Raw genomic sequence first — 71309 nt, 5'->3', positions numbered from 1 at the left:
ATTATATCTTTAAACATATTTTATTACTTAAAGTAAAATAAAATAATTGAAAAATAAAAAAGAAATAATAAATATATACTAAATGGAGAGAGAAAGCTTATAAAGAAAAATAATAATATTAAAATATTATATAAAGGATATGTAAATGTAGAGATGGATTAATTGGAGTTTGTGCATAGCTATTATAAATATATGTATAAAGGAGCTGACAGAAGATATTTTTATGAGTTTTAGCTAAATATTATAAAGAAAATGTATTATAAAATATATCATAAAAAATACATTTTTATAATTTATCTCAAAACTTTTACATTATACCATACATCTGCTTCTTTACATTTTTTATATATTATATTTTTAAAAATATTTTATTCATTTTAAAAAAGAAAATAATTAAACATAATAGTATCACACTCATATATATATATATACAAAAGTTTATAAAAAATAATAAAATATTTATAGCTTGACTATTCATTTAGGTAAAAAAATATAACTTTACATCATCCAATGGAAGACTACTTAACTATTTTTTCTCTATATTATAAAGAATAACACATTTTAGCTCATCCAATGTAAGTGCTCTTAGTACATATATAATATAGGTAAATTCTTCAAGAATCTCCCCTAAGAAGGGATTATCAGTGTACCCCTTTTATGACTGTTCAGGTATCGAAAACACAAAGGGGCGCACCAATAATTCTTTTTTAGGAAGCACTCTACTTGAGAATTATCCTATAATATATAGTCGATATATGTTTAGTAACAAATATAAAAATCATATTTTTAATTTTTTTTTCCAAAATTTGCAAAAGCCATAAAGATTATTTAAAAAATTAATTATTTAAAACAATGATTTTAAACAATAGTATACCTAAAATAAGGTTTATTTACAAAAATCATATATTATTCCTACCTCACTTCAAAGGAAAAAAAAAACATAGAACTACCTTATTTAAAAATTAATCCGTACATGATTTTGAAGGAAAAAACATGAAAATTAGGTACACATCATACAAAAGTTGGATTTTTGCCACATCAGTGCGAAAAAAAAGGGAAGTCTAGTCGCAACCCATTTTTTTCCTTTTTTTTTGTTGAGTTTTTTAAAAACTACATGTTGGTTGCTTGATATATCGATATATTACCTTTTAAAAAATGACTTTATTTTAAAATTATATTATGGTATATTGTTATTTAATATACTTTTTTCTTATTTGCAATAATATTTTAGAAACTAATGAGTTATCATATAGTACAATAAATTGCTATATAGCTTATTATAATACAATGTAACTTTAAAATGAAAATTATAATATATTATTTAATCACCTATGTTATTTACATGTGAATTGTAGTATTTTTTTAGTAATCAAAGAGAAACGAACTTTAGAAGTTACTTTCAAATTATAACAAAAAATACACATTTTGGTGACACTTAAAATTAATTTTTGTCTGACCGAATTAAATAACAATTACAAAGTTATTTTTCAAATACAACATAAAAACAACCAATTTCATTCATTATCTCTGGCAACGACAACAAATTTATATTTTTTATATATTAAAATAACTCATTCAAAGAGTAAGTTGCGATGGTACTACTATTGAGCCTAAATCACCAACTTTGTTGGTGAAAAAAGAATCCAAACTCGTTGATATACTTGAACTCACCGAAAAATACAGATAATATACGGGGAGCGGGTGATTGAATTGTTTTCCTCTTGAGTAGCTCGTTCCAACGATACTACCCATAAGTCTCGAGATGGTTGGAGTTGGCCGAAACATGCAGTCAAAGTCACACCAGTGTTGACTTTGACTAACGAGTACGACATTTTCCAATGACATTTGGCAGTGAACTCGTCACCGTCTCCTCTTCCTTTTAATCTCGCTCGCGTAGCAGGTGGGTGGCAGGAAGTTGGTTGCTGGGTTTGGGAGAGAGTTTCCAAAGTTGTAAAGAAACAGTAGAGAATACTGAGATTATTGTAAATAAAAGTTTATTAGTGAATTTTGAAATAAAAGTAATAAAAAATAAGTGTACATGTAAATATTCCTTTTGAATTTCCCGAAACATAATTGACTCAAATTCAAATATAAATTTTCTAGGCCCATCACAGTCAAAGTCCAATTCAGAATCAGACAAGGTACCCAGCCCAACCTTCAAGCCCACCATATATGAAGATCCTAACCAATGAATGAGACTTCAAGATTTGAGATACTTAAATGTCTTTTCAAAGATAACACAGATTTGAGTTACTTAAATGTCTTTTCAAAGATAATAATTTTCTGTATTCTCTCTCTCATCAATTATTGTAAAATATATAATTTATTTATAGTATTAATATAGTTAGAAAAAATATATATAAAAAATATAAATATATATTAAATAAATAAATAATATATTTTAAAATAATTGGAAGGACATGAAAAGTTAATGAAAATTTCGAGACAGCAGAATTTTTTTCCTCACAACCAAAGTATTTACTAGTTAGCTGCTAAAAAAAAGTATTTACTAGTTACCGTGGGAAAAAAAGGTGCACACGTTGTGGTTGATGGGTTCTAGTAGCCAAGATGTTGTCATGGCACTATCCTATCAAAAGGTTGTGTTAATATTAACAAAAAGAATTTAGCATGTCCATTTGAAAAATAGTGCATCATATTATCAAACCCACGTGCCAATGTTGGTATAATTATTGGATTTCATATTGTATCTCGAGTGTCATATTCATGTGAAGTAAGAAAGTTTGTATGTATTATGGCTTATGCTAGACCAAGAGCTGGCTTTGGGTTAAAGTGGGCCAAGCTCAAGCCTATACTGCCTAAATCTAGAACCCCCAAAAAATTAAAAGTAAAATAATTAAAAATAAATAGTTTTGATAAATTCATAAAATTAGGAATCTATTAAATATAATTTTACGAGGGTCCAAAAAATGTCTTGGTTAGACCTAACATCGTAAAAGCAATGGAAGTGAGTAATAAATAGTATATTATTGATATAAGAGGAATGGGGGTATTAATCAAACCAATTTTTATGCTTATCGTACATCGTGATATTATATTATCAATAAAAAAAGTATAAATCATTTAGCTATTATGTTGCTTGCTTATTTTATTACATAATTATTAGAATAATACAAATATTTATAAAATCTCGAACATATAAATAATTACAATTATACTGATTAGGTCACAGGAGATTATAATTGTAATTATATGTTCAAAAGAATGAGTTCTAAGATTAAGTCACCGCATTGGATTTTCACTGATATGATAATCTACAATATGATACACTTACACATTCGGGGTGTGATGTCTTATCCAAGATATTGACCAAGTAGATAAGATCAAATGTATTTTGTTACATTGGACTAAACCGATATTGATTATTGATAAGATATATAAATATCATTATTATCTAATCTAATCTAATCATATCACAACGTTGATCACATGTCAATTCAATCTCAATTCTGAGTGATTAATATTCTGCTAATTGTATTATTCAAGTATTTTGATTTGTTCATTACCAGCTTACCCTACGAACTAGCTAATACTTACATATTGGAGATTCGGTAGTAATTGAGTGGGAGTATTTACCATAGACATGAAATCTATAACTTCTGTTTAAAAAGTGAAACGATGATTTCCTTATAAATTGGTTCAAGTGTTAAATGATAGAGTACTCATCTATGTAGTTAAGTTTACGAATATATCATTTATAATAAACTTAGTGGGAGTTAAAGATAAAATATCAATGAGGGGTAAAATAGTAATTTGCACTAATCTCATTAGTAGAGGAAAATTTCAATTTCTATGCATCATATTGGGTGCTAATTAAAAAATATACTAGGCATATTAAGTATTTCATAATAATACCACTTTTTGGCACTCTACCAAAAATACCCTCATCTCTCTTCCCCCTCTCTCTCTCTCTTTCAGTTCACTCTCTCTCACCTCACGGCACCACCAACACCACCACCACCACACTAAATACTGCATTTCAGACAGATCTGGGTATGGTTTTTGAATTTTTTTTTTCAGATCTAAAATTCTGAAATTTGCAGAAAATCGACATTGCTCGATGGTGCTTGATGGAGCCTTCAAAAGTAAGATTTTCATGAAAAAAATAACTTTGTTCGATGGTGGTTCGATGATGCTCGATGCCAACTCGATGCGATTCTTGCAAGAGATATAATTTTTCACTTGGGTGTCTGTTTAGGGTATTTTTTCAAGATCTACACGATTGACATGCTCATTCACACATTTGTGAAGTGTAACACTTGAAAAAAAAATACAAAAATCTAAACATACCTCATGTTTAAGATATGTCCTCCTAAAATCAAGTCTTTCCATCCAAATGATAACATTTCAATCTGCATATATAGTGCAGTCTAATAAATTAATAAAAAAATTATACTATCCGCACCACACCCTTAAAGAAGACTTGTGGCTACAAAGTTTGCACTGATGCAGAGAGTCACTCATATGGCAAGTGGCTAAAGCCCTTTTTTTTTATAAATTAATTTTTTGTAAATAATATATAAAATATTTATAATATTACCTTATAAAAATTTAGAATTTTTAATTTAAGCCTTACTAAAATTATAAAATTAGAATTAGTCCATCTCATAAAAAAAGTTTGGCTCCATCCCCTATTTGGTGACATGGGCCTCTGCAATTTGGAGTATTTTCTTTAATGAGAGAAACGTTGTCTTCAAGTAAGAGATAGTTCGTAGTTGGCATACAACTTGTAGTTGTCTTTGTGTGTTGCTAGTGAAAATCTCATCCCAACAGTTCGAATTTTTGTGAAGTCCTCCTTTTGTTAGATAAAAAATCCTAGTAATGCTACTTTTCCTTATCTTATAGTTTCACTTGGATTCTATTTCTATCTATACTATTACTTAAAAGCGAATAACACAGAGTACTACGCCATGTTTATTAAACTGACATTTGAAATCTTATACTTGTTATGTTGTTTATTTAAAATGATTATAAAAAGAAAAGAAAAAATCAGAATCAGTTTATGTTTTTATATAACCAAGAAATGTAATTGTGGTATTTTAAATTGATTAAATTATTTCATTGCATAAAAGAATAATAAAAGTTGGTGTTTTATGGTAGGATACAAAAAAATGTCCTTTAGTTTTTAATTATATAAATATAAAAAAGTCTTTAATTGTGGGGAAATATTCCTCTTATTCTTTATCTAATTTATGTAGTACCCACTAAAATTTTCTATTCTTAAATTATAATGTATGCTATTAGAATGTCACATGATAAAATATGTATAAATATTAATTGATTTTTTTTGACGGAACAAATATTAATACATTTATAATAATATTAATTATTTCCCCCATCATTAATAATTAATTTAAGCTTATAATTCTTAAATAAATGACTTTTTAATACTAAAACTCTCTGGGGTCAAAGTGACTGGTATTTCAAATAATATACTATACATTTTTTTATTAAATTAACTAAAATACTCAAATCATATTTATTTGAAAAACTTTTTACAAATCAAATAATTGTAAAATAAGTCCTAAAATATTTTAAATTTTGCACTGACAAAAAAATTAGTAGGAATTTCATTGAATAATATATATAATAAAAGCTAAATAAAAGTTATATGTTTATTTCTTTAAATATGTTAATATTTTTTTAATTTAAAATATATATAATTTAATTCAATGCAACAAGAAAATGAAATAATGGCGAGTGGTAGTAAGCTTGTAACGTGGAAAATGTGGATGGAATTTTTTTAAATATTTTTTAGTTGTTTCCCTAACCGATTCATTGATTAAGTCATATGACAATTAATTCATGTAGGTTTTACCCTTCTCCAAATTTAATTTTGTCTAGCGCCTGGCGTTTAGCTCCGGCACTCCTTAATATATGTGGCTGCAAACTTTTTTTTTTTTTTTTTTGAGAAAGAGAGATTGATATTATGTATGGCTACAAACTTCAAATTGTTGAAAGAAATCAAAAAGCAAAAAATGACCCTTTTCTTGGTTGGGTCAGTGGACTAAGCATAATGGAATAAAGTAAAGCCTTTTTTAAGGAGAGAACCCAAAGCACCTATTATTGAGATGTTGTCTTGTCTTGTCTTGTTCAAATGACCTCATTATATAACTAATGGCGTCTTATTATATATACTTAAAAAGGTTTTATTTTGTTAATCATCTCATCTTCACAAAGTAAATGAAGTTAGGTTCTCTTTTAATAGTTCTACCACTTTTCCCACTCGGACAAGGACAGTTTTCTGAAAGTAATTAAATCACTTGTTGGTAACGGATACAGACAGACCGGGACATCTCCCGTCGGTCACCATTTGACCTAACAATATCATCCCACATCAAAGCAAAACGACACCGTTTTATGAGCATTGAGCCTCGTCAAAGACGAATAAAACATGTACTAACATAACGGAAGGCTGAAACTGAATGCTACCGACACTTGGCTCCCGAATCTACAGCTTCGGATTCTCCCGAGCCTAAGCTGTGTCCTCTGACAAGTGACAATCACTCACTCACTCTCTCTCTCTCTCTATCCTTCTACTAAGCATGAAACCAAACTCTTTGGTTAGTGCTCTGCTATTTCTGTTTGGCTGGCATCACTCCCAGACTCGGTCACTGCGAAAACCGCTTTCTTTTTTGCCTTTTTTCTGTCACTGACTAACTTTCTCGATCTTCTCTTTCCATCTCTAAGTTTCCCAGTTTCGGGTTTCTTCCGTTTCATGCGTTGTTTGCACTTTTCCGTTTCGTGAATTAGCTTCTGGTTTTTTGTTCTTTCTCTCGATAAGCTCGCTTTTTCTTCCCGGCCCATTAAACTAAATCACGAGAAGAAAAAAGAAATTTCGCCTTTTCAACCTGAATTATGTACAAGATTTAGTAACGCTAAATTGGGTGTCACTGATTTCATCTTTTCTATCGTAACTTTTATCTCAATTACGGAAAACGACAACGAAATATGATCCACGCTAAATCCGACTCCGACGTGACGAGTCTAGACCCGTCGTCGCCGAGATCACCAAAACGACCGGTTTACTACGTACAGAGCCCATCGAGGGATTCCCACGATGGCGATAAATCGTCTTCGATGCAAGCCACGCCGGCCTTTAACAGCCCCATGGAGAGTCCTTCCCACCCCTCCTACGGTCGCCACTCGAGAACGTCCTCCGCTAGTCGATTTTCCGGAAACTTCCGGTCGTCTTCCGACCGGAAAGTGGGCCGGAAGAGAAACGAGAAGGGCTGGCCCGAGTGTGATGTGATCGAAGAAGAAGGGAACTACGACGAGTTTTATCGGGACAAAGGAGTGACCAGGCGGTGCCAGATTCTGCTTGCTTTGCTTGGCTTTGTTCTGATATTCTCTATTTTCTGTTTAATTCTCTGGGGAGCTAGCAGGCCTTATAAGGCTAGGATCACTCTCAAGGTAAATGTTGCTGAATTCAGTGTTAATTTATAATATTATTACTAATAATTGGATAATAGCTCATGTCTTTATTGTCTTATTTCCAAACATATGGTGTATTTCAACTTCACTTTGGTCTCAGATCTTAAATTTATTATGCAATTAAAACCAATAGACTATATACAAGTAAGTCAAAGGGAGTGAGAAAGATTGAATTTTTTTAGTACTTGATTTATGGAATGTAAGGAAGAAGCTCGTCACTGTATTAATTAGAGACGCAAAATAAATATTAATTATTTGACATCTCTTGCCAAAAAAAAGGGAACTTTTTAAGAATTTTTTAGGAGACGAGCTAACTGTTGTATTTTCCAACTTCTCAAAGGTAAATTTACTTTTCGATGAACAGAATATGAAAGGGGCAGTAGTGCTGTACTGTAGTTTTTGCTTAGTTTGAAGCAGAGAATTTTGGTATGGACTCCTGCCATAGTTTCATCTTTAACTTGCTGTCCTTTCTCATAACTATATCCTAAAAAGTTTCATTTGTTGGAATAGTTTGCACTGCTAGTCCTTTAATCTCTTTTTTATTATTATTGCAGTCATTGACTGTGCATAATTTTTACTTTGGGGAGGGATCAGACATGACTGGAGTCCCAACAAAGTTGCTGACAATGAACTGTTCGGTAAGAATGAGTGTGTACAATCCTGCTACATTCTTCGGCATCCATGTGACCTCCTCTCCTGTTATCCTTATGTATTCGGAGATCGCAATTGCTAAAGGCCAGGTAATAAGACTAATTATCTGCCTACGTACCTAGCTAGGTCATACAAAATGACTAGAGTGAGAGAGTGTGTAACTTTAAATGAATCATGTTATTCTAAAGCTTTGAACAACAAAGAAGAATACTATACTTACTACTACAGGGACATGAGAAGATTTTACGTAAATTAAACTCGGTTGGTTTTTGCCTGTGATGTAATAAAATTAATTAAAATCTGGTATGGATTGTATTTGCAGTTGAAGAAGTACTATCAGCCAAGGAAGAGCCACCGGACGGTGTCTGTGAATCTTCAAGGAATAAAGGTGCCTCTATACGGGGCAGGAGGGAGCTTGGCAGTCTCAGACAGCGACAGTGAAGTTCCGATGACGCTGTTGTTTGAAGTACGGTCAAAGGGTCATGTGGTGGGGAAGTTGGTAAAGTCAACTCACCGAAGACGCATAACTTGTTCTCTTCACATTGATTCTCACAAATCCAAGCCCATCAAGTTTAAGCACGATTCTTGTATGTTTGAGTAATTAATTATTATGACAGCACTTCGTTTCTTTAGAGAGACAATTAATCTTTCTAGAGTTTTGTGTTCCCCTCATAGTAGTTGGTCGAATTGCTGAGATTAAATTCATTGATATATTGATACGAAAGAGAGACAGAGATTGGCAATTAGTGATTTTGAGTCGTGTATTGTCACCTGCGTTGAGAAGATTCTTGTCTCAATCTTTGTAGTAATAAGCTGATACAATCTTTGTAGTAATAGGCTTTATTTTTATTTTTTTTAGATTATTACACGTTACATTAATATTACTAATAGAATGGAATTTAATTATTTCACAAAAGTAATCTCCAAACCCAAACCCCGACACATCCCACTAATAAATATACTTAAAGTGATTGCATATTTAATTTGTTCTTTACTCTTTGACAGCATATTCTTTGACGCATGTTTGAAGAAACTAGTATCAAACAACTCTCGAGGAGAAGATCAGATACACCATTACAGCAGAAGACAAATACAACCCAACAACAACATAAGCCATACAATACAAATTATAATATATATATATTATTATTTAATATATATATATTATTTACAAATCAATGAAGATTTTGAAACCCAAATCTAATAAGTGTCGAATTTGTAATTTTTTAATTTATTATTCTTCTATAATTATGGACTTGATTATTTGTTTATATATTTAATTAATTTATTTTGTGTTTTTAAGATTTTTAAGACATTTTGGTAAAAATTAATGAATTTGGGATGTTTTACCGACAATGGTTAAGATCGACATTACAAATATGAAACTTCACATTTAATCTTGACAACGTTCCAATAATCTTTTGGGAATTTTTCTAGAAATATAAGTTTTAGATCTTTTTTTTAGATTTCCATAGCTTTTTGAATTGTCCGATTCCAAGTTATATCGAGAAAGTTATTGTTAAAATACAGTTTTCTCAATTGATTAGGAAATTGAAGAGAATAAGGCAGCGACTCCATGCTACGGTGGAGAAAAGCCTAGCTGTATCATAGCCTGTGTTACTGTTTGAATTCCAATTTTAGGTTGCGTAAAAATAAAAATTAGAGGAAATTCAAAAATAACTTTTAATTGCATTTTTTAGCAAACTTTTAATTGCATTTTTTAGAAACTTAAACTCAGTGAGAACTTTAGAGAGAAGGAGAATTGATCACCATCAACATCAACATTCTAGTTTTTGTTTCTTCTTAAACTCTATTATTTAGAATTATGATTTTGATTATATTTAAGATTATGGATTAGTACATGATTTCTTGATTTTAATTATTATTATTATTATTATTATTTGATATTGAATTGTTTGTATTCTTCTATGCTTAATTTTATGATTAATGTAAAATCTTGCTTAGATGACCACTAATTAAAGTTTTGTATTGTTCTATTATCATCTTAAGGTTTCTATTCACCTAATCGTTTAGAACTCTAAGTTTTGTGATAATTTGCAATTAAGGGTAATGTCAAAGATGCTTTTAATTGTGGTGAATAATATAAGCCGGGTTAAATAAATCACACGCTTGTTGTATTTATTGCTTAGATTAACTCATCTCTATAGAAATTAATTAAGATATTTTTTCCATTAAATTGTTTAGTAAAACGAATTTATTAAGAGTGCTTCACTTTAATAAAGTGCATAAGAGAGATTTGGGATAATGACTACTTATGTATTTTCTGCATGATTAATAATTTAATTTGGAATAAATAATTGTTGAAGTTGGAGAATTTACTCCTATCTGTTCTTTAAAATAGTCTTTATCAATACAATTGTTTTATTCATAATTTTATATTATTTTTAATTTTCAAACTTAAAAAAAAAAATTCTACAATTATTTCTAATTTTGAATAATAATTTGAATATTAAAATTCTTGGGTTCTACCTACATTTACTGCTATACTAAAATGGTTAGTAAAATTTAAAAATATATATAATTAAATTTAGTGGCAGCTCCGATAGGCTTTAATTAAAGTCGCGGTACAAATAAAAAAGACAAAATCTAACTTCATTTAAGCAAGCTAATGGTCAAAGACTCAATTTGTTATACAATTGTGCAAGAAGGCAATGTATTTTAAATGCACTAAATGAGGTCAACAAATTTTAAGGTTGACTTTGTATTTCATCAATTAAGAATTAAGATCCAACACAAGGGCCGTTCCAAAAGGAAATAATAAAAACAAGGGCCCGTCTAATCAAATAGACTTTTTCAGTTTCCATTTGTAGCAAGATCACAAAAACAATGGTGAAATTACAAGTTATAATGAGAGTAATCACTGAGTTGCTGGAGCACTCTCCTGCTTATCCACAGCACAACCAGTCTCCAGAACTGTGCCACCAATTCTCTGTGGAGGCCAATAGCGAAATACGGATCTTCCTAGTATATTCTTGGCTGGTAGAGGACCCCTAAATCATTACAATATTTGTTGAAAATCAGAAAAAGAGGAAGGAAGCGGGAAACAAATTTAAGGTTCTTCCATAATTATGAAGCTCCCTAAAGTGAACTTATGAGGGTATGAGTTTAAAATGCATTACCAAACGTGTGAATCATAGCTGTTATTGCGGTTGTCGCCCATCACGAAGACTGAGTTTTCTGGTACACGCTGTATAGGTCAACCAAGTTGCTTTCAGGTCAGCAAGATTTTCAGACATAAAATCACTGTCGACACTTTTTGATCAGTTTATTCCAATTTTTTAAGTCTAATGGTTCAGCAATTTCTTTGGAAAGAAAAAAACGAAAAAACCAGAATAAATCAATAAATATGATACGCACTACGGGTGACATGTTGTAAGAAGGTGATTCAAGGATGAACTTCTCATTTCTTTCTACTCCATTAACTACTAGCTTCCCGTTACGAACCTGCAACCAGACAGTGTCCTAAAGTTAGATTCTAGTTACCAAAAACGGTCAAAGCAATCATATTAGACAACACATCCATACATGAAAAAGGAGAAACAAAAGAGAAAAGTGAAAGAGGCTTAGCTCATCATAAATGTTTAAATGCATGAAGACGCAAAACACAAAAAACAATAATCGTACGAGTTAGAGATCTAGCCAGAGACATTCTCTGCAATGGCTCACTTTTTTGATACCTTTTTCTATTTCAATAAATTACACATACAACATGTCACTCATCTAAGCTAAAGAAAATTATCAGTAACAGAGGAACGAGTAATGCTAACAAGAGATGATGAAAAGAAAGTATAAAGTAAGCTATTCCTTCTTTAGACTATTTCCCACCTCTACAATATCTCCTTCCTTAGCAACAATTCTTTTGATGAAGACATCATCGTCAGTATAGCCTACTTCTTGAAGAGCAGGTGGACTTTTAAATATCACAATATCATTAGCACATGGCTTTCTGAAATAGTAAGATACCTGACAAAAATAACAGAAACAACTTTTAGACAATGACTTAAACTATATGTAAAAGAAAGCATTTTATTCAAAAGTTTCAATTACATAGTAATTCAAGCAATAGTATAATACAGAAATTCCCTTCTGTTTTAAAATTTTACAAATGCTCATAACAGTCGTACATCTTCATTTTATACTTAGGAAGGCGCAGCGGATGGAGTAATGAACTGGAATTTGCACTTGTTAATGAACTGGAGTTTGCACTTGTTCTAAAAGTCAAATTGTAGGCAGATGGGACAAATAACTCCACTAAATACTTAACTGGTTCAGTGACGTTATGTGATAGTTTAGAAGAAAGACGAATATGTAAGCAAAAAAAATCAGAGAGACCAAGTTGTAAATCTCATATGAATCATTTTTTTAAATAAACCATTCGCCTAACCCTACAATATTTAGAGTTAAAAACTATAGCAATTGTTATACAGGAACCAAGATTTTTATTAATTTTTTGAAAGAAAAAGTTAGCCCTTTCTTAGCAATCGTCAACATTTTTAACTCCAGAACAGATTACTGAAACCAAGAGCTCATTATTCATCATAACACCCAATTGCAGATAACAGAGTATATGAACAGAATGAATTTATGATAAAATTACCTTCTCTGCAATAACATGGTCTCCGACATCAAATGTAGGATACATCGACAAGGAAGGAATGTACCTCGGTTCAGCCACAAACGTCCTGAAGGCAATCGAAACCGCTATCGCAGCAAAGACAGTCTTGGCATCATCGGAAGTAAAATTGACCCAGTCTGACAAACCCCCACCCTTTTGCTCCAGCTGCTCATCACCCTCACCCCCACCGTCGCCGCCACTTCCTCCTCCTCCGCCATCATCGACCCCTCCACTGTCCACGGCCGCCTTGGTTTCGTCCCCAGAGCCTTTGAGAGCATTGCAACGAAGAATATGAAAGTGGGTTCTCGGATTGACGAGCTTAGAGCCAAGAAAAGCAGGAGCTTTATATGTGGAATAGGATGAAGTTAAAGGTTGGTGGAGATGGCGTGGTGGTGTGATTGTGAAACTAGGGTAGAGGGTGAGGGGTTTGGAGAAGTGGGTGTGAATTGAAATAGAGAGTTTGAGAGAGGGTAGAGGAGAAAGTGAATGCAGAGAGTACATATTCTCTTCTCTCAAAAGTGAAAACTGAGCGGAACTCAATCCTCAAAATCCAAGCTCTGGAATATTTGATTTTAATTACACTGCAAAATCAAATGGAGACGGTGGAGTGTACTGGTGATAGACCCATTTTTAATGTTTTGTGGTACCCGTCCGTTTCCCAACCCAACCCAACCCAACCCAATTGATTTGTTTTAATAGTTAATTAATTATGAGATTATACAATCTACTATTACTATGGTTTTTTTTAATCCAATTGTTTATTTCATTAGCTGTTTATATTCTTAATCACTATAAAAAAGACAAAAGAATCAATACTATTTATCTAGAACCAACCTACCACTGTTATTTAATTAAAACAAAAAAAAAAGTACGGCTTAAAAAAAAGTTTCTACTATAAATGTTTTTTCAAAGGTGAAATTATGTCAGTAACTATATCAAATATATTATGATAAATTTAATTTTTTTTGACCGAAATATTTTTAATATTCAAACACTTATTTTATTTTTGAGTCTGAATTCTTCCTTTTTCTGAAATCTCTCATTTTCTCACTCTTTCTCGTTCTAATATTGTATCTAAAAAAAATACCAAAATTTAAAAAAGAAAAAATAATCTGAAATAGACATTTGAGTGAAAAAATATGAACATTTAAAGTTTTCGTCAAATTTCAGTATAAAGCATCAAAATTACATCGATTTTGTATCGAAAAAACATCGTTTTGACCAAAAAATAAATTTTCATAATTGCATCACAAAATCATTGAAACATCATCGATTTTGCATCGAAAAAATATCATTTTCGCCAAAAATCAAGTTTTATGATTGCATCGCAAGAACATCGAAACACCATCGATGCATGCAATCATGAAAACTTGATTTTTGCCCAAAACGATGTTTTTTCGATGCAATTTAGATGCTCTGCACTAAAATTTGACGAAAACTTTGGAAGTTCATATTTTTTTAACTCAAATGTCCGTTTGATATTTTTTTTAAATTTTGGTATTTTTTCGAGATCTATAATATTGGAATGAGAGAAAGAATGAAAAAGTAAGAGAATGAGAGACGTTAAAGAGAGAGAATTCAGATTGTGAGAGAAAATGAGTGTTTGAATGTTATGACTATTTTTGTCTAAAAAATTGAAATTATCATATATTTGAGATAATAACTTATGTTATCATATTAAAAAAATTTATTAAGTTATGCACAGAACATGAAAATTCCCTTTCTAAATTGGTAATTTAGTTCTAACACTAAAGAAAAATTGACAGTCAAATTCTTAACAATAGCAATTAAGTTCTTTTAGTTAATTTTTTAAACAAAATTTTAATTTTTTTATAGATAATTTTGACATTCGGCTAAATATTGTACACTCTCAAATATTTTTATACGTTATATTGTATAGAAAAATAAAATAAAAATAAGAATTTTATGAAGAAAAAAAAATAAACAATAAGAATTGCTACTATTTGTAGAATTCAAGTTCTTGATTGCTATTTTTTTTAAAGAACTGAATCGGCAAACCTGAAGAAACTCAATGCGCATTTATATTAAAATCACTTTTTTAATACCAGTTTGAGCCTTTGGTTTCATATAATTACAAATAGATGCATTTATTTTGTAAAAATAAATAAATAATAATATCAACTTAATTTTGGTCAATATATTTTTTTTTAAAAGACACAACTACCTCTAACTTAAATCCTTAATTAATATTAATGAATAATTATTTGTTATCGCCAATTTTCAATGATGATGTGTCACAAAAGAAAAGTGCTAGTGTGGAATATTAACTTCGATCTGGTCGGATTAGTGGCGAGGTTCATGTAATTAGGTGATTCTTCGAGTAAAGTTTACGTACGAGAGACCTGCTCGAGTAAGGTTATGCACCATAGACTAGCTTGAGTAACAATTGTCCTGATGCACAAAAGGCAGACTTAGCTGAGACTTATTCAAACTGAATTGTTTTAATCATTTATTAAATTAATAATTGATATATTATCTTATTAAGATGGAAGCTTCCTACATATTTTAGGGGGTGGTTATTTATTCAAATTCAATTGTAACAAAAGTTAGTCTATAAATAGGTGTTTGTGTATTTTTCACATGATACTGAAAAACTGACATTTTGAACTGAGAGCTTATTGTTTTAAGTAGGGCTGTGCAAAAAATTTTACAACCCGAATAAACCACCAAAATCAACCCGAAAAAATCGCCAAAAAATGCAACCCGAATAAACGGACCAAAATTTAAACCGCCCAATATAACTCAACCCGCCCAATTAAGAATTTATTATTTTTAATATATTCAAATAAATATATAAATTAATTAAGTTTTGTTTTAATTTTTTTACTATGAATTTAAAATATTGTTTTAAGCTTAAAAATATAAACTTCACACTATTAGTACTAGTATTTAAAAGAAAAAAAATTACAAAAATGTAAAAAAAAAAATATCACTTTTGTTTGGGCGGGTTGACCCGCCCAACCCGCCAAAAAAAAATACTATTTTGGTTTGGGCGGGTTAACCCGACCAACCCGCCCAAATTATTGGACGGGTTAAATTTTTTTTTTCTTAATTGGGCAAGTTACGGGTCACTTTTGCTAACTCAATTATGACATTTGACGGGTAAAAATGCATTGTAACCCGACCAACCCGCCCAATGCTCAACCCTAGTTTTAAGAAAACATAGTTTATTCAAGTGCAGTATCTCGTGAATACAAATCAAGTCTTTGTACCGAACAATATAAAAGTCTTCTTCTTCTTGTGCTTTTTTCTTGAGTTCTAGATTTTTCCCACTATTCCTATCATACTCAAACACAAATTTGTAGTTTTCTCATTTCATTCACCAAACCTTGGGTAAATGTTATTGTTGGAACTTATCTATACAAGTGTGAATTGTTAAAAAAATAGAAAATGTGCTTTAATGACTCCCTAGAGGAAGAGTCTCACATTGTTTTAGAATACTCATTTGTAAGGGTATATAGATAGTGGACTTGAGCATTAGGGTTGTGCCCCAAGGGGTACCCACTTTTGTGGAAGAGGGATGAGTCACACAAAGGCTCACTTGACCACCACACGCGCGCGCTCCGCCGCCGTCTGACCGACCGAGCTGAGCTGGTTGGTGTGCACCTTATTTTTAATAAAACGTTTCACTCTCAATATTTTTCGATCTGAAAAAATTGCAATGAGTTTTATCGATTCCGAGTAGTAGCATTATTAAGGGTGTGGTAAACGACAGTGCAGTGGAGGTCCGATACAGTATTGACTGGGCTGTTTTATCCTGGGGACGACAGGGCTGATAGTCTGCTTGCACATTTCTGGGCAGTGCCACGAACGTCTTAAAGAGAGTGACCTAGTCCGCGACTCAACCCAGATTATTATTCGGTAATTTCGTTCCTTTTTTATTTCTGCAGCAACTATCTCAACAATTTTAAGACGTTTAAGTTTCTGCCATGACTACCGATGATAACTCTGGTGTTGTTGACATAATTAAACCATTTCGTTTTGAGGGTAACAATTTTAAAAAGATGGAAACAGAAGATTTTATTTTTTCTCACAATGAAAAATGTTAACACTGCTCTGACTACTGATAAGCCTATTGTCTCTGAAAAAGATGACAACGATGAAAAGGACAAACAAACTAAGGCATTAGAGGCTTGGGTCGAAAATTATTTTTTATGCAAAAATTTCATTCTCAATGGTTTATCTGATGACTTGTATGATTATTATAATTCTGACAAAAATGCAAAGGAAATCTGGGACGCACTGCAAAAGAAGTATGACACTGAGGAGGCTGGAACCAAGAAGTACGCTGTTAGTCGCTACCTCAAATTTCAGATGACCGATGACAAGTCAGTGGAAGCCCAATCTCATGAACTTCAGAAAATCGCTCATGAAATAATTTCTGAAGGTATGTCTTTAGATGAACAATTTCAAGTTGCTGTGATTATTGACAAACTGCCCCTTGCGTGGAAAGATTTTAAAAAATTTCTCAGGCACAAAACAAAAGAATTTTCACTAGAAAGTCTGATCACTCGCCTTTGTATTGAGGAGGAAGCTCGTAAACAAGACCAGAAAGAAGAAGTGCTTGTTGTATCCAGCAACAACAACACTAACAAAAAGTCCACTGCGGTTCTGAAACCCAATGGGAAAAATTTCAAGAATCAGAATCGAAAGCAGAACTCAAACCGCAATAATCAACCTCGGAACAATAATCAGAATTGGAACCATCAAAGGAACCAAAACAGGCAGCAACAACACCCCCCTAATAATAATACTAATAACAATAAGAATGAACCTGCTCCATTTCTGTGCTTTGTTTGCAACAGACCAGGTCATATTGTACGCAAGTGCAGGAACAGGCCAAGCTCTGCTCTGCAGGCTAACCTGACAACTGAAGAGCCTTTCACAGCTATGATAACTGAGATCAACCTTGTTGGTGGATCAGAAGAGTGGTGGGTAGACACTGGCGCTTCTCGCCATGTTTGTTATGATCGAAATATGTTTAAGACATATACTGCTGCTACTGAAGATAAGAAAGTGTTGCTGGGAGATTCACACACTACGATTGTTGCTAGTATTAGAGATGTGGAATTAAAGTTTACCTCTGGAAGAACTGTGATTCTTAAGGAAGTCATGCACACTCCAGATATAATGCCCTGAATTTCCTAATAAGGGTTAGGACCTTGATTAGGAGGCCGGGAGGGCCATAATTGATTTATCATGGCATTAAATGATCATATGCGTGTTAATGTGAATTATATTATTATATGATGATAAATGCATGCATATGGGTGTATTTATAATCATAAGGGCATTTTGGTAATTTGGACTGTTGAGGGCATATTTGTAAATTGGGTGCATATTGTAATTTGTGATTGAGATTTCATTATTATGGAGATATATTTGAGCTATTCGGCATAAGACGATCCTAGATTATGAGTTAGCTGTTTTGTCATAACGAGGTCAAGTATTGGGTAATAAGAATGTTTATTTGATGATAAATTGAGAATATTTGAGATCAGGATGGAATTCTGAAAGTTTTGACTATAATGTCCCCGGGGGTGTTTTCAGGACCCCGCACTACAAGAAAAAACAGCATTCATAACACTTAAAAACTGCTAACCGGGAGTATTAATAACGCTTCTGAAAACGCTAACATAGCCCCTGTTATTAAAAGTCCTGTCTTTTCTATAACAGTATTCGAATATTATGTTCGGTGTTATCTTAAACTATTCAATAATACATTTTTAGTTGCTATAATATTCAAATAATAACATTTAGTTAGAGTATTTGGTTATAAATTTGAAGTTTAATCTTATACTATTTGCATAACACTTTTAAACTGTTACATTTGATTATTTTGATAACGTTTTTTGTTTGTTATATTATATAAATCATAACAATTTGTTACGCATATAATATGTTTCTAAATCATAACATATTAAGGTTTTTTTATTGTGATAAGGATACTTATAAGTTTTTTTTTAATTAAAAGATTTTCATTATTGTACTTTGATAAAAAAAATTTAAAATTAATCATAAAATGTAATTCTCAATAGATTGATAAACCATAAGTATTACATTAAACAATAACTAATTCAAACCATGAATGTGTCTACTTCATGAGATCTTAGTTCTAACTTAAGTTTGAAAGCATTACATAATAAAATTCTATAATCTTGAACATTTTTTTCTTCAAAAATGAAAATCAGAAACATTACAAGATACACAAAAAAGTAAACCATGCATGAAACTTGCTCCATCCTTCAATTCATCATCCTTTGTGCACTTGTCTTTGTTGTGAGTCCATTTGCTTAGCTACAGCAAAATTTAAATGAGAAAATTGAGAAAAGCAACTTGTCATGTTGAACAAAGGAAGCTTGGTCCAAAACATTGAGTGATTTTTCTTCTGGTTTTTGACCATCCATTTGCTCTGAAACAGAGTGCCCATCTGGAATTCGTATACCATTATAAAAGAAAAGCATAAAAAAATTATAATTTACACAACATTTACGATGGTAATTTGCAATAACAGGAATTCATATACCTGTTTCCATTTCTTCCACAGGTCCATGCGTAATCCCCTTTGCAATAAAATCAGTTATAGTCCACAAAATGTCTATTGCCGTCAAGTTTATGTTAAGCTGTCTTTTGAGCACTTTGAGCACTGTAAGCTTTAGTCACATCTACACACCTATAATATTCGAGTGTAATAATGGAATCACATCAGCAATTACTTAAAGTGGTAATTCTAGGGCTTTTAAAAAAAAAAAAAAAAAGAACCAAATTTCCTTGTATTAATTAAAAATGCATGAAAGTGGTACTTCTAGGTTTCTATGTTGCAAGTAATGAAATTATCAGTTTTTATCAGTCAATCCAAGTATATGTGTCAATGTGTGCCTATACATGTGTGTAATCGGTCACTTGATATATTATGTCACTGCACAATACAGTATCTGGTAAAACTTGAAGATTAGAACTTATTAAAGTTGTAGCTATAGTCATCCATGTTGCATGAATGAAATTATTAGCTATTATTAAATATATATGTATTATACTTGCAAAAGCATCAATCAAGCAATTAAAAAATATGTACTATTATCTGATAGAAGTGTCAAACGTAAGCATGAAAAATCATAGACAACCTATGACTTTAATAAAGTAATGTGTATAAAAAAGAAGAATGAAAAGGGTCATCAAAGTGAGATCCTCCAACTCCAAGAACATGTCCTGATTTTTATAATGTTCAATTGGATTTCGAAAGAATGAAATTGTAATGAAACTCTGCTTTAATGGCCATTTAAATAAATAAATAAAAACCCCACAATGAATCATGCACTATATAACCTATGAGTAATGTTAGAGACACTCCCAATTTGCATACTTAAATTACACACTATAATGTGTAATTAATCTCAACCATACAATTAAATATATTGTGGTCCCTGCTTAAAATATTAATGGTTGAGATTAATTACACATCATAGTGTGTAATTTGAGTATTCAAATTGAACTCTATAAGAATGCTGCAAGAAAATCCCAAACAAAAATACTAGTTTCTAGTTACCAAATAGCAACCAAAATCAACTTTTCCTACCCTCTTCATGTTTCTTTTCCACTTCTCATTGATAAGTTCTAACAAGACAAATCTATTATTCCTCCCTTTTTCTCTCTACTTGATCAATAATCATGTTCTTTTTTTACTGAACCTTGGAAGACATTTCTTATGCAGCCTAGGATTTGATTTTGAGACCAAAAGACAAACAATCATTCATTTATAAGCACTTTCAAAGCCTAGAAAACTGTAGACGTCTAGAACATCCTAAAAATTACTCAGACGTGTTAAGGAATCCAATGTATAAATTTTAAATTTAATTTCCCTTAAAACCAAATAGATTATTACATAGATATGCATGAACCTCATATGAGTTTTACCTTGCTTGTTATTATTAAACTAAATCTTTAAATTCCAACCACTGTTCATGCAATTTAAATCTATGTGACATTGGCCAACTGCCTAATGTTTTTCTATTTGGTGTTTTTAATAGTTTGGGATTGGGACCCCATTAGTTTTCTATTAAATCACTCCTTATAAGCCATCTTACAAGCATTCTTATGTAATAGAAAATATAATGAACCCACAAAAATATATAATAATAATTACAAAGGAATCAATGCAACCAAGAACCATACCACTAGCTATTTTGCACAACTTAATGATTATATGTGCTAAAGACAAAAACAAATGGAGATGATTAAAACTTATCAAAGATCTGTAAAAGATTTCATTAACCCACTTGGAATCCAAAGTAACATGTATTTAGCCTAGGTTAGAGAAATTGCCTAGTTATATTTCTCCAAATAGATAACACAGCTCTGTTACAGCATATATGCTGCAACTCTGAGCTACATGATATTGCATTAGTCTTTTCAAGATTACATGTGTGCTGGCATGCGGTGAGTGGATTGCTCGGTCTAGAGCTGCCAGGGTTTCCAAGACCTGCCATTTTTCAGTGTAAAGAATTAAGACAAGAATTCCAGGTTTTTAGACAGATATAAAAAATCAAATGACATACCAAGACCCAAGATGGACCTAACACATTATGCAAGTGATGAGAAATGTTGAAGAGGGTTCCTTCTATCTGTTTTTTTTAATGCAAACATGTTGTTAAAAAAAATTTATAGGTAAAGAGAAAAAAATTAAAACATTAAGGAGGTGAAACTCATGCAAGCAACATCTATAAAAAATAATTTTTTTAAAAAAAATAAGATGAGAAAATTAAAGTCCCAAATGATACAATAATACAAGATCACCATAGTACTTCAAAAAATAAATCTGACCATTGTTCATCATAAAGATAGTTGACCATGAACATAAGAATTTCAATGACATTAAACTTGCAAAATAATTCAGTACCTCCTTTTCTCTGCTTCATTTGGAAAATTTATAGTAAACTTGCAAAGTGATGCTAAAAAGGAGTTTAAAGGTTCAATGGCGTGAAGAACCCCACATGCCTGGATGTTAGAAAGAGGAAATAGTTTAAGCCGAAAAAATCTTGCAACAACTTATATGGCCAGACATATATAGCACAGAAAATATATTATGTGGCATGATAGAACCCATTTATTATCCGGCTGCAATTGCATCCAAGACCTATATATGTATATATTTTTCTAATAACAAATAGACATTTACAGAAAATAATTCCACACCAAGAACCTATACTGAGATGAAATGTCTAACAATGATTACCTGTGTGAATGCCTGATATCCCTTTAGTATTTCCAACACAATAGCCTCTCCTTGTGACCTACGAAAGTGACTCAAAGCCAATTAAAAAAAGAAAAAAAAAGCACTACTAAAATACTATTTTTACTTTTTAAAAAAAAAATACTATTTTTATAATCCTACTACAAATGCATTGGTACAAAGTTAACCAAACCTTGACAAAATAAGAGACAATGCATCAAGTATGGTCAACCAAAATGAATCAACCATTGAGAGACAGAGATGTGATGTTATCCCGGTAGACTTAATAATAGTTGGATTAGAATCACATCTCGGAGATTGAAGCTGGTACATAAGACAAGCTAGTCAGCCCTTAGATGAACTGCTTGCTTTATTATATAGAAGAAATCTTATAGCAAAAAAAATGAATACCTCACCAACATCCATTGCTTCATCTGTTAATGCAGCCACTGTAAAGACAACTCCTAACGAACCCTCAACAACCAGAGTTATATCTTTCTGTAATGCACTTTCAGCTATGCCCTTAAGACGTGAAAATTTATAGAAAATATTTGTGTGATATTGAAAATGTAACACCGGACACATAGTGAAGATGTGTTTTGGCTTTGCCATAAACATAAAATGAGATCAAATCCAATCAAAGTAACTTTGCTTTCCCAAATTATAAAAGCTATAACTATAGTGGATGGTTATCTAACAAGTGATTGTCAATACCACCCAAAGATATAAACCATGTTTGATTTTCTTTGTATTCTATATCATGATATCTTTTGTCTATATTCAAGGAAGTCCACAAATTTGTATAAGGTGTTGTCTAGCTAGAGTACTGGCGTTGCAGGTAAAGGAATAATGTTGTTGAAGCAGCCACCGCATAAGGAAATATAGTCCAAATTCCCTGTGTGATTACACAACACAAGTCAGATCCACATAATTGAAACTTTTAACAACATGGTTTTTAGCTTTTAAGAGATAAATTATATTTGCATACCACAACCGTTGCGACAGTAGCAAGGGCAAACAATGGGCGCTCTCTCATCAAGAATCCTATCCCCAGCTGTGCTCAGAAAGAGAATAAATGATTGTTGGTTCTCCATTCATGACAAATATGTACAACAGAACATTAGAAAAAACTACCTGAAATTGAAATTTCAATGATCCCTCGGTTTTGAAATTCTTTATTGAAGGTGTTAAACATAAATTAGTCATAGCCTTCATTTAATTGACCCGCCAGATAGTGTATTAGTACTCAACAAAATTTCATATATTCAATCTGATGCAATGAGATTTTAATAAGAGTTGAACTGACCTGAATTGGAAGAGTGACCAAACCACCACCACAAACTCCAGCAAAGAAACACTCAATAGATATTCCCTGCTTACCCAAAAAACACATCAATCCCAGGGCATGAGCATAAATATTAGACCAGACGAAATAGGACAACAGCTTCTCATTTTTTTTTTTGTGTAAACTAATTTATTGATTGTAAAACTATATAAAAAAACAAGCTCAGATGGTAAATTAGTCATTGAAAACTAACAGCTAGAAATGTAATATACTAAAAACTCAAGAACCCAAAATCAAATTCATGCTGTCAATACAATTCAATACAAGAGGTCACATTGAAAATCTCAAAAAAAAAAAAACGCATCTTTAGCAAAAAAAATATATCAAAACTTCATATCCAATTATCTATTTTGTTATGTTGAAAATGGAAATAGTTTCTTACCCTGACTGTTAGTAAAAAAGAAAAAAAATCAAAATTCAAAAAATGATAATAAATACAGAGATAGAGCAATAAGGTTGAACTGCGGTCTCTAAACATTTCTTGTGAGGAAGCAATTCCTTTTTAGAATAAAGAATGTAAATGCATTGTGAAACCTATTGTATTATAACAGAAATGTGCGAGCATTCAGCAACAATAAGCGAACAAACATAAAACAGTATCAGGCAAAGTTCCTAGATTTACCTTAAATTAGCAGAGAAAGATGGTTTGAAGTCAGGAGTAGAATCAACGTGCAAGAGATTGCTCGGCATGAAAATGCAATAGGCAAAGCTGAATTTAATTCAAAAATGCATTAATGCATCAACTCATAGTTTCGAATACACATATATATATGCATATACATTGATGATCTGTATATATATATACAGATCAGAAATGGCGTTTTCGAAATGCACATCATTATCAAAAATTAAATGCAATAAAGGAAATAACATCATATCAAACACCTGACATGTTTTTCAAAGTTAGGCCATAATTTGCCCACAAATTATTTTCATCAGTTTTACCTTTTATCATTGAGGAAACATGGTGCCCAATAAGTCCATCATATTTAAGGTCTTACGGCCAAAAAAAAAAAACAAGAAACTTCATACATTGATTATTGGTTGAGAAAAGATTATCAATATACAATATAGACTATTAACTTGGAACTAACCTGGTACAAGACCACCTTGCTGACTAATACCACATTTCACATCTTTAAGCTGCAAAGGAAGCACTTGATACTCCAACTTTGGTAGCCAAGACCCAATTTTCTGTCATTTCAACCCATGAATCTCAACCCCACCGACAAAAACATCTCCTTCAGAAAACTCTGTCATCATGCCTTGAGCATCACATGACCGACTCAAAACCATATATGTATTACTTTTCCTCAAACTCAATCTCAAATTAAATCAATACAAAACTCAAAACAATTATCAAACCCATAAATGTTGTAGAATAACCTCACTAAAGTCAAACCCGTCGAATAAACCACCCTTGCAAGCACCGTCGCACCCACGAGCGAGCCACGCCGTAAACCCACGAGTCAAGCCTCCCTGTCACACGACCCAAGCCGTGGGCCTCCACCACCTTGTTACACACCTGCAACAAACAGAGAGAAAGAAAGAAAGATTGAACGATAGAGTAGCTCAGAGAGAAAGATAGAGCGAGAGAGAGTTACCGTTGAAGAATGATGTCGTCGCACTGTCCCTCTCCAAAGCTAGTTTCCGAGAGAAGCCCCTGCACACTTCCATTCACCCATCGACCATGTGAAAGAAATAGAGGGAGAAGAACATAGAGAAAAGAGATCGAGAGAGAGACTGGACATAAGAGAGAGGCGGAACGGTTAGGGCAGAGAGGTTCCATTTCAGAAAGAGAGCTTTTTGTTTTCTGATTTTATAGAATCAGAATGTGAATTAAAAGGAGGGGATGAAGTAAAGGCGCGATATTACTAATTTATTTGGCGCCTGAATTTCATTTGTTGTTTTACTCCGTGTTTTTATTTACTTATTCAACAATAGCGTTTTAAAAATTATGTAATATTTTACCATAATATTTAGTCATATTTGTTGTAGTGTCGAGCCCTAGGTTTTATTTAAGGTTACTTAAGCTTGAAGTAGCTTGTCAGATAAGAATGTACGTTAGAAAATCTCTCTCTCCTTTCCCGATAGCCTATTTTACCGTTCGAAGCTTTCTTAAAGGAATTTCAAGTTCTAGGAGTCGGAATCAAGCGAGGATCGAGGCATAGCGATCCTAGGAAATATTAGAAGCTTCTTAACCGAAGGATTTAATGGAAAACAACCCAATCAAAGGTAATCTAAGTTTGAAGTTTTGAGTTTCTAAAGTTTTTAAGCTTAGAATTGGACTTTGTGAATTGTTGAGTTTTTGGTTGGTTTGAACATTGGGTTTTGAGGGTTATGAAGCTTTGGGAAGCTTGGGAACTTTGTTTTGATGATTGGGATATGTTGGGTATGATTTTGGAAGCTTTGGAGTGTTAAAAACACGTTTGGGAATGGCCTAGAGTTGGGGGCCGCAGCCTTGTTCTTGGGTGCCGCGGCCCTGCTTTGAAGAAGCAGGTGGGAGTGTTGTACCTGTTGGGCGCCGCGGCCCTTGCTTTAGGAAATTCTGGGGGCCGCGGCCCAAGGTGCTAGGGCCACAGCCCTTGCCCTGTTTTCACCCCGTTTGCTCGTTTTGACCCCGGGAATTTAGCTATAGGCCTTGGGAGTGTTCCTACTACTTGGATTAGTTTGGATTGTTGTCCCAGAGGCTAGATTTTGGTTTGGTAACCTATGTTGATCATTTTATTGATGGTGTCCCATATTTGGTTATGATTAGGTGACCGCTAAGGGCTTAAAGGTTGATCGTTCTCAAGGGTCGTTCTTATATTGGTTCTAGCTCGAATCTGAGGTAAGAAAACTGCACCCTATGTATATGTGACATGCATGGTTATTCTTGATGCATGTTGGTTGACTATTAAGTATGACATGCATGGTTGTTATTGATGCATGTTGGATTGTTAAATATAATGCATATGATGCACGAGAAACATGTGATTAGGACATGCTTTATATATTGAGTATGATATTGTTCAGAGCTTGAGCCTCTGTGTTTGTGCATAGTCCTAATTGTACTAGTACATGTTAAGCAAGCATGCTGAATACCTTGTTTATGGATATTGGATATGTGATATATGTTTGGTGGCATGGCTTACTTGTGTGTGGCACTGACTTACTAGTCAGAATCGGCAATGGTGTTAGATCCATCTGTGAAGCTGTGATTTACTAGTCAAGTTCACAATGAGTTGAACATTGGTCGTGTTTTACTGACCTAAGAGTCAAAAATGGCATAGCATCATGAACGCCAAGCCAAATGAAGATTAGATCTAATCGATATCAGCAAAGAATGACTCATATGGGGTATTAACGCTTGACCGACCCAAAGGTCGATGAACTTATAAGCACTTGGCTAGTCTGAGACTAGTTATTCAGAGCCAGGGCATATGGCCCCGGTGACTGTTTGTCACATGGCTAGGGAACGCTGTTCCAAGGTTATGACTCTATGGTCATGGGGAAGGTTATGTTGGTGACTATTCACCATACACCTATCCTGTTCAAACTTATGAAAGGTTCTCTTATCAGTTAAGCCCGAGTGACCCTAACGTCATATGGCTAGAGGGGGTTGTACCCACGTTTTTGTCATGAGGAGAAGCTGCTTTGAGCTTCTTCTTTGAAGAGCAAGAGAGGAATAAATTCATACAAAAAGAACAAGAAGTCAACTGGCAAGGCACCAAATGCTGCAAAGCATCTTGGAGCAAGGCCTAATTATGAGTACACAAAAAGGGGAGTGTTTCCAACTGCAAAGAGACTAGGAATTGGAACAAGATTGCCCAGAACTCAAGGCATATGGAACCCAAAATAATTAAATTTGTCTTGGATGCATGTGATTTTAGAGGATGATACTTCGGTTTTGGATCGCTGAATCATAATCTACTAAACATGCATGTACCTTTTTACACTTTTAGCATTGGGAAAGCCATGAAGGATAAAAAGCCACGGCTTGGTATCCATCAAGGGCTGTTCGTATCAAACAAGGCAAAAGGATAAGCTTGAATGAATTTTGGAAATAAATATATTGTTTTAAGACAATGTTTATTTTATTCCGATTTTCAATGGAAATTTTAATTTAAGTTTTTCTTATTACATCAACAACAGTTTGTAGTTACTTTCACAGGTAATAAAATCTTATTTCTTTAAATGGATGTGAATTGTGGGGTGGATGTATGAAAAACAGGCTATACCTATTGCAACTAAACGAACCGGATGTTATAAATAATGAGTTGTTTAAGACAGCTAATTCTAGGACTGTTAAACGACAAAAGGTCAATAACGTTAGAAATGACGTACCTTTGGCATTTTCGCTTTGGTCATATTTGTTATGATAAGATTCAAAGACTAACAAAGGCTGGGCCTTTGAGGGAACTCACCTAGGGTGACCTACCTGTTTGTGAATCTAGTCTCGAGGGCAAAATGACAAAGCGTCCATTCTCTATGATAGGAGAAAGGGCCAAAGAACCACTAGGGCTAGTATGTTCAAATGTCTGGGGACATATGAATGTTCAAGCGAGGGGTGGTTATGAGTATTTCGTCACCTTCATCGACAATTGCTCTAGAGACTCATGTAAGTACCTAAAGCATAGGAATTCTGCGAATTTGTTAAGAAGTTCAAAGAATTCATTGCTATGGATTTAAAACCAAATTAGGTAAAATGTTAAAGATCTTGTGATCTGATAGGGTGGAGGATATTTGGATAATCAGAACCAAGATCATTTAATAGAACTTGAAGATTTGTCTAAAACAATTGTCCCAAGGACTCCGCAACAGAACAGTGTTGCAGAGTGGTGTGAATCGCACGTTTATGAAAATGTGTGTTCTATGATAAGCTATTAAGCTCTACCAACTTCTTACCCAGATCTTTTATGGAGACATACTACCAAGACCGCATGTGATATATTTTTTTAAATGTTGTGTCGTCTCAAAAGTTGTCTCCAAGACACCACTAGAATTATGAAATGGTCGTGAACTTGGTTTACGTCATTATGAGATTTGGTGGTGTCATGTTTTTGTCATGAGGAAAAAGGTAGAAAGCTAGAACAGTGAGCTGAGGGTTTGCTTGTTTGATGGCTATTCTAAAGGTACTCAGAGTGGTTTGTTTCATAGTCCAGTAGACAAGAAAGTGTTTGGCTCTACAAATGCCACTTTTCTGGATAACGACTACATAATGAATTTCAAGTCTCATAAAAAAATAGTATTAGATGGAAAAATGATAAACTATTGTTCCATCCTTACTGACGCAAGTCGATGATAACAAGGTACATTCAGAAACCACTAATCCAAGTCAGAAAGTTATGATGCCTCGTCATAGTGGGAGGATTTCTTGGAACCCGGTACCTATGATATGGATAGTGAAACCCACAAGTTGGTTGGGGACACAAGTAACAATGATTCGTTGGCCTTTAAATAGGAAATGGGTAGGTCTGAAAGGGATTTTTGACTCAAAGCCAAGTACCAGGTAATAAATTCTAAGTACTCTTAATTTGTCTGAGATCTTGTAGATGTGTCATTGGACTTTAGGCCCATGGGGTGCAAGAGAATCTATAAGAAGAAGAGAGGAGCTGATAGAAAGGTCGAGACATTAAAGGCTCGACTCGTGGCAGAGAGAGAAATTCGACTTAAAGAAAACTTTTTCTCCAGTAGCCATGTTAAAATTCATTAAGTATACTCTTATCCATAGCCACAGCTCTTGATTAAGAGATAAGGAAAATGGACATCAAAGAAGCATTTTTAATGGCTATCTTGATGAGACAATTAACATGTATCAATCAGAAGGATTTAAAGTAGTTGGACAAGAAATTCGGCAAGCTGAGTAAGTCAATCTATGGACTTAAACAAGCTTCGCGCTCCTGGAACTTAAGGTTAAATGGAGACATTAAGACCCGAGTTTTTGAACAAAATGTAGTTGATCCTTGTGTTTGACAACTTAGGGAAAAAGACATTGTGGTGTTTTGAATCCTTTATGTAGATGTTCCAAGCTTGGTTTGCTCATAAACCTACTAACCAAACCAATTCCATATGCTAAATCAGGTCTTGTTGATACCATAGCATACATAATGCTACCAACAACATTAGCATAAGGAACTCCCTTCATCTTTTTGTTGGGTTTTATGCCCTTATAAAACCATGTCGGACATGTAGCACGATTTCATATTATCAATAAAAGTAGTAGAAATCATTTAGTTTGACAATTGTGTTGCTTGCTTGTTTTATTACATGATTATTGAAATAATACAAACATTTATAAAATCCCGAACATATGGATAGTTACAATTATAGTGACTAGGTCACAGTGGATTATAGTTGTAATTATATGTTCAAAAGAACAAGTCCTAAGATTAGATCAGTGCATTGGATTTTCACTGATTAGGCAATCTACGATATGATCTACTTACACATTCAGGGTGTGATGTCTTGTCCAAGGCCTCGACCAAGTAGATAAGATTGGATATATTTAGTTACATCGGACTAGGACCGATATTGATTATTGATTGATAAATAAGTATCGTTGTTATCAAATCTAATCAATGTCACAACGTTGACCATATATTAAGTTGATCTTAATTCTGAGTGATAATATTTTGCTAATTATATTATTTAAATCTTTTGACTTGTTCGTTACCAGCTTACCCTACGGTCTAGCCCATACTTACATCTTGGAGATTTATTAGTGTAATTTAGTGGGAGTATTATTCATAGATATGAAATCTATAACTTCTGTATGAGAAGTGAAAATATGATTTCCTTAATTGCTTTGTTCAAAAGGTTAAATGATTGAGATCTCATTTCTGTGATTAAGTTCACGGAAATATCATTTATAAGGAACTTAGTGGGAGTTAAGGATAAAATACTGATGAGGGGTAAAATGGTAATTTGCACCCAGCTCGTTAGTAAGTCATCGATAGATGATTGACTGATTGTAATGGTTATAACAATGGATAACGTATTTATGGTTTTGAAAATACGTTCTATGAATTCAATAGTTCAATTCCGAGTCTATAGTGGAGTCACGAGGAATTAATAAGGTAGTGAAATTATTCGTAAATAAATTAACGGTAACTTGTTGGAGCTTGATTTCATGGATCCATGGTCCCCGCATCACCTTTGAGTAAATCATTAAGAATGTCTCAATTAATTGATTTAATTATCAATTAGGATTTTTAAAGTTGACTATGTCAATTTTGGAAAATTTACAGAGATATGAGATTTAGAGAATAAAAGAGAATCTTTGGGTAAATTTATTAATATTGATAAATTGGTATCAATATAAATAAATAATATTAAATCAAGTTTCAAATTATAATTAGTTAATTTGAATAAGGATTTAATTAATTAATTAAAAAATAAATAAATAAAAGGTTTTGAATTTAGGCCCAGTTGGGATTTAAATTCAAAACAAAGAGATTGGGCCCAAGTCCATTTATGGCAGCCCAAGGCATTTATTTTTGTTTATTTTTTTAATTAATTTAAATTTAAATAAATTCCATTAAGTTGCCTATATAAGGAATATGATATCTAGGGTTTTCATAAGGAAGCAAGTCAGTCTCAGTTGATTTGGGTAAGTGAAAACCTAGACACTCTAATCCTTTCTTAGCCACAATCTCTTCTTCTTTTCTAGATCTCTATCTCATGTGTTGAGAACCAGCCCACACTAGTTCTAGGTTGATCAAAGGCTTGGTGAGGAAGACTGTATTGCTAATCTTGTTCAATCTCTTGATAATACTCTGCTACAAAAAGGGATCAAGGGTTAGAGAGATTGAAGGATGGAGTTGTTCCAGTTCCGCTGCGTATTCGTAAGTTTCTACATCATTGTGTTTATATTAATTTACGAATCTAATGTTCATATGTATGTCATGTTATTCTATGTTTCTATTATGTGTTTGGAAAAATAATAGGAAGCATGCATCTAGATTTAAATTCCAAGATCCTACACTTTTCTTCTTCAAAAGACGCTTCTTCTTCTGTAAGAGACTTGAGCTTGAAGTGGGCTCCAATGGGAGTGTTGACAGATCTGGCTTCGTTTTGATCAAACATTCCCACTACCTTCTTGACATATCCTTCTTGAGACAATCTCAACATGCCCTTATTTTTGTCTCTAGATATCTCTATTCCCAAAATCTTGACAGCTGCCCCCAAATACTTCATATCAAATTCTTGACTTAGCATCTCCTTGAGCCTTTCCATTTCTGATCTGTGTTTACATGCTATAAGCATATCATCCACATAGATTAACAAGTAGATGTAGCTTCCATCTTCAAGAACTTTGAAGTAAACACAACTATTAAACTTTGATCTTTGAAATTTCTGACTCAGCATAAAATCATCAAATCTGAAGTACCATTGTCTCGGTGACTGTTTCAAACCATATAGAGATTTCTTCAGCAAGCACACTTTCTCTTCCATCCCTGGCTGTATGAATCCTTCAGGTTGTTGCATGTGTATTTCTTTATCAAGATTACCATGAAGAAATGCTGTCTTCACATCAAGTTGATCCAATTCTAAATTCTGAATTGCAGTGATAGCCAATATAATTCTTATAGAAGTGTGTTTGACAACAGGAGAAAACACTTCATGATAGTCTATCCCTTCAACTTGAGAAAATCCTTTTGCCACCAACCTTGCCTTGAATCGAGGTAGCTCAACTCCTTCAATCCCTGGTTTTCTCTTGTAAACCCATTTGCACCCTATTACTCTTTTTGTCTTAGGTTTATCCATTAGAATACATGTCTCATTCTTGGATAAAGACTCAATCTCTTATTTCATAGCCTTATTCCATTTATTCCATTCAGCACTATTCTTGGCTTCCTTGTAGCAAAATAGGCTCATGTAGCTATAGTAAATCAGCTACACTAAGGGCAAAAATAGTAATATCAGCATGTGCAAATCTCTTAGGAGGTCTGATCTGTCTCCTTGCTCTATCTCTAGCCAAGAGATAATCTAAAGCTTGAGTATCTCTGCCATCAGCTTCAGTGCCATCTGCATCACTTCTAGATGCATCTCCAAGTTCACTCTCCTGAACTCCACCTTAATTCTCATTCTATGATGTTTCTCTCAATTCAATCTGCATAGTATCTTTCTACTCAGCTTGTTTAGAGCTGGCTTGATCACTAAATTTCATGTTAGTTTTATAAAATCAGTGCTCATTGAATATAACATCACGACTGATAATGCATTTTTTCTCATCTATTAACCAAAGTTTATAATCTTTGACACCACTTGGATAACCAAGAAACACACCCTTCATAGACCTAGGATTCAACTTCCCCTGACTAATATGAACATAACCTGTACAACCAAAAGGTTTCAGGTGAATGTAACTTGGTTTATGACCGGACCAAACATGTTCAGGAACCTTAAAATCTAATGCAGATGAAGGTGACCTATTAATGAGGTAGCAAGCAGTAGCAGCTACCTCTGCCCAAAATGTTTTTGGCAAACCTGAATCAGCTAGCATGCATCTAACCTTATTCATGATTGTTCTGTTCATTCTCTCAGCAAGACCATTTTGCTGAGGGGTGTTCCTAACCGTAATGTGCCTAACAATGCCATTTTCAGTGCAATAAGAATCAAACCCAGCATTACAGAATTCCAAACCATTGTCAGTTCTAAGTTTCTTAACTTTCTTCATGGTTTGATTTTCTACCATAATTTTCCATTCTCTAAACCTTCCAAAAGCCTAATCCTTAGTTCTAAGAAAATAGATCCACACTTTCCTAGAATAGTCATCAATAATAGAAAGGAAATATTGAGCTTTACCGAGAGATAATGGAACTTGGGATGAACCCCATAAGTCAGAATGAATGTATTCCAATATTCCTTTGGTTTTATGAGTTGAACTTGCAAATTTCAACCTGTGAGCATTTCCTACAACACAAGTTTCACAAAATTGTAAGTCTGAAATATATTTAGAGTTCAAGAAACCTTGCTTACCAAGTTCTACCATTCCCTTGTGACTCATGTGCCCAAGTCGTTTGTGCCATAATTCTGTGGTATTAGGTTCTGTAGTTGAATCTCCAGCAGACCCAGTTGAAACTCCAGCAGACCCAATTATGGTCTCTCCTTGTAGTATGTAAAGTCCTTGTCTTAGCTCACCTCTCATAAACATCATTGTTGTGACAGTCAGAATCTCGTGATCCGTAAGGGGAAAGACCGGGTAAGCTGTGAAATCCCACACCGCCTGGGGAAGGTCAAGTGTGATGATTCTAAGACTGTGTAGGTATGGGACTACACAGTTGAAGATGGCTTAAATGGATTGATGGGTACTACCTATATCAACAAGATGCATCTTCTTTTCGGTAGCCCATCACTTGAGAACTCCAAAGTTAAGCGTGCTTGACCTGGGGTAATCTAGGGATGGGTGACCTCTTGGGAAGTTTTCCTAGGAAGCATGTGAGTGAGGACAAAGCACGCTGAAAAGACTCGTGTTGGTTTGTAGGGCCAGTCGTCATTCCAGAAAGCAGCCATAGTGACGTGGGGCGTCACAATTGTACCTTTGGATACTCTCAAGACTCCACCTTCAGCTTTGTAGCTATAGCCTTTGGAATCTAAAACACCAAGAGAAAACAAATTTATTTTTAGTTCAGGTATAAATCTAACATTAGAAAGTACCTTTATGGTGCCATCTCTCAATTTGATCTTGATAGAACCAATTCTTTGAATTCTGCATGTGTTGTTATTTCCCATCAACACTTGCCCTGTACTTTCTTCTTTTAGATCAAAGAACCAATCTTTTCTTGGTGACATGTGAAATGTACACCCAAAATCCATAACCCATTCATCCTTAGGATCACTGGTTGACACAGTCAGAACATCAGCTTCCATAGATCCATCTGTGACATGAGCTTCATCTTTGTTGTCTTGCTTTTGTCCTTCATGTCTTCTCTGTGGGCAGTTTCGTCTAAAGTGACCTTCTTGGTTACAAATCCAGCAAGTTTTCCTTGGTTTTGACTTGGATCTTGATCTCCCTCTGCTTTTTCCATTTCTATGGTTGTTTCCATCTTTTCTTTAAGATCTTCCTCTCACATTTAGACCTTCGGCTTGAGATCTTGACACCTTAACATTAGCTTTTAGATCTAATTCCTTTGAGTATGCAGCACCAATCACATCTTGCAGTGACAATGTATCTTTACCATACTTCAAAGTGTCCCTCAGATTATCATAGGCCTTTGGGAGTGAGTTCAATAGAAAGATTGCTTGATCCTCTTCTTCAATCTTTACTTCAATTGACTCCAAATCTGAAACTAGCTTGGTGAAGTCGTCTATATTATCATCAATAAACTTGGATTCCTCCATCTTGAATCCATAGAATCTTTGTTTGAGATAGATTCGATTTGGTAATGCCTTGGTCATGTATAACTATTCTAACTTCTTCCACATATCATGAGCTATTTCTTCTTTGATTACTTTCCTCAAAACTTGATCATTCAAACTCAGAATGATTGTGTTCTTTGCCTTTTTCAGCACCTCTGCCTTGTTTTCCAACTTAGCCATCTTACTTTCTTCTTGTAGGGCTTCTTCACATCCAAGATTACCCATATGAGCCATCATCTTTGCACGCCATAGACTGAAATCATTCTTGCCATCAAATTTCTCCACCTCAAACTTGGAAGTCGACATATTGAAGAAAATTGCTCCTAGCCAGCGAACAAGTTCTCAATTGCGGAAGTACTTCGAAGTTCTTGATCTTTCTTGGAGAAAATCACAATTAAAGATGGTGAAGAATGCAACCACTCTAAACCTGGCTCTGATACCAGTTGTTGGGGGGATTAGGACCTGCACAACACAGCCAATACAGTGCACAAAGAATAGCAACAAAGAAGAACAAGTAATAGACAATTAAACAAACCAAAAAGTAATCAAAAGTAAAACACAAAAGAAAGAACACCAAGAATACTTAGTTCAGATACAACCAATTTGGTTGATCCTACATTCAAGGCTATGCAGCAATGCCTAAGTCAAATCCACTATATCTGAAACTAGATTACACCCTCCAAGCTCTCAAGATTACAACAACACTCATCCAACTTCTCTTGAAACACTCTCTCACTAAAGTATTACAACACAGTTCTTGCTCTCAGAAATTGAATACACTTAGGTTGATCAGGCCTAAAACTATATATAGGGTCGAGATACAAGAGCTAAAGAGACAAACAGAAACTAACTATAACTAACAACAATTAGTTAGTCTGTTACAACTTACTGGTGTCCACGCAGATGCAACTAGAGAAAACGTAGATGCAACTGAAAACAGCAGATTACTGTGAGCTGTCATTTTACTAATCTTTTGATTGGTTGAGGAAAGAAGTCACAATCTTCACAATATGTTTATATGTGGATGACTTGCTTATTTTTTGTTCGAACTTGCATGTCATAAATGATGTGAAATCTGTGCTATGTGAAAACTTTGACATGAAAGATCTAGGAGAAGCGAATGTGATCCTTGGTATAAAGATCACTAGGTCTGAAAATGGAATTTCTTTGGATCAATCTCATTACATTGAGAAGATTTTAAAGAAATACAATTACTTTAACTGTAAACCTGTGTGTACACCCTATGATCCCAGTGTAAAGCTATTTAAGAACAATGGTGATGGTGTAAGACAAACAGAGTATGTGAGCATCATTGGTAGTCTTAGGTATGCCACTGATTGTACTAGACCCGACATTGCCTATGTTGTGGGACTACTGTGCAGGTTTACTAGTAGACCTAGTGTTGAGCATTGGCATGCTATAGAAAGGGTCATGAGGTACCTTAAGAGAACTATGTACCTTGGATTGCATTATCATAAGTTTCCCGCTGTCCTTGAAGGATACAGCGATGCTGACTGGAACACCTTGTCAGATGACTCCAAGGCAACCAGCGGCTATATTTTTAGCATAGCTGGTGGAACTGTTTCATGGAAGTCTAAAAAATAGACTATTCTGGCTCAATCTACAATGGAATCAGAAATGATAGCACTAGCTACTGCTAGTGAAGAAACAGGATGGTTGAGAGGCCTGCTAACTAAGATCCTTTTATGGGAAAAACCGATACCAGCTGTGTTGATCCATTGTGATAGTATCGCGGCCATTGCAAAAATTCAGAACCGTTATTACAACGGTAAAAGACGTCAGATACAACGTAAGCACAGTACTGTTAGAGAGTTCCTCTCTACTGGAGCTGTAAGAGTGGATCATATACGCACTGATGAAAATTTAGCTGATCCTTTGACGAAAAGATTAGCTAGAGAGAAAGTCCTTAAAACATCAAAAGGAATGAGACTATTACCCTTAGAATGATGAATCACACGTGATGGTAACCCGACCTATAGACTGGAGATCCCAAGAAATAGGTTCAATGGTTAATAACAAGTTATGATGTGACATGAGATAGATCATGCTATTACTTAAAGTTAACTTGAAGCATGAATTCCTGAAGCGACATAAGGATGAGTTAATAGAAAATCTTAATGAGATCTATACTCTATGTGGAGTGGAGTACCGAGCTATAGGAGTACTCCTGATAGACTCACATACATGAATGTGGAAGTGGGGCCGCTTCCTATGAAATTTTGGGCAAATTTCTAAAGCGTTTACTATACTGGGATAGACGTGCATGGCCATTAAAGCACGGGCTTTTGGACTACACCCTAGAAAGATTGTGCGTGGTGCAATGTTAGAGATAGAGTTCAAGACTACGTGTCACTCTAGTATATTCTAAATTGTATTCACTATGCAAAGGTTCAAGTCGAAAGATACCTTTGTTTATGCTCAATCTTATTGTTCTTAGGTTACTGCTCGATGAAAAATATTTTTTAAATAATTCAAATGGGGGATTGTTGGAACTTATCTATACAAGTGTGAATTGTTAAAAAAGTAGAAAAAGTGCTTTAATGACTCCCTAGAGGAAGAGTCCCACATTATTTTAGAATACTCATTTGTAAGGGTATATAGATAGTGGACTTGAGCATTGGGGTTGTGCCCCAAGGGGTACCCACTTTTGTGGAAGAGGTCCAGTCACACAAAGGCTCACCTGACCACCACACACGCGTGCGCCGCCGTCCGACCGAGCTGAGCTGGCTGGTTGGTTGGTTGGTGTGGTGTGCACCTTATTATTTTTTGAAAAAAATTATTTATTAAGTATTATTTTATTTAATAAAAACGTGATTAATTTTTGGTACTGAAGACTTTTTCTCTTCAACTTTTTTCAGGATTCCAACTTCATCTCCCACGTTTTAATAAAACGGTTTTTTTTTCCCGTTAATAAAGATCCACATTTTCTTTAAAATAGGGAGACTACTTTTCAGAAAGAAACACTCTCAATATTTTTCGATCTGAAAAAATTGCAATGAGTTTTATCGATTCCGAGCAGTAGCATTATTAAGGGTGTGGTAAACGACGGTTCTCTACGGTGCAGTGGAGGTCCGATACAGTATTGACTGGACTGTTTTATCCTGGGGACGACGGGACTAATAGTCTGCTTGCACATTTCAAGGCAGTGCCGCGAACGTCTTAAAGAGAGCAACCTAGTCCGCGACTCAACCCAGATTATTATTCGGTAATTTCGTTCCTTTTTTATTTCTGCAGCAACTATCTAAACAGTTATTCATTTAAGAAGTTTTAATATAATTAAAAATTAAAATAAAATAATTTTTTGTTTCTCGCTATAAAATTATCTATATATATATATATATTAAGATATGTAGATCTAATTTTGTTAAATCCTTTTAACTCCAATATTGGTCAATCACCTAAAGATTTTCAAATCATTTTAGCTCCAATATTGGAGCCACCAATCTCTTTAGAGTAACAACAATGTGAGCAACTCTAATGGTGGCTTAACTGACTATACTTTAGTTTTCTTAATAAATCTAACCAATAAAAAAAAATAAAGCATTGTTGCCCTTTGTTTGTCTTCTTCTAATAAAATCCCCTCCACCTCAAGCTTCCCCACCATTTGACACTCTCCTATTGGAATTGCTCTTAGGGGCACTCTTAGCATAAATGCCACCAAGCTTCAACCGATATGGATGTTGATTGAAAAATGTTTTAATATAGTGTACTTATATTATTATAGTTGTTTGAAAAAATTTGTAGACATATTATTACTCTTTAAAAAAATATAGCAATCCAAAATGGTAATATATAACTACATAAATACACTTAAAAAATTAAAAAGTATACACTTTATTTATATATGACTAAAAAAATTCCAAAAATAAAATATAATACTGGACCCTAATTTCATATTTTCTCTTTACTTTCAAAATGTCGCATTTATCAAAAGTATAGGTAATGTTATGTCGTTATGGCATTTAGCCTATATTTGGTAAAAGAAAAAAAGAAGGAAAACTAAAAAATGGGATCGAAGAAGAAAATTTATTTATTTGCTATTTGGTTGAAAAGAAAAGACAATAGAAGAAAAAACTGTGAAAAAAAAAATAGTGAGTCCCACCAAAAATTTGTCTAGAGAATTGTGTAGGACATTTTTTTGGAATATACATTTAAACCAAATTACTTATTTATCTTCTATCTTTCTTACCTCTGTACCAAATAAACATAGGGTTATAGAAATTTCTTTTCATTTAAACTGGGTGTCCAAAATTCCAGCTGGGCCGAAGATGTTACAACGAACTAGGCCAATTCTTGGGCCAACCCACTGTATTTTACATAGGCTTAAGGCTTACTATATATACACTGATATAAAACCTAACCTATCTCAAGCACTCAACCCAGCCATCTCTCATCCCCGCCGTCACTCTCCTCGCCGGCAAGGCAGCGCGCAGCTCACAGAAAAATGGTAATTCTCTCACAGATTGATCGATATATCTATGTGTATGTATACATGTTTATGTTTTTTTCGTAAGTTATTATCTCGAATCTGACCATCGTTGCTATTATGCAGCCTCCAAAGAAAACCGGAAAGTCCTCGGCCCTCTCGAAGAAGAAACCTGTAATTTTCAGTATCCATTTTTGTTTTTAATTTATGTATATAATCCTTTAGCTCTAAAAGCTTGGGAGAGACAGTGTGTATTTGCACATCTTAATTCTGTGTTTGGGTAACAGGAGAAGATTGTGAACCCACTGTTTGAGAAGCGTCCCAAACAGTTTGGTATTGGAGGAGCTTTGCCACCGAAGAGGGATTTGCACAGATATGTCAAATGGCCAAAGGCTGTTCAGCTTCAGAGGAAGAAGAGAATCCTTAAGCAGCGGTTGAAGGTTCCACCACAGTTGAATCAGTTCACGAAGACTTTGGACAAAAACCTTGGTATAACCCAGAACAACCCTATTGTTGATTTTCTTAGTTATGGCTTGGATATGGTTATTTATTCATTATTGGATTGGAATTGAGTAGAATGATAAATAGAATCAGGTAATTGGATTTGTGTAGGCTGGAACTGGAAATGAGTTATTGTTAGTGCACGAGAATAAAATTAGTCTGGATATCCTCATTCCAATATTAATGATTATCACTGATAAAACATAAGTGTGTGCGACAATGTAGCGGTTTTTACTGTTTTTAGGAATTAGACCCGGTTTTTGGTGAAATAACCCTTGTTTTTCCCTACATTCTAGAGCACCTTTTTATGATTTAGGCTGGTTTCATTGTTGTAATTACGTATGTGAAAATTCTATGCTGATATGTACGGACAACTTGATGGACTAGACTTCCTATTATAATCAGTGTTTTCCTTAATCTTGAATATATTGTACATGAAAGAGATATGTATCTGGTGATTGTCGTCCCAGATCGCTAGAATTAATCAAGTTACTAGAGAAAGTGAAATATTTTTAATATTACTTACACTTTTTCTTTTCTTTGTTGAAGTGTTTAATTTTTCTTATTTGTACCGTATCAATTGAAATTTTACTTGTTAAATCTGATCCTAGTTTTTTTGCAATACTCTTATGATTTACATTTCTCACAATATTGTACAGCAACAAGTCTGTTCAAGTTGCTCCTCAAGTACAGGCCAGAGGACAAAGCTGAAAAGAAGGAACGTCTTGTGAAACGTGCTCAGGCTGAGACTGAAGGAAAAACTGCCGAGACCAAGAAGCCCATTGTTGTGAAATACGGGCTCAACCACGTTACATACCTTATTGAGCAGGTGGATAAGCTAGCTGTTATAGTTTATTAATTATTTTCTGAAATAAATTTTGTTGTGCATCCATATTCATTAGTAAAGTCTCACGCCTTTTATCCCCTTTTCAGAACAAGGCACAATTGGTAGTGATTGCTCATGATGTGGACCCGATTGAATTGGTTGTTTGGCTTCCTGCCTTGTGCAGAAAGATGGAGATCCCTTACTGCATTGTGAAGGGGAAATCCCGTTTGGGATCGGTATGGATCTACTTAGTCTGTATGCTTGATGAAATAAGGCTTTGTTTGTGATGGAAATATCTAACTTCTCTGGTTTTTCTTTCTGGTTTTGACAGATTGTACACCAGAAGACAGCAGCTGCATTGTGTTTGACCACTGTGAAGAACGAGGATAAGATGGAATTCAGCAAAATCCTCGAGGCTATTAAGGTAAATGCAGAAAACATGTTCTTATAAAATATGCTCTTAAGTTGCTATTTTCTTTGCCAATCTTAACGCCAAATCTAATTTTCTTTTTCAGGCCAACTTTAATGACAAATTTGACGAGTTCCGAAAGAAGTGGGGAGGTGGTATCATGGGCAGTAAGTCACAAGCTAAGACAAAAGCTAAGGAAAGAGTTTTGGCCAAGGAAGCCGCACAGAGAATGAATTAGAGAGCATTTGGTCTTGTTGTGACATTTTTCCTCAACTATATTGTTAGCAGTTTTTGATTTCTTTGTGAAAAGGACCATGGAGCTGTTTGAAGTACTTAGTGCGGGTAGTCTTTTTTCGTATTCTTCATTTGAGGAAGGAACCTTTGCGGTAATTGCTTTTAATATCAAGTATTTACCTAATGAATTTTGGTTAAATGATCTGCCGTTTTTTTTCACATAATTGTCATAGCCATCACTGATCGATCATTAGAGTTCAAGTGTCATTACTTCTCCGATATCTATTTTATAGATATTGCATATTCAATAATCAATACCTGAAAAATGCCTTGCTTCACCCTTGCAAAAGAAGCAGATTCGTATTACAAATGATTATCATTGAAAACGGTTTTGAAACGAGAGGAAACCTTTACCTTTCATTGAATTCGAGAAAGACATCAATCTTTATCGTACTTCCTACTTGGAGCGGAGGAAACAACTGGCCTTAGCATAGAAAGTTCCCTTGACTTCATGCATACATTACAGATGCTCGTGTCGTGTCTAATTGAACATTTTGTGTGTCTATAAACTGGCTTAAACTTTCCCCAAGTTGGGAAATAGATGTCACAATGTCTAAACTTTAAGAACATTCGATTTAATTCCGCTAATGTGTTGTTCGGTCATGTTGAACTAGACTATGCTATGTCACGTGATGATTAATTAATGCAAATATGTTGTTCAAATTGATATCCTAAAGCATGCAAGAGGAATCTTAACTATAGTGCCACACAAATAACATTTGCCAAACCTCCGAATTCTTCTATACTTGAGCTAGATGCAAACTTGAGCTTGAAGTAAACCGAAGTAGATTGCCTGTTTCCCATATCACCAGCATCAATGCTTCTATATTTAGATAGTTGGTGGTTTTAGCGAATTGTTGAGTTCTTATACCTGGTAGTGTTTAATACAAATATAAAATAAGAAGAGTTTGGTGACAGTAAAAAAACAAATTGACAAGAAACTTATATTATATTTGTAGTGTTTTTTGCGGACTCATTTGTCCTACTATTTTAGGCCAACTTAGTGGCATGAAAGTCTCTCGACGAACATTAACAAAGGCAATGACATACTAAAATTATAGCTAATTGTCTTTATAATTAATTCAAACATAAAAAAACCAAATGGGGTCAGAGTTTTTGATTCCAAAGCGGAAAAAAAAAAGTATCTCGTTAATTGTATAAAGACATCGACAAAACTGTCATGTTGTCTTGAATTAACACCATATACATTTCAGGAAGCAAATTACATGATTACGTAGAAGACTTAACTGGCAACTGAATTGAATGCATATTTTGACATCCTGCATGTCAAATATTCAACTTTAGTAAAGAATCATCAAGATTTCTGAATTTGAGAGAATCAATGAAATCGACTCCGGCAGGACAGAGTTTCATCTTGGATCAAAGATGGGATCACTCCATTCACCTGTGTTTCCTTTCCCCCATCAGTTTATAAAGACCAATCTACATGTATTTACAAAGTTCCCTTGTAGTCCAGCCAGACCCTGCAGTTGCCTTCTACAAATAATCAAAGCTTGCACTCTAAATGAACTTGAATGAGAAAGAAAAATGGATTTAGCAGCACTTTGCCTGCTTTCAGATGAAAACTCAAAACCCTTCGAAACCATCTGGCTTCTGACGTTAGCAGCATTTGGTTTTTCAGCAACTAGTCCAGGAACCTGCAAAATATTAGAACCAGAAGCCCTCAGATGTTGCTTCTTATAACTTGCCTCCATACTCTCCATAGGTATATCTTCACTTGGATTTTGTGGAACAACTTCCCTATCTTCTTCTGCTTCATTTAGAATTCTCTTGGCTTCAGCGAGTAAACCGATAGAGCGCCAACCCTCAGCAACAAGCCGGACAGTGCTCTTTCCTGGGCGAACACCCTTTTCTTCCATAACTTGGAGCAATTCTTCTGCTTTCCATGGTTGTTTTGCTTCTCCATATCCCCATATTAGAGTCTCAAAAGTTATCAGATTGGGAGAAATATCCATTTCACACATTATCTCATAAACTCTTGTGGCACGCTCCATTCTGCCTGCATTGCACCAACCACTTATAATGGTCGTGAAGATTACCACATTTGGATGCACGCCAGATTTGCTCATCAAAGACATAAGCGACTCGGCCTTCCCAGGCTCACCAGCACGCACGTAGCCTTTTGCAAGAATGCTGAATGCATGGATGTCAGGTTCTATGCCGGCTTTCATCATGTCGTTGAAGATTTCCTGGCATTTGTCCATGCGCCCTGCAGAGCTCCATGCATTCATGATGGTGCTAAATGTGATAACATCTGGTTTGACCCCAAATTCTTCCATCAATGACAATGCCTGTACATTTTATGCTTATAGTAAGTGATTATGTCATAAGCATATACCGGGAAAGTGTGTGTTCAAAATGGGAACTATTGACTGTCAGGAACAACATAAAATACTAATACTCTCTCTAATGATAGAAGTTAGTCTTGTTATTATCGTGGACTTGCGGAGGTAAATAGAAACCAAAAAATATGGATAGCAGAAACGTAGACTGCTTCTTAGTGAGTTATCACTTTTGAGCTCTTTGTAAAAGTTCCATTTGACAGGAGATAATGGGAGAGAGTAGGCAAAAAAGAAAAAAAAAGTATTAAGAGTTTAAAACTGACCTCATCAATTCCATCTGTGTCTGTAACATCTAGAAAGCCTTTGATAAGAGAGTTGAAAATGACAAGATTTGGATGCACCCCAAGCTCCTTCATTCTGTACATAAAACTTAAGGCATCTTCCATATTTCCTTCTTTACAGTATCCATTTATTATTATGCCACAAGTTCGTTCATTGGGGCGAACTCTGTTGTTCTGCATCTCCACGATCATCCTTTCAGCCATAAATGTTTCCCCATTCTCAGCATAAGCTCTTGCTAAAGTGTTATAAGTGACAACATCTGGTTGTATTCCAGATGCAACCATTTTATACACCACATTCCATGCTTCATCTATATTATTCTTGTTACACCATGCTCTAATAATAATATTATAGGTTCTATCATTGGGCTTTACATTTCCATACTTTGACATAATCTCTAGCAATTTTAGAGATTCTTCAGGCTTACCAGCTATACCATATCCTTTAATCAGGGTGTTAAAAGTGCTAGCTGTTGGCTTACATCCATTCATCTCCATTTTCTGAAAGATTTTCATGGCTTCGTCTACCTTCCCAGATTCTATAAAAGCATTTATCATTGCATTGAAAAGTATTATGTCTGGCTTCATACCATTTTCTTTGAGTCTAGAAAGGATTCGAGGAATGGACTTGAATCGTTTCAGGCGGGTCAACGCTCCTATAAGTGTTGTGTATGTTATTACGGTTGGCCTGTGTCCTTCTTCTATTAAACTGTTGAAAATGGATTGGACTTCATGGGGCCTTTTCTTTTCGATCAAAACACTCATTAGTTTTGTTCTTGAACGAACAGTTCGGCAACTGTTGTTCCCCAAACAGATGAGGCAGCATGATTGAATATGTGAATCTACAGAATTCGCAAACACTTGTACTTGGTCCTTCTTGTGCAAACTTGGTTCCTACAAAGTTCAGAATTTAACCATTTGCAGCATCTAGGCATGCGATAATGATGTTATTATGTAAATAAGAAATCTTAAAGGGACAAAATCTAACACCATTAATTTTGCTGTTTTAGTTGACTATTGAAAACTCAATTTATATTAATTTTTCTCCAGAGTTTGCTTCAGAAAACCATATTTCTGGATTTAATGCTCAAGCCTAGTAAAAGGCAGCATATTGACAACATATGTCAATACATTTTATACAAAATAACTTGAGGTAATAGCGTGTAGTGTTACCAAAATATCCCATATAGATAGTCAAGCAAAACAGTGTCCTATGAACATAGTATTTGAAGTTATGTCAAAATTAAAGAAAGCTAAAGCAATGATCAGCAAAGTAGAAAAACTGGTGGATTTAGATAAGCTCTCATAATTCAAAGAAAAGCTAGTTTACATATGCCAACGGATATTATAACAATTTAGTTGCTGTAATCTTACCATAATTGGAGATGTTTGAACCAGTTCCTTGCTTGTAATTGTTCCATCTTGGTGTCTACCCATGTTAATTCACTAACCCTTTCAGAGAATTCCTGCCACTCCTCCTCCCACCAGCACCCGAGTCTCAGTCAACCACCTTCTTCCCTTGAAAAATGTCAAAGTTAACTGCCAGACCACAACAGAGAATTCTTCTGCAAAAAAGACCATACCAGGGAATTCTTTTTCACCCAACCTTTAGATTTTGCAGAGATAATTAGAGAGACATATTCTTCAAAATGGACCTATGAAGAACATATGAACATGCCACATGTAGTTGGAACAATGAATAAGCTAAATGTACTAATATAGTTTGTTTTGGCAAGCTGCTGATTTATGGCACAATTGCAGTAACAACTCACCAAGTATTTTAACAAAACCACAGACAAAGATAAACTCGTACAATTTTTACGTATCTAAAACCACACACAAAGATAAAATTGTGGAATCCATCTAAATTCCTAAAGGATAATTAGTGAAGGTGCTAATAGAATGCCATTTGGCATTTCAGAAGGTATTTGAGCTCTGGAAGTTAGCTAAGACCAGAACTAAGTCAAATTAGACCAGCACCCCAATTCACCAATCCTATATTATAGGCTTGAAAAGGCCACTCCCAAATTCCAGAGGGAATATACTCATTTGGTACCTATGTTTTTGCAAAGTATCATTTTGGTACCTCTGTTTTCAATAATGCTCATATGGTACTTTTATTTTAAAATCGTACATATTTGGTACCCTAAACTCAGATTTGATAGATAAAATTTTGTCAATTTAATCAAATTGCTGTCAATTATGTAAGTTATAAATTTAAATTTAATTACATAATTACATATAACTGATGACAGTTTGATCATATTGACAAAATTTTATATATCAAATCTGAGTTTAGGGTAACATTTATGTACGATTTTAAAATACAGGTTACCATATGAGCATTATTGAAAACAGAGGGTACCAAAATGATATTTTGCAAAAACATATATTCCCAATTCCAGATAGCTATAATACTATGTGCCCAATTGTTTGACCAAAAAAGGGGCTAACAGAACAAAAGGCATTTAACACCCCAACTCCCATAATCTGACTATTAGCTTGAGATCAGAATCGTAATCTCAACTCAAAATCCTTTCTGGGTTGTTCAGAACTTTCACTTTGATCAGCATCAATGCATGAAAAAGAAGGCTTAATCATGATAAAATACTCTAAAGCAATATGTTTGACCCAAACAAAGATAAAAAATAAGAGATTTGTTTGGTACCTGTTAAACTGTGGCGTACTAGAGCTTAGAAGGAGCAATGGAGTTGCATGGTTGGTGGCCGAGTTATGGACGAGGACCATGAAGCTGAAGCGAGTAGTAATATTGTAGTGTAGTGCCATATGTTTGTGTTGTGACAATCCTCCGGATACTCTTATCCACATATATTTATCAAATAGAGATTTTAAGATAATTTTTTAGGCTCTTAAAAGAACCTGACAAAGTTACAAGTGGAGCCATTCAGTGGAGTACATTTCGCCAAGACAGCTTTTATACTTAAAGTTCAATAATTTAAAGAAAAATAAATAATATCAAAGAAATGAGAATAGAACGGTGTCGTTTTAGCGTTTTAAGTTTGTGGGGGGATTGTTTTGGTCTACAAATATTATTATTATTATTATTAAATTTTATTTGTGGGATCTAAGATTTCCAGATAGTTTGGTACAATTCTCAATATTTTATTCTCTATTTTCTCATGGATGAACTTGGAAAATAAATATCTCAGAAACGTGGAACTTTTTTCCACACTGAATTGAAATTGATACCATTGATGTGAATTTTTAAGTGCAAATAAGTTAAAATCATTTTAAGATCTTTCTCATGTATCATTTTTGGTTTTGGAGATCCCAAATAGGGGCAAATTTTAGTTTGATCTAGAAAAAGGGATTAGGATTTTTGGCGGTAAAAATTCGCAATATTTTCGCAATGTCTTACTTTTACATCCAATTTTTTTTAGGGGTGAAAATACTCAAACCCACATAAATTGTCTCTCCGTTATTACCTACTCATTAATACTCTTAAATAGTACTTACATGGTATTGATGTGGCAGGACATAAATGTGGTGTCATTGCCACCTTATTGTCACATAATTATTTTTAATAAAAAAATCATTTAAGAATTAAAAAAATAAAATAAAAATTACATTTCACTAATTAAAATTAAATAAAATATATTTAATTATAAAACAAAATTTTGAAATAATTTATCAATTAAATAAAATTTTATAAAACAACTTTAAAATTTTCCCACACTCTTTTATTTTCTCCTTTTCCCACCAACCAAACATAATTTATTTTTTCTCTTCAAATATGAAAATAAAAAACAAACAAAGAAAAATCAAATCATCACAATGTATTCAACTTAAAATTTCAATCTCTCATTCAAAACCTTGAACATTCAGTCCTTCAAATCTAATTTTTAGATTTTTTCTTTCATTCTTTTGCTTTTATCACCAAACAAACATAGAAAACCCAAAAACCCATACAAACACAGATCTGTCCCCTTTGAATCCACCCATTACCGGCACCCTCACCCATTGTCGGCACCCCAGCCCCTTGGCAGCCCTGACGCCATCCTTCGACACAGTCAAGCTAGAGAAGCCTACTTGCGCAGCCTAGTCCCTCGCCAGCCCCGATGCCTACCTTCAATGTAGTCAACCCAATGCATCCCAGCCCCTTGTGTAGTCATCCCTTTGCCTCTTGAGCTCCGACACAACCAGCATAGTGAAGCTCCCCCTCCGACCTTTGACTATGGAGGAAAAAGAAGACCTCTCATTGTGCAAGAAGAGGTAGAATAAGAAGAGAAGAAAGTGATTTAGGGTTAGCTTTTTTTATTAGTTAAAAAATTATTTTAGATTAGATAATATAAATTTTTTATCTAATTTTAATTATAAATTTTTAGTTATTTTTTAATATTTAAATTAATTTTTATTTAAAATTAAATATATTTTATTTTAATTATTTTTAAAATTTTAGATAAATTTTTTATTAAAAATAATTATGTGGGAATAAGGTGGCAATAACACCTCATTTATGTCAGGCCACGTCAATGTCACGTAACTACCATTTAACAGTGTAAATGTGTGGGTAGTAACAGAGAGACAATTGTATTGAGTTTGAGTATTTTCACTGCTAAAAAAAATTGGATGTAAAAATATGACAATATTGATTATTTTCGCCGCCAAATACCCTAAAAATTAATTAATTATACAAATTAATCACCATAGTTTTACACTCCTATTCAAAATTGGTTTCTCCTTGACCAAATAAGCAGATAGATATATGAGAACTTCTGAACTAGAGAGCAATTTTGACTATCACAAATAAAAAAACTATTGAATAAAAAAATAGTAAGATATTTCGATTATTTTATTTAAAAAAGAACTAGTTTATTTATATTATTTACACAAAGTAAGGAAAGAAATATTAGATATTTTGGTTGAAATCAATAAATATTGGATTCATCTTTCAATTTCAGCATACGCCTACCCTAGCGAAATAAAGTCAGTCAGCAAAAACAATATAATGAGATTAGATGAATTGATACATTTTCTGACAAAAGGGTCATAAAAATAGGAATTGCCTCCCAAACTCTGAAGTTTTTTTTATCAAACCCTCGAATTTAGTATTTCTTTTCCTAAATTTCTCTTACCATTTTTTTTGGAAAGATCTTACCATTTTATTCTTTTATTATACCTGTCATTTTTCTCTCTTTCGTCAAGATAGACACAAAATGATGCTAAGGCTGTGGAAATGGTACCAGAACTGCCTGGCTTTTCATCCGGTGAAGACCCAGGTCATCAGCTCCGGCTTCCTCTGGGGTGCCGGTGACATTGCTGCTCAATACATCACCCACACTTCCGCAAAAAGGCGCCTTAAAATTTCAGTGAGTACCCATTTCAAAAACCTAAAACCCAATTCATTATTTCGCCTTTCTTGTTCTTTTATGTGTTTCCCTTATTGCATACGGCCTTTAATCTCATCTGGATGTTGTTGTTTTGATCTTTTCTGTTCTTTACTCGTATAATTTGTGTATTGGGTAGTTGTAAGTAGCCCATTTAGGTAGGGATTCTTTGCCCACATCCCCCGAGATTGGTTGGGATATATAGCTTGTAGTTGAGGTATTTCAGATGGGTTGAGGTATTTCACATATCTTGGGGAGGTTCTGTAAGTAACCTATCAAGAAACCTACAATACCTTTTACTCGCAATAATTCTTGATCAATTTCTTGGAAAGTTGTATGCAGAAATGATGTTCTGGAAACCAATATTTCATACACTCTTGCCACAGAATGTGAAGGTATCGGGTATTATATGAGGGAGAAGTCTTTAAATATTGATGCTTAGCTAAAAGAAAAAATTTCAGTACCATAAAATATAAGACAGTTACAGTTTTATGTGATGATGATGCTCCTCTGTCTATGGCAATAGTGGCTCCTTTAACATACAAGCTGATAGTCTCATGAAGGTTTGCTGTTGACGCTCGCTATCAGTTAGTATGGGGACTTTTGTATGCTGCAATATGACAATCTCAACTTGTGTTTTTGTGTTCATTTGTTCATCCTTTGTTTCTCTACAAGTAAACTACTGTCTACTATTGTAAATTTATTTTCCTAACTTTGGAACAGGTTGAGGACATTGTTTTTTGTTGAGGCCAGGCCAGTCTCATTGCCTATGAATTATTTTCTTTGCAAAAGTTAGATTACAACATGTGTTTAATGTTTCAGGATGCAGATGCAGATTTTAAAGTCAATTGGAAACGAGTAGCAATCACAAGTTCGTTTGGTTTTTGTTTTGTTGGACCTGTTGGCCACTTCTGGTTCGTGTTTCCTATCTTTTCACTTGGGGTCAGTTATTTTGGTCTTTGTTTACTAACCGCAGCTACCGTCATCCCATAACCTCAAAAAGCATCTATAGATGTGATTTTTGCTCCATAAATTAAGTATCAGTTCAGATATGTAGTTTCTATTTTCTTGCTAAATTATTTTGAATTGCAAAATTATTCTCTACATTGCATTTTCTTGCTCTTTACAAGCAGGGGGGAAATGCAGTCAAGTTTGCAGGGTGTGTAATAGTATACCCGTACGCCATAAATATGTGAAAAAAGAGAGCTTTTAGTTTAAGATGAGTCCTTTTTATTACTGAAGTTCCTAAGGGTGTTACATAATTAAACCTTGTAGGTATGAAGGCTTAGACAAGTTTTTAAGGTTTAAGCTTCTTCAACAGCCAAAGTCATTGCGGTTTGTGGCCACTAAAGTTGCAATGGATGGCATCATCTTTGGCCCGCTTGATCTGTTTGTATTTTTCACATACATGGGCTTTTCTATGGGAAAAAATGTTCAACAGGTGAAGGAAGATGTGAAGAGGGATTTCATCCCAGCCTTGATTTTGGAGGGTGGTATATGGCCAATTGTTCAGGTGGTGAATTTCCGGTACGTCCCAGTAAGGTATCAGCTACTCTATGTTAATATCTTCTGCCTGATGGATAGTGCTTTTCTGTCATGGGTTGAGCAGCAAAAGGATGCTGCTTGGAAGCAATGGTTGTCTTTTAACTCTTTCAAGGAACGAGGAGGTCCGGGAAGGTTATGATTTTCCTTCCTATCCTCTTGCACTATTACCCCTTTTTCGTGTGTCGCACCAAAAAGATTGTAACAGAGTGTTTGATCGAGGGTGAAAGAATTGGTCTCTCCTAAAATTACTGGCTTCGATTTTTCAAGTCAGCATCTCGGGAATGATTCTTTTTTTCGTTCTTTCCTTTTTTTTTTTCTTTGTTCCCAACTTGTAAACAGACTTCATATCTAATACATAAAAAAACAGAGCAAAATTTTCTATTTGGCAAAAAAGATTCGGGCTTTTATTTAGTGTTATTAGCATCTTTGTATAATGGTTGGTTAGATGATAGAGAGAATAAGTTGTACAGAAAATGTGGTTTCGAAACAATGAGCTTGGTATCTAGTTAATTATGTATGTCACGTGCAATATTACACCAGCAGCAGAATAAAATGCAAAATCGGACTTTGCTGAACACCATTATTTGTGAAAATTAGCCGCTGTTGATGAAGACTGGAGGGATGATAAGAGCCAGTATCAATAGGACTGTGCTGCTCACTTACAAGAACATTTTTATTTTTAAGAACCTCTCTCTCCGTTATCATCATTTCTTATTATCATAACTGTAGATTTTTCAATTTAATTATAATTAGTTTTATATATATATATATATAAAGTTTCTGTGAAGCAGGTGGCTCGTTTTTTTTTTAATTACATAGGAATGGGGGAGGAATTGAAAAACCTTGACTTCCCAACAAAAGGAGAGGTGTGGAACTACTTAGCCTAAGTCTAAGATCACCAGTTGGCTCATATTGTATATAATCCTACTTAGGTTAAGTCTAAGGCTACCAGGTGGCTCGTATTGTATAATCCAAAAAAAAAGTACACTTTGGAAATATGTATTAATATGAGAATCAGACATAATCTATTACAAAAATATCAAAATCACTAACATAAGTATACTTGCTTACCAAACTGTTTACAATAATCAATAGAAAGAGAATTTAACACAAACTTCAACTAAAAGTCTAACACAATTGTTTCCCACAAAGCTTCGAGTCTAGCTCTTAGGAAAGATTTAGTTTATTTTTTCTGCATGGGCAACCATATATTATGATCTTTATTAATGAAATGTTTTTTGTAAAATATTTTGATAATCAATAATAAAAAAGAAATTGGAAGTAATTTAGTAATTATGAAAACTATTTTAATTTAGAAATGAGCTTCTCAAAAACCTTTTAATCTTTTAAATTAAAAAAATAATTTTTTATTATTTACCCAAACACTTCCAAAAATACTTTTTTTTTATTCTACAAGCTAAAAAAAATAGCTTAAAAAAAGCATAGCCAAAACAATAACTGAGATTATGAAATTTACTGCTCGATGAGCTATGTTACTGATAAGTGAATTTTAGATTCACGTATTAGTGTCATTTTATATTTAATTTGTAGGTGTCTAGGTTGTTTTGTTTGGTTTTACGCTTGTGTTGTGTATGTGTAGGGTCCAAGGAGAAGTGGTGCGAAGTTCATACAAAATGAGAGTGAAACTGAGAAAAAATGTGAAATAGGGCTGCAACCCCTTGTTCTAGCGCTGCAGCCTTGTCCTGAAAAATCAGCATTCCAGGAATTCGCCCAGGTGCTGCAGCACCACCACCAGGGGACGCAGCGCAATTTCTGACTTGAATTAGGGATGTAGCGCCTGATTGTTACAGAGAGCATGTATTTGGCCTTCCAGTAGCATAGCAGCGCCCGTTCGAGGGACAACAATGCCTACATCCGTACAAAAAGTTTAAGTGATGAATTTTGAAGGGCAAATAAGGTCTTTTTGAGGGAATATAAAAAGAAAAACATAATTAGGGTTCTAATGACATTTTGGAGGAGATTAGACCTGGTATTACACGCTTGGAAAGGAAAACGAAGGCTAGAATTCATCAACATCACCATCATTACATCTACTTTCTTTCTTCTTCTTTATATTTTAGTTTTTAATTATGAACAATTACTCTGCTATTGTGTTTAAGTTTGTAATGGAGAATTAAACTCATTTTGTGCTAGAGTACTAGATGGATCTATTTTGATTATTGAATTAAGGTTTCTATTATTGGACAATCTTCTATAGGGGCTTCACTTTAAGCTCTAACGGTGGGACTCTCAGTGTTTCTCGACCTGTGAACAGTTTTCGGCATGATTTTTTTTATGACCGTGTATATTGAAGTTATTTAGAGCATCTTGCAAATTTTTAGAAAATTCCGAATAGTTTATGGTAACGAAAACTAAGATCAAACATGTTCTTGCACGCGTGACTAATTTTTTTTATACGTGTGGAAAGCAACATGTTTGAACCTAGTTTTCGATATTGTAAACTATTCGGAAATTTCTGAAAATTTGCAAGATGCTTTAAATAGCTATAATATACACAGTTATAAAAAAAATTGCGCCAAAAACTGTTCACGGGTCGAGAAACACTAAGAGCCCCACCGATAGGGCTTAAAGTGAAGCCCCTATAAGAGAATTGTCCTTCTATTATTATCTTTATGAAATTCTTTTTGTTTGTTCATATCTTCTTGATTTAATTTTCTCATATTAATGTTTGGCCATCATTATTATGAATTGAGATTTAGGGTTTATGCTTGAGAAAGATAAACTTAGATTGGACATAGAAAGATTTGACATAGTGATTGTGAGATTGAGAGATTCCTTGGTGTAACGACCCACTAATCTAGACTACTTGGACCATTAACGAATCTATACATAAAACTTACATTTTTGCGGAAATACCATAATTATATTGAAAACTTATGGAAACAAAGGTTACTTTCATAAAATAAGTAGGATATGGGTACCCATTGTCTTTAAAACAAAAATAACTTAAAAACTAAAAAGATTTACATAGAAAATGCGGAAAATACATTTAAAACCATAAAAACATAAACATGACTACATCCTCGAATCGAATAACGCTCGGCCCCTTGACTCCATTCACCATCGATACACATCCTCTAAGCGTCACGAATCTTTCCGCCTCTAAAGCTTATTTCCTGCACATAAACAGAAAGGAATGAGCCTAATGCCCAGCAAGGAAAAATCTAACACATAGTCATAAACATAAACATAATTTCATAATAACGTAAAGACATATCATAACACATAATTCACTTATTATAATGGCCATTATTACTTGGGGTCCCATAGACTAAACAAGCATATGCCCATGGGATTAGTGGGGTCCTACTAGCTAAGTAGGTCATATGCCCATAACCCATTTGGGGTCTTGTTAGCCATATGGGTCATATGCCCAAGCCTACAAACATACACATATACATATCATAACACTTTTAATAACATAAAACATATAGATAACATAAGCACATAACATATAGATTCTAGCCTATTTTCCTTACCAAAGTTACCGAGATTATGGACTGAGTTGGGACTTTTGGAACACTCCTAAAACCATAAGAAAGAGTGAGTCTAAAGAAAGGAGATGAAATGAAAGAGATGGAAAGACTAAACCATAGAAAACATGCTTACCGACTTATATGCTTAAAAGCTTGGATTCCCTAACCAAAATAAGAATAAGGTTAGGGGACTGAGTAGAAGGTTTTGAGGAAGGAAATAACATAAAATACAGAAAGGAACTAGAGTTTTGGGTTTACCTCAAAGATTGCAAGATCACTCTAACCTTCACCGAAATACTATAGAACTCACTTCCCAAAGTGTTTGATAAGCTTATGATGTTTAAGCTTATAGTTTTTCCCCAAACCAAGTGTTTACACTCTCACACTCACTTAACACTAGCAGCCTCTGAACTTAGAGCAAATGGTGAATAATGGCTGGGTACTAGGTCCTATTTATAGAGTTTGGGAATGAAAATATCTTGATTTTACTTGAATAAAAATAATGGCTTTTTAGGTGAAAATCATTTGAATAATCGTTCAGCAGAGGCTGAAGACTCGTTCACAAGATGCTGGACTGTTGAAGGAGTTTGAATGGCTGAAAGGAAATGAATTCAAAAGAGTTTGAATCCATGCTGAAGGAGGCGATATATCGCCCCCTGTAGGCGATATATCGCCTGGGCCAGTATGCCCGAGGCGACCGTGCATCGTTTCGTGTTTTCCGTATCTACGTGCTGCGACATATCGCCCCCTATAGCTGCGATATATCGGCATACGCTGAATATTTAAACACGAAATTACACATTTTTAGCTAGGTTTGAATGGATTAAACAGCCTTGACTAAGCCCTCAACGTACTCAAAGCTGCTGACTGACCCTATAACATTCAAACTTTACTCCTTATTATATTTAATCCTAAAAAATCTTAATCCTTAATTACCATTCAAAACATGTGCTTAAAATCCTATTGGTTGATGTCTAAACCTTATAATATAATAATATAATCCTTAATATCAGTCACATTAATCAAATCTTAGGTTATACTTAATATTCTTAAACTATAGGTTAAACTTAGAAAATCTATAAGTACTACTATGAGTGTCCAAATAATTCCCGGTCTGAACCAAAATCCACAGTAACAAAGATAATGCTATAAATACTATCATACTATTATCTATCTTAGCTAAGTAAAGTTCTTGGACTCTACAATTCTCCCCTACTAAAAAGAATTTCGTCCTCGAAATTTACTTATCACATAACTCCGGATACCAGCCTTGCATGTCCTCCCCTAACTCCCACGTTGCCTCGCGTTCAGAACTATTGCTCCATAGGACTTTGACTATAGGAAGGCTCTTAAATCGTAACTACTTCATCCCTCTATCTAGGATGCTAACCGGTTGTTCCTCATAACTTAAGTCTTTCTGGAGTGCTATCGTATCGTACTTGAGGACGTGAGATGGGTCTGACACATACTTGCGTAACATCGAGATGTGGAAGACGTTGTGACTATCGGCTAGTGCTGGCGGTAGGGCTAGTCTATACGCAACTGGTCCCACTTTGTCCAATATCTAAAAGGACCTATGAATCGGGGACTAAGCTTGCCTTTCTTCCCGAACCGCTTGACGCCTTTCATAGGAGATATCTTCAAGAAGACTTGATCTCCAACTTGGAATTCCACATCGCATCGCTTGGTATCCGCATAGCTTTTCTGTCGGCTTTGAGCTGCAAGCATACGCTGTCTAATAAGCGCTACTGCTTCTTAAGCTTGTCTAACAGCTTCGGGCCTTAGAAGCTGCCTTTCTCCTACCTCGTCCTAGTGCAACGGTGATCGGTACCTTCGTCCATATAGCAACTCATAAGATGCCATTCCGATCGCTGACTGGTAGCTGTTGTTGTACGAGAACTCGATCAGCGGTAAGTACTTGTTCCACGATCCTTCGAAATCAAGTATACACGCGCGTAGCATACCTCTAAGATCTGAATTGTACGCTTAAACTGCCCATCTGTCTGAGGATGGAAAGTTGTACTAAGGCTTAACTTAGTACCCATATCTATCTGTAAGTTTCTCCAAAATTTTGACGTAAATACTGATCCTCTATCTGACATTATCGTCTTGGGGATTCCATGCAATCGTACAATCTCTTGGATGTAGATGTCTGCATATTGGTCTGCCGTATAAGAAGTCTTAACAGGCAGAAAATGAGCCGACTTGGTTAGTCTATCTATGACTATCCAAGCAGAATCATGCTGCTTATTTGTCTTTGGCAGACCCGTCACGAAGTCCATGGCTATATCGTCCCACTTCCACTCCGGTATGCTAAGCGGTTGCAATAATCCTGCAGGCCGCTGATGCTCCGCCTTCACTTGCTGGCATACCAGACACTTAGATACATATTCCGCTATGTCCTTCTTCATCCCTGGCCACCAATAGACTGCCTTGATGTCATGAGTCATCTTGGTAGACCCTGGATGAACCGAGTATGGGGTGTTGTGCGCTTCTTCTAGGATCGTCTTCTTAATACTTTGATTGTCTGGCACGCATACCCGATCCTTATATCTCAATAATCCTTGTCTGGATATTGAGAAATCTGTAGTCTTGCCTTCTCTGACTGCATCCATATGTGGTGCTAGCGATTTCTCATGTCTCTGACCAATCCGTATGTCCTATTTGATTGGATAGACAAGTAAGCCAGCTTGCCTATAATCACATCTATTCCGGCACTGATAAGCTCCTGCTATAGAGGCTTTTCAATTCCGGATAAGGCTGCTAAGTTCCCATAGCTTTTCCTTACTAAGCGCATCGGCAACTACGTTCGCCTTCCCTGGGTGGTATAGGATTTCGTAGTTGTAATCCTTGACTAATTCTATCCACCTGCGCTGCCTTATGTTGAGCTCCTTCTGTGTAAAGAAGTATTTTAAACTCTTGTGGTCCGTATAAATCTCGCACCGTTCTCCGTAAAGATAATGGTGCCAGATTTGCATCGACCATCGCTGCCAACTCCATATCGTGAGTTGGGTAGCGTTGTTCATACTCCTTCAACTGACGTGAGGCGAAGGCTATTACTTTGTCGTTTTTGCATCAACACGCTTCCCAATCCTAGCTTTGATGCATCGCATTAGACAACGAACTTATCGTCGGGTGTCGGTACACTAAGTACTGGTGTTGAGCAAGGCTTATCTTTAAGCAACTGGAAGCTTTCTTCACACTTATCGTTCCAGTTAAACTTTTGTTGCTTCCGGGTCAGGTTGGTGTGTGGAGTGGCTATCTTAGAAAAAGCCCTCTACAACTTTCTATAGTAACCTGCTAGCCCTAAGAAGCTTCTTATTTCTGACGCGTTCTTTGGTCTAGGCCAATCCTTCACGGCCTCTACCTTCGATGGATCTACTGCAACTCCGTCTTTCGATAAGATGTGCCCGAGGAACGCCACTTGTGAGAGCCAAAACTCGCATTTCTTGAACTTCGCGTAGAGTTGATGCTCCTTCAATCGCATCAAAATCATCCTCAAATGTTCCTCGTGCTCTACTTCATCCTTGGAGTATACTAAGATATCGTCGATGAATACAACGACGAATTTATCTAAGTAATCCTTGAAGACCTTATTCATTAAGTCCATAACGCAGCTGGTGTGTTAGCAAGACCAAAAGACATAACCAACTCGTAATGTCCATAACGAGTCCTAAAGGCTATCTTAGGAATATCTTCTCCTTTTACCTTGAGCTGATGATACCCGGACCTTAAAATACAGTCGCGCCTCGGAGTTGATCGAATAAATCGTCAATCCGAGGTAGCGGGTATTTGTTCACTTTATTCAGCTCACGGTAGTCTATGCACATGCGCATACTTCCGTCCTTCTTCTTCACGAATAGTACCGGAGCTCCCCATGGTGAATGGCTTGGCCTAATGAAACCCAAGTCTAGGAGTTCTTATAGCTGTGTCTTTAACTCCTTGAGTTCCGTAGGTGCCATCCGGTATGGTGCCTTAGAGATAGGCTCGGTGCCGGGTACTAATTCTATCGTGAAGTCTATTTCTCGATTTGGCGGCAATCCTGGCAAGTCATCGGGGAAAACTTCTGGAAATTCTTGTATAACCCGAACATCTCCAACTTTGAGTGATGTCTCCTTCTCCACATTCGTGATGCTGGCTAAGAATGCTTGGCATCCTTTCTCCATCATTCTCTGAGCTTTGAGAGATGACACTAACGGTGTGCGTAGTCCTGAAGCTTGTCCCATGAAGCATCGTCTCTGGCCGTCAGGAGTCTCGAACATCACCTTCTTGCGTTTGCTGTCGATCGTTGCGCCATGCCGTGCTAGCCAATCCATGCTTAGTATTACGTCGAAGTCCTTGATCACTAGCTCTATCAGGTCTCCTTCTAGTTCTATGTCCTCAATCTTGATCGGTACGCCTCGTACTATTCGTGATGATAGAACTACTTTGCCCGAAGGCAACTCGGTTACAAACCTAGTTCTAAATCTTTCACTAGGTTTGTCTAGTTTTTCTATCATTCCTAACGAGATCTACGAGTATACAGCTACCAATCTAGCGATACATATACTATTGAGGATATGATCTGACCTATAAATGCTTGTTACTAGCATGGGTTCCTCCTTGGGTCAATGCAAAGACTTTGGTCTGGAACCATCGTTTAATCCCTCTTAGCATTCCTCTGAATCCTTTTTGTTGTAGTTCCCAGGTTTGCTAGCTTAACCCCTAATTCCATCTTTGGTCTAAGTCCTCTGACGAACTTGGTCAACCTCGTAAAGTCGGTTGGGACCAACTCTGGTGCAAACTTGACTAATCTGTTGAACTGACGAGCATATTCTTCTACCATTAGCGATGACTGCCGAGGTGTAATACTTCTTGTGGAACGGCTCCACAAATCTTGTTCATATCATGGTGGTGACATCGTTAGTCTGCTGAACTAAGTCCCACCATATTCTGGCATCCTTCCTTAGTAATGACGAGACGCAGGATATGCGGTCCGTATTACTGAGGTTCATGCGTAAGAATTGGCTTCACATTCCTTAGCCACTCTTCTGCCTCAAAGGGGTCTATAGTCCCTTCGAAGTTTGGAGCGAGCTGCTTGCGGAACCTCTCATACACTGACTCCATATTCGGTACTGGATGTGGCGCGTAGTTCGTCACTGGCCATCCCCCATATGGACCAACTTGTTGGGGTGCTAGGGCCATTTGTTGTAGCTGCGACTGCGGTTGTGGCGGAGGCTGAGGCTGAGTCTGCGCCTGTTGACGTTGTTGCTGCAAGAGTTCCTCGACTTGTTGTCGCCGTCTAGCGATTTCCGCGGTGTTGTCAGCTGACGGTGTCGGCGCGTTGCGGCTAGTAGTAGTACGCACTCCTCTTCTGCGAACTGGAGGGCATCATTGATCGTTGGAACAACGTTGGAGGCGTTTCCGTTGGTGCGTGCAGATCTTCGGAGCGACATCTTCACCAAAAGTTCTAACAGTCGAGAATTTGTTAGAACTTTACCCTAATAGGCTCTAAGGCAAAAACTTATTCTAAAACAAACATATCTCGGACCTATTTATTATGACTTCTTATGAAAAATTATATAGGTCTTTATTTATTATTAGAGTGGGTTTCTATACTTAGAAAAACAAGTCATCTTTATTTTCTAGGTGTGTTTCTAATCATCCTATATGACTTAATTCTCAGGCTCGAAACTTATCTTTGTTCCAAAGTTAACCATATTGAGGAAGGGCTGGGATCAGTAAAATCGTTCCCACTACTAAGGCCCCCTAACTCTCAATAAGGAAACTTGGTTCATTGATTTGTATCCACCTTCACTGAACTTAGTCATTATTCATTTTATTTATTACTTATTATGATTGCGAAAAAAATCAAACTCATACATGAAAATAAAATAACATGAACTTAATTTGGAAAAAAAAAAATAATAATAATTTTCACTTATTACAATCATAAAATAAAGAAATAAACAAAACAAACATTGAAAAAACTAGCTATTCTTAAAAATCGGGATCTTCTACATCCGATCCTTCATCTAGCATATCATTATCTATCTCCTTATAATCATCATTGTCTTGAGCCTCAAAATTTCCTCGGGGAAGATTTAAGAAGATCCTATGTTGTTGCTCATTAGTGAATTGAAACTCTAAATCATAGGTGAACTTAAGTATGAGAGAATAATATCTTAGGGCTGCTTGTAAGTCATCGTCATTATTTATATTCTCCCATATTTCTTCTAAAGTTAAAATTGCTGACGGAAAATCTTTTAAAAGCCTAATTACTAGGACATATTGTTCTGCAGCTCTCATCATGATTTGCTTAGACTCTTGAAGGTGACCTATCTCTTTGTGGAACAAAATCAATCTTTGAGTGATCTTTTCTAGTGCTCCTATGGTGTTTCTTGGCTCCCTTATTCTTTTTAAAGCCTTAATGGCTCGGATATCCTCATTGCTTAAAGCTCCATTCATTCTTAACTGAAACATAAACACTAAAGTCGTTAGCTATACACATAGACAAAGTAACTTGTAACTTGTAACTTAAACACTTACTTGGCGGTCCGATTCGGAGCTTTGAGCATGTGTATCGAGGAGAACTTCATGCGAAGGAACCGTTTGCTCTGATACCAACTGTAACGACCCACTAATCTAGACTACTTGGACCATTAACGAATCTATACATAAAACTTACATTTTTGCGGAAATACCATAATTATATTGAAAACTTATGGAAACAAAGGTTACTTTCATAAAATAAGTAGGATATGGGTACCCATTGTCTTTAAAACAAAAATAACTTAAAAACTAAAAAGATTTACATAGAAAATGCGGAAAATACATTTAAAACCATAAAAACATAAACATGACTACATCCTCGAATCGAATAACGCTCGGCCCCTTGACTCCATTCACCATCGATACACATCCTCTAAGCGTCACGAATCTTTCCGCCTCTAAAGCTTATTTCCTGCACATAAACAGAAAGGAATGAGCCTAATGCCCAGCAAGGAAAAATCTAACACATAGTCATAAACATAAACATAATTTCATAATAACGTAAAGACATATCATAACACATAATTCACTTATTATAATGGCCATTATTACTTGGGGTCCCATAGACTAAACAAGCATATGCCCATGGGATTAGTGGGGTCCTACTAGCTAAGTAGGTCATATGCCCATAACCCATTTGGGGTCTTGTTAGCCATATGGGTCATATGCCCAAGCCTACAAACATACACATATACATATCATAACACTTTTAATAACATAAAACATATAGATAACATAAGCACATAACATATAGATTCTAGCCTATTTTCCTTACCAAAGTTACCGAGATTATGGACTGAGTTGGGACTTTTGGAACACTCCTAAAACCATAAGAAAGAGTGAGTCTAAAGAAAGGAGATGAAATGAAAGAGATGGAAAGACTAAACCATAGAAAACATGCTTACCGACTTATATGCTTAAAAGCTTGGATTCCCTAACCAAAATAAGAATAAGGTTAGGGGACTGAGTAGAAGGTTTTGAGGAAGGAAATAACATAAAATACAGAAAGGAACTAGAGTTTTGGGTTTACCTCAAAGATTGCAAGATCACTCTAACCTTCACCGAAATACTATAGAACTCACTTCCCAAAGTGTTTGATAAGCTTATGATGTTTAAGCTTATAGTTTTTCCCCAAACCAAGTGTTTACACTCTCACACTCACTTAACACTAGCAGCCTCTGAACTTAGAGCAAATGGTGAATAATGGCTGGGTACTAGGTCCTATTTATAGAGTTTGGGAATGAAAATATCTTGATTTTACTTGAATAAAAATAATGGCTTTTTAGGTGAAAATCATTTGAATAATCGTTCAGCAGAGGCTGAAGACTCGTTCACAAGATGCTGGACTGTTGAAGGAGTTTGAATGGCTGAAAGGAAATGAATTCAAAAGAGTTTGAATCCATGCTGAAGGAGGCGATATATCGCCCCCTGTAGGCGATATATCGCCTGGGCCAGTATGCCCGAGGCGACCGTGCATCGTTTCGTGTTTTCCGTATCTACGTGCTGCGACATATCGCCCCCTATAGCTGCGATATATCGGCATACGCTGAATATTTAAACACGAAATTACACATTTTTAGCTAGGTTTGAATGGATTAAACAGCCTTGACTAAGCCCTCAACGTACTCAAAGCTGCTGACTGACCCTATAACATTCAAACTTTACTCCTTATTATATTTAATCCTCAAAAATCTTAATCCTTAATTACCATTCAAAACATGTGCTTAAAATCCTATTGGTTGATGTCTAAACCTTATAATATAATAATATAATCCTTAATATCAGTCACATTAATCAAATCTTAGGTTATACTTAATATTCTTAAACTATAGGTTAAACTTAGAAAATCTATAAGTACTACTATGAGTGTCCAAATAATTCCCGGTCTGAACCAAAATCCACAGTAACAAAGATAATGCTATAAATACTATCATACTATTATCTATCTTAGCTAAGTAAAGTTCTTGGACTCTACACTTGGACTCTATGAATTTAACTTAAAAAAATTACTTGCTTAATGAATTCTTGATTAATTAATAGCGAATAGAGATATCGCATGTATGCTTGAGAGAGATGGATACATTACATTTAGAATTCTAGAGATTACAAATGAAGAAAACTAATTAGGATAATAAAGAAACCATGGTTCATAATTTAAGATAGTAAAATCGTTATGCTAGTGCATTCCTCATTCATCTAAACATATTCCAAAATCATTATCTTCTATTATTTTGTTATTTCATTTTGTTATTTTCTTGTTTAATTTATTTGCTGAATTTTCTAATTAAAATTATAAACTTAAAAAATTATAACAATTGGTGAAATTAAATATTTAATCCCTGTGGTTCGACATCATTTAAATTAAAACTATATTGCAATACACCCTACACTTGCGATAGAAAAATCTGTATTAGTTAAAAAATAATTTACAGAACGGGAATATGTTAAAAGAAAAAAGAAAAAAAGTTACTCTGCCAATGTGACAAAGTGAGAGACGGGTTGGGGCTTGCAGCGTGACTGGGAACCAGTCATGTCTATCATACCAGCAAACCGCTGTTGGTAATGATTGTCTTAATAATTATAGTCTGATTGCCAATTCATGATCTTGTTTTGAAGCAATGTAACTAACTTCTACCACAGGAAAGTGGTCTGTTGGCGAAGAAGCTGCTCATGCAAATTACTTCCCGAGTGCTACTGTTCATTCTGTGGTTGGTTCATAACCCTGTCTGAATTTACAGTTACTATACGAACAAACTATGACCTCCGCCGAGGGGAACTCTTGGCTTGAATACTGCAGCTACATCTAGGCGAGGGCAGTATTTGAAGCCAATGCTCTGTCAAGAAATTAGGTCTTGTTAGAGTTTTAATAACATTGCAAAAGACAGTCCAAATCCCAGCCAAAAAGTTTTTTTTTTTCTTTTTTTAGACAATCAATAGCATCTGAATACATTAAATAACATGTGGCTGGTTTTGAGGCCAAAAAAATACAAGGACAATGCGAAAGGATTAGATATAATACCGGGATGCTTAGTAGAAGTCCTTGATCATTGACTAGGACAGGTAAGCCTCTCCTGGCAGCAGCTGGGATAGATTTTAGGATCAAAAGAGCTCGTTGTGCTGAAACCCTTGCGTGATCCAAACATATGTTAGTCCTATCTGTTGAAACTATATTTTTCTGTTGAGAATTTTCTGAAATGGGACTCTTCAACAAGTCAGCAAGATATAGCCAGTCAGATTCGCACATGTGGCGCACCTCAGGTACCATGTCCTTCCCAACCACACAAGCATTGCAATGACAGCACAAAGTTCCCCCTCCCATATCATCATGGCAATCAGCTTTCTCAGATATTGCACTGACAGGAATTTCTTTGCTCGGTTTCCATGTGACAAAGAATCGGTTCATGAAGGAACAAATTTGCCCAGGGCAAAGTGGTTCAGAATACATACTAATAGATTTTACTTTGTCTTTTGATTCACTTTCTGGTACTACTTTCTTTTTCGACCTGAAATGTTTGACCTCTTCACTTTGCAATAAAATTATGTTCTTGTATGTTGACTCACTAAGCATATTGAGCCTTCTAGCTTTAGTTAGAACTGATTCAGAGGCAGTGTCCAAAAAATGCACTTCTGATGCATCTGGAACCAAACGGCTAAAATGCGATTTGCTATCAGCTAAAATTTGCTCTATATCATCTGCAGTATGGTGTTGATGATTTGTATATGACTGTGCATCGAGGAACTCAATTGATTGAGGCAGAGGACAGTCAGCAGAACAGCAAACCAGGGCTTTGGTGCCTCTAGATGCAGGAGCTGGACAAAGGTAGCAACCAGCTGCTGTAAGGGAAGTCTGTGTATAGCCAAAGCAGAATTATAAAACCAAATAAAAAATGAAATGGAAAAGGAAAAGACAGAAAAAATTAGAGTAATATCTGGTTCAGATGTTTGCACATCAAAAGCTAACATGACAACATAAAATTTCAGCATTAACCAAGCAAGAACTGAAAACTAAGAATCATAATTAATATTCCAGAAACAGCTCTTTCAGTAATGCGCAAAGAAAAAACTAGAATGACAGAACAAGCAGTACCCTGCATGGAAAAGTACGCATGTAGTCCAGCAGCAATTTTGAAGTACTGCCTCTAATTGGCCTGTTCCTTTGCGAGATGAACTGCAGATTCAGAGAACAGAACCAAAAAGTGAATTGGTATCACCAAAATCTTTATTTTTTAAAAAAAGAAAGTAGATGAGATGTGATAAAACTCATAAAGATAAGATTTAAAGTACCTGCAAAATCAATGCAATGAACTTTGAGAGGCATATGACTTCAATTTTTGAAGGATTTAAGATCTCTAAATCAATGACAGCATAGCCAAACTGAAACAGTAAGGCCAAATGAATCTTCTTCAAAGTGTTTTAAAATATTAAAGTCTCAAAATAAGCCATCATACTTTATCAGTATGCATAAATGGTTTTCAGGTATGCACAGTTAAAGGACGCTTACATCTGTTACTGTTACTGCTTTATTTATCAAGTAGGAGCAAACATTATCAACATATGACCGTGTTTGTTGACAAGCAGATATAACTGCTTGCAGCTCAGAATTAAATCTATCTGAAAAATAAAAAGATTAGTTATCCAACCAACATTGACAAGCTTGTATTAGGTAAACAGAAAAATCCATACATTATTACTGATTAGGGAGATATCATTTATAACATTAACAGAGAGCTTGGATTAGAAATTAACGTGAGGCAGAGATCATTTTTAAGATGAAGTCTTCATTAATCTGATACTTAGAAATTTTTAAGCTAAAGCCTTCATTAATCTGAAACTTGGAAACACACCTAGTAAAACTCACATGATGAATAGTCTCTTAATGACATTCGAATCCTATTACGGGCATATAGAAGGCTTTGATTTGTAGGGTCCTCCACCCAAGTCTGTTGACCTCCTTGACATATCTGCAACAGAAATCAAATAAAATGATAGCATGGTAATTTTAATCCCAAAATCAATAACAGTCCTTAAAAAAATACAAGTAAGAAAGAAGGATGGAAACACTCTTCTGTACAAACCTTGTACATGTCCTCCTTGGAAAAATCCAGGAGTGGTCGCACAAGAAGGATGCCATAATCTTTTGAATCAGAAGAATGAGTGTACGAGGAGAAAATTTGAGACATAAATGGCATTCCAGCGAGTCCAAGCACACTACTGTTGTGGGATAGTCTAAGAACAAATAATTCAGCCTGCAGTGTGTCTCAGAAATCATTAATTCTAACATTTTTAAGCCTTCAAAATAAATAAAAATAGGCCGAAAATGAAAACTATTTAATTACATGTTATCACTTTCAAATATCAATGTCAAAATTAAAACAATGTAACCCCTAAAATTAAGGGATAAATTACTGTTTATACCAGAAGGTAGATTTACTTTTTTCAAAGGTATCTAGACAAAGATTTAACTAAAATGATGCTGAACAAAACCTGGTCATCCACATGATGTGCTAAAAGTAAAGCGCTGATCTGGTTCTGGATGCAAACTTTCTGAAAATGTTGATACCTGAAATCCAAACCCCCTTCAAAAGAATCATAATTTACTCTTCATCATAACACAGAAAAGTATTCTACTACAATCGGATGCTTAGTAAAACTTTTGTTTTCAAAAGGAAATAAGGTGGAAGTCTTTACAAAATACTGCCTTGAAAAAAATTTCCACCATATTTTCACTTACAAAAACAAAAACAAGCTCTTCAATTAACCTCAGAGAGTAAAAGGAATCACCTCATGTCACGAGCTGCTTCCTGTAAGTGACCTTGTTTAGGCCGACCATCCGACCACTCACACTGGACAATCTCACATCTGATTCCTACACAAAGTGCATGTAAGCCATCTATATTCTAGCAATTTATAACCAAATAAAGCACATTATCCGTAAGAACCAAAACAACAGATCAACAAAATTGAATATACCCATTGTAGAGACTCGACTAGAAACAATGTTTGCCTCCTCTTTGCTCTCAGCACGCAGGCTGTGGTCGATAATTATAGCCAAAAGCCCGTTTACAAAGCCATCAGAATCGCGGTTTGTATTAAGGCCATTGGTCTTCCAATGGGCAGACAAAACACATAATGCCATACTATCAGGTCCTCCAGAGACTCCCAGAGCTATATACCAAATAAAAAAGCGTCAATATAAGCTAAATTTGTGGTTTAGACACATTACGTAATCAGTAATTTCACAGATATCGATCAAAGTGGCCTACTTGAAAGAACAATAACAAAGAAAAACAAACGACATGAATAAAGCTTCAGTATTTTTCATAGAATAACAAGCTGCGTAGATAATTATCAGACACCAAAATATTTAAACTTTTATGGTAACAAAAATAAGCTCAAATAAACCCGATATCGTCCCATGACTAAAAATAAATTAGCAAAATTTTGCCTTAACCAAATATGAAAAATGATTTACCGACCGATACTATGGTGGGGTTTGAGGCCGGCCATGGTTATTCGTCTAGAGAAAGCTTCCTGATACTTGTTCATGTCGATAGCGTCTTGGGTGGTCAAAGAAGAAGAAGCAGAGAGGGAGTAGCAGCGGAGAGAAGGAAGGGAGTGAGAGAGAGGAAGATGAGAAAGAAATGGGATAGTGCGTACTGAGAGTGGTATTCTGGTGATGGAAGAGAATTGTGGAGTGGCGGCAAATGCCATGGTTTCCATTCGCAACGGGAGAATCAGCCCTCGCGCCATTTAGTGCTGCAGCACAGCAGAATGCTCTGGATTTCACACCCTCACCCTCATCCTATATTTGTGTCGTTTTGTCAGTCCCACAACAATGAGATGCGTTGTCGTTTCCTTCCATGTTAATGCCGTTTATTTATTATTATAATGTCATTCGTATTTCTAACATTATATATATATATTCAAATAGTTCAAGAGATCAAGAGAACATTACCGTTGAATCCAACATTTGAACATGGTTCTTCTAGTCAACCAGAATGCTCATCTAAAAAGACAACATAAATATTTCCTTTCCTAGTTGGTTAGATATTGCCTTTCTTCTTCGTTTAGAACAATACTAATAATTTATTAAGTTCATCCATTTTGTCACATAAATAACTAATTATTAAAAATGTAAACCAATTACAGAAAATAATAAAGTCAATCAAATTTTAGGTTCAACAATTACCGTGGTTATGGTGTTATCCTTTGCAATATAGATAGTATTTTTCATCCTTGCTACTTTATCACTCAATAAACCTTTCACCATATAAAAAACTTCCCCCCTCCCTTTAGAAAACTACACCTTCTCTTTTTTGGGCTAGTGCACGGGGAGGGAGAAATTTGATTCATGGGATTCTTTTTAGGGAGGCCAAGTACAAGATTTTTTAAAGAAAAAAAATAGGTATTATTTTAAAAAATAGTATGTAAAAAAAAAATTTGAATGGGGCAAGTAAGGTTCGACATCTAATTTAATCTATAACTACCAAATCAAATTCAATTAAAAATTGGAAGTCATTATTCAATCCAATTAGTATTTGGATTGATTTAATTATTTTAATTGGATTGTAATTTATATAAAGTCGTCAATATTATAAGTTTTACACTGAAATATAATATTAAAGCTGAAAGTTTGAAGTAGCTAACACAAATACACAACTATTGAAACTAAATGTAAGTCTCAAAAAAGAAAAATAAGACGAGTGTTGAAAGATGGAAGTGGCTGACTAAATTAAATGGGTGTATTTTTTAGTCTCTTTAGGGGTTTTAGAAAAATGGTGTTGAAGGGTCCATTATAAGACAACCAATAAAATTTATTAAAATAAATATATTTATATAAAATATAAATATTTATATAAAGATTGGATTGGATCAGTCAATAATTGGATTTTGATAGTTCAATTTGTCAACTCATACAATCCAATTAACATATAATTTTTCAAACCTAATACAATCAAATTGTAATTAAATTGGTTTGATTTGGATTAGTTAGGCCTAATTGAATTGGTTTAGATCCCCATTGCTAGGGGCAATGCCCCCTCTTTGTCAACATCTCTAAGTCCACATTTCACGTTTATGTTTGTGTGTTGGTCGTGCTCTTGCTAAGAAGGAAATGCTTTGCATGTGGGTGTTGGTAATGAGCTTCTCTGGTGGTAGCTGTCTAGTTGACCCTTTTCTCTCTTAGCTTCAAACTTTGTTTTTGTCTCAAGTGTGTAGGTTTTCCTTTCGGCGACAACATGGGATCTCAACTCGAGTTTTGGCTTTGCTCCTATGGTGACAATCCAAGAACTTGATGTTAGTTCTTTTGCTAAGATTAGTTTTTAGATTTACTATTTTGGGCGTGTTTTTGTTGTATTTATTTCCTTTTTGGTATTTTTTTCTTATGAAGGAATTAATAGTAATTTCCTTTGGCATTTTCTATTGCCTACTATCTCGAATAGTTTGGATTTTTTTAACGACCATAACTTTGATTTGTATATCATATTATGTCGATCTTATTGACATTTGTTGTCGTTTGCTAAAAGATAATTTGATTTGTCATTATGACTTTTCAAAGATCTATTGTATTGGATTTGATTTGTGTTACTTGTTGAATGAATTCCTTGATTTTTTTTTAAAAAAGGTTCCACCATATAATTCACGTACCTAATATAATTTCTTAAAAAATTTGTAACTTACTAAAATATAGTTGATAGATAATTATAAGAGAATTTGAGAAATTATAATGCATTATTTTTAGATATTTTTTTCCTAAGAGTATTTAAAAATATATTTAATTAAATCATGTTGGAAATGAGGATAAATTTCCCAATTCAAGAACCTCAGATGAATCTCAGAAAATCAGAGATGAATCTAAGAATACAAATAAGTAAGACTAATTATCAAACAATTAGAAAACGAAAAATATGAAAGCATAAATCAACACAAGTATATATACTGGTTCAGAATAAGATCAATGTGATCTTGAACCTAATCCAGTTTTAGGAACCACTATCTCTTCTTTATTCAATCAATAAAATGAGTACAAGACTTCAATGGAGCTTCTTGGAACAATCTTGGATCAAACTCTCTAAACACTCAATCTCACAGGTGTTTTCCTCTCAATCCCTGAGCAAGCACTTTTCCAACAGTTGTGCTTCTCAATACAGTTCCCCAAACACAGCTCTCACAACCTTTCTCAATACTCAATCTTGATTTCCACACTTGAGCTCTCTCGTCTAATCTGGCTTTTCTGTAGTTTCATCTGTGTAGTGCTCTTCACTGTGTTCTTCTCTTTACATTTTTCTCTCTCTGTTTTGTTGTGTCTTTTAACAAGTGAAACCCACAAGTCCTTTTATAGACCAAGGACTGAAAGCTAATGATGTTTGTTATGATTGTTGAGAACCAAACAACTCATTAACAGAATTAGTTGGGATTTGGAGAAACTATTCCCACAAATCACTATAGATTAAATTGAAGAACACAAACATCTAGATGGATCATTTCCATTCAAATAGTTTATTGTCTATATTGGAACAAAAATGATTTTTATTTTGATTTGGGAAGGGAGAATCCAACTTGGAACATCAAGGAGAAATGTAGTGATAGGTTATGCATGGATGGCCATTAAATTTGATTACTAATACTTTTTACATTTATTCATGTTTATTTCCTTTAACCATGATTGGAATAGATCGATTGGAATGGATCAAATAATAAATTGACGAGGATAAGAAGATGAGTTTATACTTTTTTGGATCCTGTTTAAATTTTATGTTTTGATAAATTATTTTATGGATCCTGTATTTTATAAAATTGCTCAAATACACTTATAAATTTGATTGTGATTAATTTTTTTTGAACTAAAATCATAAATAATTCACCAGACTAACAACTCATAATAAAAACATAATTATTCTGTCTAATAATTGTATTGTTACATTCAATTTTTTGTTCATTAAAATCGGATTTAGTGTTAAATTTAAATCATTTTACAAACACATTTAGTCTAAATAGGTAATGAGATAAAACACAAAATCTACAAAATTATAAATCCTAAAAAGATAGAAGAAATATAAGGTTCATTTTCATAGATTTTATATCAGACACCTTAATGTAAAATGAGAATTAAAATGTGATGAAACTAGTAAACCTTTATATAATTAGAAAACAAAAAAAAAGCAAAAGAAAATGTAAGGGTCAGAATATTATGTTAAGAATTCAATAACAAAAACGAAAATAATCGATTTAATATCATTCCTTTTCTTAGAATCGTAGATAGTGTAGAAAAAAATAAATTAGATAAAAACTTTGAACGATTTTAATTAATAAATATTATGATATTTATTATGAGTGATGTTTTTTTAAAAAAAAAAATTCATCCACTCAGTTTTAACTTCAAGATTATGATCATTTTAAAATTGTCAAGTTCTTTTAATCTTCGGCTCTTGCTTACCAGATAGAATTGATTGATTACCATTAAGAATAATAATAATAATCACTACAAATAAAGGTAACCTTTAGTGACAACTTTTTAGTCACAACATATATTTTGTGTGACTAAATGCCACTTTTAATAACAACAAAAAATTACTTGTGACTAAAAAGTCA

General features: G+C 34.6%; 6 protein-coding genes and 1 long non-coding RNA gene across 12 annotated transcripts; 3 read left to right on the top strand and 4 right to left on the bottom strand.

The window, feature by feature from the left end:
* Positions 1-6441: 6441 nt before the first annotated feature.
* LOC133797046 (uncharacterized) lies at positions 6442-8937 on the top strand. The gene is made up of 3 exons (XM_062234812.1): positions 6442-7431; positions 8007-8192; positions 8426-8937. Exons 1-3 carry the CDS (start codon positions 6970-6972, stop codon positions 8702-8704), a joined length of 927 nt encoding a protein of 308 aa, XP_062090796.1. The 5' UTR covers positions 6442-6969; the 3' UTR covers positions 8705-8937.
* Positions 8938-10796: 1859 nt separating this feature from the next.
* On the bottom strand, positions 10797-13343 carry LOC133797045 (chloroplast processing peptidase). The gene is made up of 5 exons (XM_062234811.1): positions 12722-13343; positions 11950-12087; positions 11482-11568; positions 11244-11311; positions 10797-11114 (listed from the first exon to the last, which is right to left on the bottom strand). The coding sequence occupies exons 1-5, from the start codon at positions 13238-13240 to the stop codon at positions 10982-10984; spliced, it is 945 nt and encodes a 314-aa protein (XP_062090795.1). The 5' UTR covers positions 13241-13343; the 3' UTR covers positions 10797-10981.
* An 8265-nt stretch (positions 13344-21608) lies between these two features.
* On the bottom strand, positions 21609-23363 carry LOC133793759 (uncharacterized). Its single transcript, XR_009874938.1, has 4 exons — positions 23296-23363; positions 22978-23043; positions 22183-22884; positions 21609-22050 (listed from the first exon to the last, which is right to left on the bottom strand). It is a non-coding gene; the product is annotated as an uncharacterized LOC133793759 (long non-coding RNA).
* A 15636-nt stretch (positions 23364-38999) lies between these two features.
* Positions 39000-41310, top strand: LOC133797044 (large ribosomal subunit protein eL8y-like). 2 transcript variants are annotated; one of them, XM_062234810.1, is made up of 7 exons: positions 39000-39145; positions 39251-39298; positions 39412-39613; positions 40285-40454; positions 40559-40687; positions 40783-40875; positions 40967-41310. In XM_062234810.1, the coding sequence occupies exons 1-7, from the start codon at positions 39143-39145 to the stop codon at positions 41096-41098; spliced, it is 777 nt and encodes a 258-aa protein (XP_062090794.1). In that variant the 5' UTR covers positions 39000-39142; the 3' UTR covers positions 41099-41310. The 2 variants fall into 2 exon arrangements, with proteins under 2 accessions (XP_062090794.1, XP_062090793.1); XM_062234809.1 differs by lacking the exon at positions 39000-39145 and having other exon boundaries at positions 39245-39298.
* A 933-nt stretch (positions 41311-42243) lies between these two features.
* LOC133797043 (pentatricopeptide repeat-containing protein At5g21222-like) lies at positions 42244-46602 on the bottom strand. 5 transcript variants are annotated; one of them, XM_062234804.1, is made up of 4 exons: positions 46467-46602; positions 45173-45363; positions 43781-44692; positions 42244-43466 (listed from the first exon to the last, which is right to left on the bottom strand). In XM_062234804.1, exons 2-4 carry the CDS (start codon positions 45233-45235, stop codon positions 42579-42581), a joined length of 1863 nt encoding a protein of 620 aa, XP_062090788.1. In that variant the 5' UTR covers positions 45236-45363; positions 46467-46602; the 3' UTR covers positions 42244-42578. The 5 variants fall into 5 exon arrangements, with proteins under 5 accessions (XP_062090788.1, XP_062090791.1, XP_062090792.1 ...); XM_062234807.1 differs by having other exon boundaries at positions 45173-45390; positions 46467-46580; XM_062234808.1 differs by having other exon boundaries at positions 43781-44725; positions 45173-45453; positions 46467-46569.
* Positions 46603-48726: 2124 nt separating this feature from the next.
* On the top strand, positions 48727-51111 carry LOC133797042 (uncharacterized). Its single transcript, XM_062234802.1, has 3 exons — positions 48727-49128; positions 49969-50060; positions 50422-51111. Exons 1-3 carry the CDS (start codon positions 48976-48978, stop codon positions 50828-50830), a joined length of 654 nt encoding a protein of 217 aa, XP_062090786.1. The 5' UTR covers positions 48727-48975; the 3' UTR covers positions 50831-51111.
* Positions 51112-63109: 11998 nt separating this feature from the next.
* Positions 63110-67535, bottom strand: LOC133797041 (uncharacterized). The gene is made up of 11 exons (XM_062234801.1): positions 67196-67535; positions 66690-66884; positions 66501-66585; positions 66204-66279; positions 65795-65965; positions 65578-65680; positions 65221-65330; positions 65004-65093; positions 64807-64887; positions 63739-64566; positions 63110-63553 (listed from the first exon to the last, which is right to left on the bottom strand). The coding sequence occupies exons 1-11, from the start codon at positions 67467-67469 to the stop codon at positions 63461-63463; spliced, it is 2106 nt and encodes a 701-aa protein (XP_062090785.1). The 5' UTR covers positions 67470-67535; the 3' UTR covers positions 63110-63460.
* Positions 67536-71309: the final 3774 nt, after the last annotated feature.

The sequence above is a fragment of the Humulus lupulus genome, chromosome 8 (genome assembly GCF_963169125.1).
Source record: "Humulus lupulus chromosome 8, drHumLupu1.1, whole genome shotgun sequence".
NCBI lineage: Eukaryota > Viridiplantae > Streptophyta > Magnoliopsida > Rosales > Cannabaceae > Humulus > Humulus lupulus.
Note: the sequence above shows the minus strand (reverse complement) of the source record. Positions and strands in the feature narration are given on the sequence as shown.

Bases quoted from the DNA above. Each gene is read 5' to 3' on its own strand.
- LOC133797046 (XM_062234812.1), top strand. From the start codon at position 6,970: ATGATCCACGCTAAATCCGACTCCGACGTGACGAGTCTAGACCCGTCG. The intron at 7,432-8,006 runs GTAAATGTTGCT...TTATTATTGCAG, and splicing joins AGGCTAGGATCACTCTCAAG to TCATTGACTGTGCATAATTT. The intron at 8,193-8,425 runs GTAATAAGACTA...TTGTATTTGCAG, and splicing joins TCGCAATTGCTAAAGGCCAG to TTGAAGAAGTACTATCAGCC.
- LOC133797045 (XM_062234811.1), bottom strand. From the start codon at position 13,240: ATGTACTCTCTGCATTCACTTTCTCCTCTACCCTCTCTCAAACTCTCT. The intron at 12,088-12,721 runs GTAATTTTATCA...TATTTTTGTCAG, and splicing joins ACCATGTTATTGCAGAGAAG to GTATCTTACTATTTCAGAAA. The intron at 11,569-11,949 runs GTGGGAAATAGT...GTCTGGTTGCAG, and splicing joins AGGAAGGAGATATTGTAGAG to GTTCGTAACGGGAAGCTAGT.
- LOC133797044 (XM_062234809.1), top strand. From the start codon at position 39,245: ATGCAGCCTCCAAAGAAAACCGGAAAGTCCTCGGCCCTCTCGAAGAAG. The intron at 39,299-39,411 runs GTAATTTTCAGT...TTTGGGTAACAG, and splicing joins CCCTCTCGAAGAAGAAACCT to GAGAAGATTGTGAACCCACT. The intron at 40,876-40,966 runs GTAAATGCAGAA...TTTCTTTTTCAG, and splicing joins AAATCCTCGAGGCTATTAAG to GCCAACTTTAATGACAAATT.
- LOC133797043 (XM_062234804.1), bottom strand. From the start codon at position 45,235: ATGGGTAGACACCAAGATGGAACAATTACAAGCAAGGAACTGGTTCAA. The intron at 44,693-45,172 runs GTAAGATTACAG...TGAACTTTGTAG, and splicing joins TTCAAACATCTCCAATTATG to GAACCAAGTTTGCACAAGAA. The intron at 43,467-43,780 runs GTCAGTTTTAAA...TAAAATGTACAG, and splicing joins ACACAGATGGAATTGATGAG to GCATTGTCATTGATGGAAGA.
- LOC133797042 (XM_062234802.1), top strand. From the start codon at position 48,976: ATGATGCTAAGGCTGTGGAAATGGTACCAGAACTGCCTGGCTTTTCAT. The intron at 49,129-49,968 runs GTGAGTACCCAT...TTAATGTTTCAG, and splicing joins AAAGGCGCCTTAAAATTTCA to GATGCAGATGCAGATTTTAA. The intron at 50,061-50,421 runs GTTCGTGTTTCC...TAAACCTTGTAG, and splicing joins GGACCTGTTGGCCACTTCTG to GTATGAAGGCTTAGACAAGT.
- LOC133797041 (XM_062234801.1), bottom strand. From the start codon at position 67,469: ATGGCGCGAGGGCTGATTCTCCCGTTGCGAATGGAAACCATGGCATTT. The intron at 66,280-66,500 runs GTGATTCCTTTT...TTTGGATTTCAG, and splicing joins GAAGCAGCTCGTGACATGAG to GTATCAACATTTTCAGAAAG. The intron at 63,554-63,738 runs GTATTATATCTA...ATTTCTTGACAG, and splicing joins GACTTCTACTAAGCATCCCG to AGCATTGGCTTCAAATACTG.